This window comes from Periplaneta americana, chromosome 15 (genome assembly GCF_040183065.1).
Source record: "Periplaneta americana isolate PAMFEO1 chromosome 15, P.americana_PAMFEO1_priV1, whole genome shotgun sequence".
Lineage (NCBI taxonomy): Eukaryota > Metazoa > Arthropoda > Insecta > Blattodea > Blattidae > Periplaneta > Periplaneta americana.
Genome location: NC_091131.1, coordinates 147,093,373 through 147,165,461, shown reverse-complemented (window position 1 = coordinate 147,165,461; position 72,089 = coordinate 147,093,373). Strand labels below are relative to the sequence as shown.

Below are 72,089 nucleotides of genomic sequence, written 5' to 3'. Positions count from 1 at the left end.
ACAAACTGTGAATATTCCTAATAGATGGAAAACATGTATGAGTATTACACAAGCACATGGACTTTTCACTCTGATTTCTGTTGAAGACTTGGGTAGAAATAGTGTTGGTGCTAGGGTTGGCAACTATTTTTGAAGAAAATACGGGAGACTAAGTGGTCTACAATATTTGACATAAAAAATTGAAAAATTATTAAATTCAGTTAGCGGCACTAAAAACAATTTTATTCTACATTTTGGCAGTTAGGCTTAAATTAAAGTATTTTGAGATATTTTACCTAGCGTAATAGTTTCAAACAAATTGTAAAAATTTCTTACATGAATAGTTGAAGTTGACTGTGATTTGCAGTTCTGATTTGATTAAAGTGTCGCTCTCCTTTTTCGAACATCTGAGGATTGCGAGACTTCATATGTGAGTATAGGTATATATCAATGTTAACAGTATTAAAAAAAGCTTGTTAAAATTGGCCATAAAGTCATTTAAATATGTGCTCCTGCATATATGACTTACCGGTATATGTCTAAAATGCAGGTAGTAGGCCATTGATGATATAATGAGGAGAGTTCGGCTGGCACCATGGATCGTGTCCTGGCATAGCTCAGTTGGAAAGAGCACTCAGCACGCAGAGTTGAGAGGTCCTGGGTTCGATTCCCGGTGCTGGAACGAATTTTTCTCAAAATTAATAGGTATCTACATGTTGACTACTAACAAAAAATAATAGTCTCGATTATTGAATGAGGATGGCGAGACCTCATATATGAATGTATGTATGTATGTATGTATGTATGTATGTATGTATGTATGTATGTATATATATATATATATATATATATATATATATACACATACATATACATACATACGACACTTTTCATAAAAGAAACACTCTTTGTATAAGCTTAGCTGCACATTTCAGTGCATCTCTGGAACAACAGAATCCATCATATAAATCACCTTCAACCATATAAAAATTAAATGTTTCAAATAAATTTTTATATTATGCAAAAATAAGGGAGAAAAAGGATCGAAGAGAAGAAAAATATGGAAGTTGGGAGACTGTTAAAAATTGGGGCTAAATACGGGAGAGTTGGCAACACTAGTTGGTGCTGTGCTGCCCATTACGCCGTATGATGACCGACCTACAGATGAAAATGTCTATACGAGGGATAGGTCAGTTTCTTATTTTTTTAAGTCTAGCGTAGCTCTTCCTTGGCAATTAATTCCCAGTGGCTTAATAAAACTTGTTATGAAGTGGGATATTTATATTTAAGTGAAGATTTATATTTTAAAACAAATAAATAAATGAATGAATACATGTACGAGAACTAAATAGCTACTTTCCCGGACAATCCTATTTCAGTTTATGTTTTACTTCTGCAGCTATCTCCGCCCAAATTTTATCTCTGAGATTCTTCTTTGAATAATCTGCTCATGTATAGTCGTAAATAACTGGATACCTCTTCATCACATTAAATTTCTGGTAGTTCATGATGATCGGAAAGTGTACACTGACAACTGAACTCTGGGCTGTAGTGGCCAGGTTGCATGAAGTACGACACAAAGAATCAGCATGTTTTATCTTGGTTATGATGCAAGGCACATGCATTATGTTGCTTGTGTGTTGCATTATCTGGCCTGACTAGTAGCACCTAAAGGCGTTCGTTTATTCTCCTTTGATGCATGCTTAATGTTCCATGCATACTGCTTCATGTAATTGTATCGACTGGTGTGTATCAGTGGCGGCTCCTGCGTATTTCTTAAGAGGAGGAAAGAAGGTAACAGGACGAAATGACACCTTCTTGAATGAAACATGCTGCAAATTAGCCAACATGCACACATGTAAGACCAGGTAGTGTTGGGGTTGGCCTTCCCTTCTGTATAGCAATAATCTGTTCTTGTAAACTGAGTTTCCTAAATTTTCCATAAAATATCATGTTTTCACTTGCATTCATTGTTGAATAATTGCACAAATTAACAATTACAAGGAAATTCACCTCGCAGCATTTTTCGAGCACACTACAGCATCACACGTGTTGGAAGAGACTATAGCTACTAACACGTAATCGGAACTGCGGAAATGGGAATGGGAAATAATTTGAGGAAAGCGAGAACACAGCACCCACCCAAGTGGTCTGTGTTGCCACATGTACATTTTACAAGTTCAGTATCACATGCTTTTGAAGAATATCAGTTCTTGTAAAGTCATACTACCATTATTGTTCAAAGTTGCCGGTGGCCAATTTTTTATGTTAAAATAATGTAGTTTGGAGTACCTACTTTCAATTTCAAATATATTTGTACAAAACTGACAACTTGGCTGTTGCCCTGTCTAGTAAACAATGAATAGAAGTGAATTTCAGGGGCCAAAAAGATCTGTGATACCAATGTACAACTACTTCCTCTTTGTTTTATATAAACACGACTTTAACATTCAAATATCCTTGAAAGTTTCAAACCATGAATAGTAGCCTATATAAAGTGCAATGAATAATATTTTTGGTTTATAATTTTAGAAAAAAATATATACGGTGTCTTTCATAGCGTTGCGTTGAAACTATTTTATTGTGCCTCCTCCTAGATGTGTTATAGTCTGGTTGAATGCAAGATCGTTAGATGGCAGCGGTAGCGAGCTTGCTGCACGACCAGTCGGTTTCTATTTCCCGCCCATGACTGATTCAGAGGAGGATCTCCTCCCTCTCCGTTCATTTACTCGCTTTAAAACTCTGCTTCTTTCTCTGGCCACTAGTGCGCTGTTGTCTATGTGTGCTAACTGCAGTAAAGGAGGAATGGCTTGGCTTTCCTCCACACAAACAGCCTCGCATCTTTCTTACAGTTTCTAGCAGCACATGAGCGCGCATCATTTAAAACTCGATCAACCGTGGTTTTCTTATAGCTGTGAACTTAAAAATTATCGAATCTTCCTTGCATTTCAAGGCACATATTTTATTTGGTATTTACTTTCGAAAGAAGACAAATGTGAGGAGGACGTTCCTCCCTTCCCTCCCCTGAGGAACCGCCTCTGGTGTGTATCCTGTCTTACTTGAACTGCTGTGTTCCATAGCTTGTCGGTTTTTCGCTGTGACATCAAAAGGGGTTTAGCAAGCTCGAACTGCATTAAGTGTGGTTGTGCAAATAACATTTATTTCAGTCTTCATCAACAGTGAACATAGAGTGCATTGAACAAAATACAACACACTTTAATGAATAATAAAAGAAATTCTGTAGAATGCAAAATATTTAAGGCATTCCAACAAAACTTTGAGGAATACCACAAGAAAATAACCGTCATTCTTCCATCTCTCTGAGGGGAGGAAGCAAAACTAAAGAAAATCACAGGAATAACGAAAGCAGATATGTATAAATGCAGTGGTGATATTCTAATTTCCTAACATTTTTGGTTCTCTCTCCTAATAACTACATTTTTTTAAATTTTATTATAAAAAATAGTAAATAAGGTAATAATAAGCAGCTATAAATAAAGGAAAATCGCAATGTATCACACTAGTACCGCTACAGAGTATATATGCAGAGTACTTTTTATCATTACTGTTACATCAAGTTAGTTTAACATTATGGGTGATATTCATAGACATTTCGCAGCATGCACTATGAGCGTACTAAGCTAGCCCCCGGCTATCCACTGGTTACTTGTACAGAATTCAAATCATATCAAATCGCTTTCACTGATTTATGAATACGAAAAACGCTGATCATCCACTGGAATACGGCCCTAAATGTTTAGCACATCACTGCCACTTTCTAGCATGCCATATTGTATTTTTGGTCCAGGGAAAATACACTTCTTTTACAGTAATACTCGTAAAAAATAGGAACGTTTTCGTAAGAAAGTATTAATATTTTCTCTAGACTAGGGTAACCAGACGCCCCATTTTTAACGGGATTGTCCCTTTTTTCAGCTTCTTGTCCCCTGTCCCGAGAAAAGTATGCTCGGTGCGCCAAATGTTTCGTTTTTTTAAATGGCATCGCATTTCCCTAAATTATCATTAAAATATTTATTTTTCTTTTATTTTATTATGAAAGATAAATACATTAACTTAGTGTTACAAACATAATTCAGATTGTAAGTTTTGTGTTAGGAATACCTGGTACCAATGCATCATCAGAAAGAGTGTTTTCGTTGTTGAATTCAATTTGGTCTGACGAAAGGAATCAGTTTCCAGTTAAAACCATAATCACAAAATGTAATTTCAAAAATGTGTCTTGCATGGACTTTTATAGTTTCTTGAAGGAAAAGCCAACACTTCTACAGCAAATTCACTCATCAAAGAAATATGATGCAGATTGTACAGTTGATCTTCATGGAGAATGTTAAAATACTTATTATTTCTCAGTAATATTTGCAATTACCATGGACATATACCGTATATGTTTAACATAGGTACACATGAGTGAACTGGTGTTAAATTTCTTGAATATCACCACTGGTTAAAAGGTAATATGAGGCAAAAAATTTTGTCACGAAACAAGTTCAGAATACAGTGACATGAATATAATTGTAAGGTCCAATTAATCTGAAGTATTTTTAAACAGATAAGTTAACCTATTTAATTCAGACTAGCTGCCACATAAAAAATTGTCAACAGTGACTTAAGCCAAGTATCCATACTACTCTATTACATACTCTTCTCACTTTATAGATCTCTTGGGTATGGAACAACAAGTTTTGATGGAGAAATCACTGCAATAAGTGAAAGTCTCAGGAATCTTCTATGCCACATCAATAAATTTAAGAATGCAGTTATTTTGTCAAACTCCAAAACAGCTATTCTATCAATAGTCTCTAAACATACACCTTCATCTCAAACAGCAGAAATAACTAAAATGCTCTCTCAATTAACATCACTCAATAAAAGAATTGTATTCCAATGGATACCATCCCATTGTGGAATCCTGGGAAAAGAGATTGCGGATGCATTAGCAAAGAAGGGCAGCACTGCTACTTACAGACCTGTTACTAACTCTACGTATTACTCTGTGAAAAGATTGATTAAATCTACATATTTAGACTTCAACAAACAAAATTTGATAAACAATCCCAAAGGAAAAAATGGAACTCTCTGCATCATAATCCACAGTTAATTCCCGATTTACCACGAAACTCGTCTGTGGCTGTATTTAGATTGGCAACAGGCCATGGTTGTTTGGCCAAACACCTGCATAGAATTGGAATATATCAGTCCCCTAACTGCCCATTGTGCAACTCAAACCAAGAAATGGATTCGGAACACCTCAAAATCTGTGCTTCAGTGGCTGGCCATGATAATATCTTTGAAAAATATTGGAGTGCAAGAGGTCAAATGACTTTATTGTCAAACGCCTGGCATTAGAAAACAACAATTATTATAGTCTAGTTATTGTAAACAGTGTAGTATTTATTACTTTAATATAAATAAAACTGGACCTTATTGCTCACTGACATTATATAAACACAAGTAGGCTAATAATGAATGTTTAGATAAAATGTTGATTCATGTCAACTTTAATATATGTCTCGTTTTTTTTATTTTGTAAATCTGGTCACCCTACTCTAGATCAAAAATACACCATGGCATTCATAAGAAGTGGCAGTGATGTACTGAAACAACAATATAATAATAATAATACTTTACTGCTATGAGGGCTATTCATAAAGTAACTTCCGTTTTCATATAGCGTGCGTAACAACAGAGACAGTGGCGCCGCTCTTGCAGTGGAGTGTACCTTGAAGCAGTATGCATCAAGCAGCAGTAGAGTCAAGGTCGTGTCTTTGTTCCTGTCAAAATGTGTGCTGCAATCGCAAGTCCCGCCAGGTGTGAGATACTTTCTGTAATAAGATTTCTTGTGGCCAAATACTGTAAAGCCAATTAAATTCATCTCCAATTTTGTGGAGATTATAGGCCAGATGTAATGAGTGAAGGTGGTGTAAGACAATGGTGTCGTATGTTCAAAAATGGGCGAACCAATGTCCATGATGAAGAGAGAAGTGGTCGACCGAGTATCGTGAATGCAGATCTGATTCGTTGACGAAAAGGTTAGAGGAAACCGCAGGTTTACCATGTCAGAGCTTAGTGAGGATTTTCCACAGATTAGTCGTACTCTTCTGTACAAGGTGATTACCGAAGAGTTGGGCTATGACACTTTCTGCCAGATGGATGCCTAAACTCCTGAGGAACAAAAGGCTCAGCAGATGAGGGCAGCAGATGAGACTTGGGTGCTTTATGTGAATGCAGAAACAAAACTTGAATCAATGCAGTGGGGCCATACTCACTCCCCGATAAAATCCACAAAGTGTCGTCAAACACTTTCCACGAGGGAACTTATGACAACTGTCTTCTGGGACAGAAAAGGAAATTTGCTAGTGGAGTTCTTGGAGAGGAATGCCACTTTTAACGCTGAGCGTTACTGTAACACACTAACAAACTTGAAAAGGGCAGTTTAAAACAAACATCGTGGCATGTTGAGCTCTGGGGTGATTTTCCTGCATGACAACGCCTGGCCGCATAGAGCGTGTCGTACTGCGACCAAACTGCAAGAGTTTGACTGGGAAGTATTGGATCACCCTCCCTATAGCCCAGATTTGGTGCCTAGCGATTACCATCTCTTCATGAACATGAAAACGTGGCTTGGCTCGAAGCGCTTTGACAATGACGAAGAGTTGAAAACCAGCGTTGTAGGTTGGCCGAATTCTACAATTGCGGAATTTCAAAGCTCGTCAAACGCTATGACAAGTGTCTCAATGTGACTGGAAACTGTGTGGAAAAATAAATTAGGGTGTATAATTTCAAACGTATTGTAACCCAATTCTGTAACGTTATTCACAGGTTTGTAAAAAATAAACTGAAGTTACTTTATGAATAGCCCTCGTAGACAAAGATACATATTGCTTTTTTTATATAAAAACATTCTAACATCCCCAGAAAGAGTAAGTTCCATACTCGTGCTCAGAGGGCATTCCACATAAGATATTTTATTAAATAACAGAGTAAAAAGTAAAAAAAGAAAAAGAAAAAAGAAGAAGAAAAAAGATATCACAATAAATGAACCTTAAATTTTCTCTCTAAACAGCAATTTTTAATTGATTTTTTTGAAATAAGGAGTGTTAGTAAATTGTATATTTGAGAATTTAGCTATTAAGCTATCATGTTATAAAGCCTTGGACTGAAGTTGCTACTGTGATGCTACAGCTATGATACATTTAGGTTCTGTTAAGCGTAATATGTGTTTTCTGATCTTTTGGTTTTATATTTATGTGAATATAAATTAAATATATTTCGGTTTTTATGTACGAAATTCAATAATACATCTTGTTATAAATATGATGGAAGTCAAATACTTTAAATCTTGAATACAACAGTTCTGAAGGATAATCAAGAGTTTATTAAGGCATAATTTTATTATTCTTTTCTGTAGCAGAGTTATTGGCATGAGGGAGGTACTATTAGCACTATATTAACTTTCTTAAACATCAACCATAGTACACCAACTATTTACTTTTCTTACACATAATGCTACCACCACCACTAAAAAATTTTGATCAACACTTCAACCATTAATGCTTCATTATACTAGGGTAGACGTAGCATTTGTGGCCAGTGCACCATTAGTGACATTTTCGAATTTAAAATGTTATATTAAGTGCCTAATTTAGTTCTGGCAATGGGAATCATGCTAACATGTTCCAGTGTGTTGCTGTGCAACCATGATTCTGATTGGTTGCCATTCAGCTCCAATCTTTTGTTGTACAAAATGGTTAATTCATAAATGTATTGAAGTTGTGCTTCTTGCTTACGTATTTTCTTTAGAGTTGCAGGTAAGAATTACAATATAAAACCTGTACTAGTTTCTATAAAGTTACATGATATTGTTGTTGTGATCCATCTCAAAGCATAAAGGTATCTACTGATATTCAGTATTTTATGAAAACATAATCGCAATCCTTGATACCAGGGATGGCCACAAATGGAACATGAATGTAGTATCAAGCACCATTTGTGATCACAATAATGACCACAAATAGGGGTTACTTAAGCACCATTTCTGACCACTTTTGAAATGTATTATTCCAGTTAGGAAATTCTAATATTTTGTTTTTTCTTTATTTTATTTTTTTACAGCACTTTTACTTAACATGAGTTCTAAGAAAAATCGTGAATACAAAAGAAAATTATTTCAATATTCGCCATCAAAAGTATCACGTGCTCTGCGTGCAATGAGAGATGGAATGAAAGTTGCAACAGCTGCCACAACCTTTGATGTTCCCAGATCTACGTTAAGGAACAAACTATCAGGACGTGCACCTGAATCATCTGGAAAAGTTGGACAGTGTGCGGTTCTCGGAGATGTTGCTGGAAAAATGGTTGAAAAGTTGTGCGAGGTCTGGATTTCCAATAAATAAAGAAAGCTTGCTGGATTATGTTGAAAAAATTGTACGAAACTGTAAACTAAACACACCATTCATCAATTGCAGACATGGACGTACCGGGTAAGTGGTTTGATGCATTTATGAGAAGACATCCTGATCTAAGTATAAAAGAAGCAGAGCATATCAACAAGGCTCAGGCATTAATCACAGAGGAAAAAATCCGGAATTGGTTTAGGGAAATTACTGATCTGCTTACTCCTGAAGAACAGGAAATATTAAATGATCCCCAGAGAGTGTGGAATTGTGATGAAACTTCATTCTGCCTTTCACCCTCAGGAGGCTTAGATCTAGCACCCAAAGATGAACATGTTTATGACACGTCAAAGACTAGTGATAAGGAGAACATTACAACACTTATCACAGTGAATGCATCTGGAGTATTGGCACCTCCTCTGACTTTGTATAAATATGAAAGAATTAATATGACAGTTGTGAAGCAAGCAAATTGAAAAAAAAAAAAAAAAGCAGAAAGAGAATGAAACTAAGAAGAGGCGTGAAAATAAACTGAAAGTGTCCTAAAGATCAAAAACTAAAAATCAAAGGAAGGTGGAAGATGAAATAACCACATCCGAAAGTGACATTGCTATTTCATCTGAATCTGAACTTTTTGACGAATCCAGTGATGAAAATGTTCATGCCAAAGAGGCTGAAGTAAATGATTGGGTACTTGTTGCATTTAGGCACAAGAAAAGTGTCCGAAGATTTGTGGGTTTAATACAAGAAAAACATATTGAGGGATGGCTTGTGAAATTTGCTAGACGAGTTGGGGTGAATAAATTTAAATGGATTGTAAATGATGACATATCAGTAGTTGACAATGAACAAATAGAAAGAGTGTTATCTCTTCCCAAATTCCATGGAAAAGATGACCGTGCAATATGCTTCATTTTCTCTGGAGGCTTTAAACGTTTGAATGTGGAGTGATTTTTCTGTTTATTTAGTAAACTTAACATAGTATGTTGTTTGTATTTAAGATTTGTCTGCTGCAAAACATATGCTCATTTGTAAACTCAAATTACAGTAATTTATCCCTTATCTTGTTAAATTTATGGAAATGAAAGATTGTGACAATGTTATGGCAAAAACAAAAATGGCCACATATGGTACAAGCGGGTGGCCAAAAATGGCGTTTTCGTCGCCACAAATGGTGAAAATTGTAAATATGTATAAAAGTTTTTGTGTAAGTGTATGTATTTGTTTTGAGCTATGCTAATAAAACAGTTCATAGTAAACATATTAGTTAACACGTACCTCAAGAGAGTTGGGGATTATAGTGTCCCATTTATTGATTTTCTAAATAAACTTAAAAATAATCCTAAAAGTGGCCACAGATAGTGCATCTACCCTACTCTGATTGCTCTCTGCAATTCTTTTATTTGGTTATTGAACGACCCTGTATTAACTACTAGGATATTTGGCATCGATTGTATTGGTAATAGTGTGATGATATTTGGCAAGATGAGGCCGAGGGTTCATCATAGATTACCTGACATTCGCATTCGCCTTATGGTTGGAGAAAGCTTGGAAAAAACTACCAGTAATGAGCACAAGCTGGAATCGAACCCATGCCCGAGTGCAACTTTGGAGCAGCAGGATGCTTGTCTTTGTAAGCTTTTTATTTGTTATACACATTAATAGGAACATTTTCACAATTCACTTTTTTGCTTTAAAAAGCTAACAATTTGTGTCTACTTACTGATGTCCACGTTTTTCTTCAATGATATCGTACACCGCAGCATAGAATAATGAATCCACAGAGAACTTGATTTCTTCTTTTCACTTTTCATTGAAAAATATTCCAACATAAACTTTTCAGAAATATTCTCTACTTTTTTTTTTTTTACACCAATCTTCAAACTTCTTATATTCCTCTTCATACCTCTGTCGCGATTTTGTTGGAATTAATAAATCAGTACAGCTGTTAATACAATACCATTGACACTTATATTTATAAATAGTCATGGTGACAATACCGACAATAATAACATTCTTCAAATGTTTCTTGTACATGGCCCTCTATATGAATTGATCACTTACAAAGCAAATGTATATAGCTTCTAATCTTTCTCGTACAAGGCCCTCTATATGAATCGATCACCTACAAAGCAAATTATATAGCAGGCAATAAAAATGTTACATTTAGACAATATTCAATTTTACATTATTTTTTTATCAAAGCGGATAAAACTTTGTATGATACACATGTCGTAACTTCATATTACAATAGTAGACTGGTTATCAAACTCGGCCTGCAGCCTTGTTTGACAAAATCTCGGATTGTAAAATAAAACGTTACGACATTGGTATCTAAATAACTATTACATTATGTTTTGTGCAATATTAAAATGCTTGATAATATCGTATTGTCAGTGCTCTTCCATCCTGTAAATGCTATTTTTTTTAATTTAAAACATTTAACAACCAGTTCTACATTGTGGACAAATTAAACTAGCAGTGATCTGACTGAATGACAAGACATGTAAAAATGTGATAGCTTTCAATTGCATTATATTAATTTCTACTGAATCATTTCATTGCTATATAGCCTACTATATACCAAAAGATGTATATAGGCCTACCAGTATTTAGATATGGTGGTAGTTTCCTAGTACCTGGTACTTGTTACATAGGTCGTGTTTGTGTTTACACAGTGGCTTCTTTCTGGAAAGAATTTTAATAGTTTGTTACTGGCTGTGATTCTAGTCAGTTTGTAATATATTTTTAGTCCAGGGCAAATATACATCTTTTATGATTATACAACAATGGCTGACTTAAGAGCTTATGCAGCGAGTACCGGGTACTAGGAAATTTCCCATCTTTTTACATATTTTTTATTTCAAAAGTTTCATTTATTGGAACTGATGATATAATATATCAGAATACACGATTTGTATTCAAGACTTTGCCGTTTCTATGGAAGGACAAGCCTCGAGAAGGATTAAACACTGTAAGTTCAATTTTATTTAAATACCAACTTGTATAATGCATGATGCTGTCACATTTTAAACATATTTTAGTGTGAGCACAAAATTTCTATTTCCTATGACAAGTTCATAAAGATATTCACGCGAAATTATTTTGCTAAGGAATCCATCCTTCATTATGGAAAAAAAAAAACTGTGGTAACTCACTTTTAATTGAGTACCTACTTAACCTTACAAAAGGGCTAAAGAGCCAAATTAAAAATAAATAAACAAACAAGGAAACAAGTAAACAAAGAAGTACAATTCATATTTTATTGTAGAATGAAGTTATTTCATATTCTGCATTTCCCTACAAGAGTGCTAAGTGAAATTCCTAACTTAGTAAGTACCGGTAGTACCTATGAGCATCAAATGGCTTCAATGACGTCACAACCCAGTTAGCCATGCCAGTTTCCTTACAAAAGTGTCAAGTAGCAATGATTTTTTTGTGCATTGCCCTCCTTCAACATATTGTAACAGCTGGTCTGCTGTATTTGGTGTTATAGCTTAGCGAGTATAATTAGGTAGTTGCGTATAATATATTGTTTCAAATTCCTGAACCAGTCATTAAGAAAGGAAGGTTGAAAGAGTCTGGCAATGAAAGCAGAAAGTTAGAGGCAGCAGGAAATGAATATATGATTCTAAATAACTTTCATTCATCTACCTGCAAAGAAACCATATTTATTAGAGGTAAATCTATGCTGTGTAAGCTGTATGTATATGTTAATTTGAAAATGTATATGTTACTGGTCAGAGAGGGCTTGGAATTGAACGGGTTACATCAGCTGCTTGTCTATGCAGATGACGTGAATATGTTAGGAGAAAATACACAAACGATTAGGAAAACACGGGAATTTTACTGGAAGCAAGTAAAGAGATAGGTTTGGAAGTAAATCCCGAAAAGACAAAGTATATGATTATGTCTCGTGACGGGAATATAAAAATTGGAAATTTATCCTTTGAAGAGGTGGAAAAATTCAAATATCTTGGAGCAACAGTAACAAATATAAATAATAGTCAGGAGGAAATTAAACACAGAATAAATATGGGAAATGCCTGTTATTATTCGGTTGAGAAGCTTTTATCATCCAGTCTGCTGTCAAAAAATTTGAAAGTTAGAATTTATAAAACAGTTATATTACCGGTTGTTCTTTATGGTTGTGAAACTTGGACTCTCACTTTGAGAGAGGAACATAGATTAAGGGTGTTTGAGAATAAGGTGCTTAGGAAAATATTTGAGGCTAAGAGGGATGAAGTTACAGGAGAATGGAGAAAGTTACACAACACAGAACTGCACGCATTGTATTCTTCACCTGACATATATTAGGAACATTAAATGCAGACGTTTGAGATGGGCAGGGCATATAGTATGCATGGGCGAATCCAGAAATGCATATAGGTACTGTGTTAGTTGGGAAGCCGGAGAGAAAAAGACCTTTACGGAGGCCGAGACGTAGATGGGAAGATAATATTAAAATGGATTTGAGGTGGGATATGATGATAGAGAATGAATTAATCTTGCTCAGGATAGGGACCAATGATGGGCTTATGTGAAGGGGCAATGAACCTCCGGGTTCCTTAAAAGCCAGTAAGTAAGTAAGTTTATGTTACCTGGTACTGTTAAAGCCCGAAATCCGTCAAAACCATTTTCACCTAGTAAAAACTAGCTTAAATGTGTGCGTGTGTCTAATGCCTACCCACTTCACTTGCGTGTTTCCGCATATTTCGGATAGATGGCAGGACTGTGACATTGGTTTGGTGAGCCACACTGTACTTGATGTGTATCATGTGAAGAGTTATGTCGTGTACTAGGGTGAGCGTGTGTGTAAGTGTAGGCTAGTGTAGTGAATGGGTGAGGATGATGAAGGTGAGGAAGGAATAAGGGGAAACCTGGTGCTGGTACATAGCCTACTCTTGTTGAATAGCACCAACAGGGCCGCCAGGCTTAATGTCCCCATCAAACGGACTAATCACTATGAACAGTGACATATGCCTTCTCTTCACATGCACTGTGAAGAGATTTGGGATTTAACCCAGGCATATTGATGCACAATTTAGTGATTAGAAGTTCTGCACTGCCACAAATTTTACATGAAAATCTCTGATCCCACCGGGAATCGAACCTGCTGGCTAGTCTGGAGGCAGATGTGCTGCCACAGAGCTAACTTGGCAGACCTGCTTAAACAAATGTACATAGATAAAAAGCGAGTTTTCATAAGGTCTAGAGTCAGTGACAGGTTCGATTTGGTTTGTTTAGGCTAGACCAGGCCCGGGCAATAGTAACTCAATCGAGTCATTGCAGATTTCCCCTTAACTCCCCACTCCACCTTCCCCAGCTGAGATGAGTAGACAGGAAGGTAAGCATTGCTGAGTGACAGATTGTATAAGGCAGGCATCATACTTTTTACAAACTTATGTTTTGAGATAACATAATGTACAGTAAATTAAAGTAACATGCGTACATTCACTGGGATAATGACAAAAGTAAGCACATGTATGCTGGTTGCAAAATTATTCATATGCTAATGTAAAATATGTTGTGTTGGAAATGATGTAAAAAAGTTACAAAGTATTTTCCCAATGAGGATGAAATCAAAATATTTTACAGCACCTGAAGAGCTTTAATATATGAATGTTCGTAGCTACAAAAAAGTATAGAATTTTGCCTTTCATTTTTGCATTGTAAAGGAAAATTTAAAATATATAATTCAATTATGACATATAAATGTAATATAACAACACTGTATTGTACTTAAAGCAAAATATACCGATTTTTTTGCTACTAATATTTTATTTGAGAAATCACACATACACTGGACATTTTGGGCCACATTGTGCCTTTATATTACAAGGTAAGTTTCTTAAGAATGTCAAGAATATTGCAAATTATATATAGCTGACAGTTTTATACACTTTTCTCAAAATTAGCAGAAAGGAACATGTGTAGTATCTCAAATAACTGATTGAATAATTTTAAAGCACCACAGAAAAAAATAAATCACTAAACTGGAGAATTAGGTACCGCAGCTTTCAACGTGGCATTGCAATGATAAACAAGTACACAATGTTGCCAACATAAGGGCATGACGTCATTACCACGAGAAATTTATTTTCTTCCCGTTCGCTCCCTCATTCTCAACATTACTGAGAGATAGCTTCACTATTATAGTCCATGGAGTGCAGTTTCATAGAAAGGACTTTGCCGACAGACCTTCTTCTGCCCTCTACTAACTGATTGTCATACATAAATGTGTTCTTACTGTGACGAAAATCTTGTCTTTGCCTGTAGTTACAACCCTCATTCAGAAGAATTGACAGGATCCTGACAAATCCACGTGGAGGCAGAGTTGCCAAAGATTTTCTGAATTCCAAGAATCCCATCAGTTAACATGAAAGTATAATTGAGAGTGTATTCTGTAGTATTCATTGAGCGGTCAGCTCGTGATATTATGTTGTTTTTTTTTTTTCAAAACACGTGGTGTCCAGATGAGGATGACGGCCACTAATCCTCTTATTTCGAAGGTCGCCAAGATTGTGGCAACTGTGCAATGTTGGGATGATGGACTGGTCAGAGGTGTTTGTGTAGAAAGTCATAAATCTGTAAGGGGGTGTTCAAAGGAGCCACCAAACTGCACTCCATGATATAAAATAGACTTTAGCAACAAGTTTAGATAAGGAGATAAGTACATTAGTGTTAATTACACACTTTGCCAGTGATAAGGTTGGCTGGGGTTTGACAAGGAGATAATATATTAATGTCAATTACACACACTGTTGATTTGAACGATATTCCCTGGACCACATCATATTTCTCATTAATTTCGCCGTGTTAAAGTGTTATGATATCTTCTTTTAGTGTATTAAAAAAGTCGTCATTATACTCCATAGATCTTGCATTTAAAAGTGCAGGGATTTAGTATTAAAGAATATCATCACCAATTTTACTAGCAACATTTCGATTCTCTTTTGTTTCACATGGCTTAGTATGGCCTGGTCACTAATGACACATGCAGCTCACGACAGAAAGGACTTACTTTGAGATCAAACTACGCATGCGCGGACTTGGTTAACCCATTAACGCCCAATGGTCTATTTATAGACCCTTGCACACTCGACTAGATTAGATATTAATGATCATTATAAATATATAATGTAAGATGTTAACTAAACTTGCCAACATTTTATCCTCCTTCAAACATAAGAATTCATTAAGGTATCTTAGTTCGAATTATTTAGGTATAAAATGATGTCGCACTGTGTATGGAATATAATTAATTTTCCGTATTATAATGTGTCGATATTGTTATTGATTTGTGATTTAGTAGTGTCAAGGTTATTACTATTGCAGTGCACAAGAAAAACACAGATTTATGTAAAATGATTGGAGCAATATGTACTGAAATGGCTGCGGTCTATAAATAGACCGCTGGGCACTTATGATATCACGTGAAAATAACAGTGGAGAAAGGTGTGTCATTGCATTCTGTACCACAACAGTTGATATCAGCAAGTGACTATCGACAGTAGTACTGTGCTATTGCAAGTAGATTAGCATCTGAAAGATGATTAGCACCTATTCGATCCCCAGAACGTGTTATTGTATGCCCTAAATTGGAAATAAATGTGATACGGTGTACGTCTGCAGTGTATACATTTTTTAACAATGGATATATTCCTTTTTTCTTCTAAGTACAGTGGTCTATAAAATGTGCAATAATACTTCTCGACCAATAAAGAAAACCATGCATCCTATTTTCACCAACATATTATAACAGTAAACAGAAAAAAATTTAATATTGTAATGGTACGATATATTGCTGTCCTGTGCTGTGGCATCATGGTCTAAGGCATCCTGTCTAGGACTCGCGTTACGGAATGAACACTGGTTCGAGTCCTCATGGGGGAAGAAATTTTGTCATGAAATTTCGGCCAGTGTATGGGACCAGTGCCCACCCAGCATCGTGATGCATTTAGGGAGCTACGACAGGTAGCAAAAATCCGGTTTCACAAACCAGCTATAACGGCTGGGAGGATCATCGTGCTAACCTCATGATACTTCTATTCTGATTGGATGATCGTCCACCTCTGCTTCGTCACGTGGACGTGATATAAATGTAGATTTTTAAAAATAATAATAATATTACTTGGAAATTACAACTAGTATTAAACACACATGGTTTAGAGGCAATAGTAAATGTCCCAACAAGAATAGGAAGCAGCAGCAGTCAGTCAGCAGTTGGTCAATAATGCTAAACAAGGATTTGTGGAACTACAGTTCTAATGTAATAACTGGGTTCTCTGATCATGATGCTCAAATCTTGCAGTTACGTCTAGAAGATAGGAATAAAAATAACTATAATAGTTCTGCGGTATACAAGAAAGTAAGATCCTTTAAGGAAGAAAATATTCAGTATCTAAATCATCTACTTGAGAAAGAATCTTGTAACTCCATATTCAAACAAACTTCAGTAAACCTTGTTTATGACGAATTCTTCAATACATTCAATTATTATTATGAGACAGCATTGCCTGAAATTAATATCAAATTTACAGGGAATACAAAAAACTGGGTCACTACAGGGGTAAGGGAATCCGGAAAGAGACTAAGATTTCTTAACAAAATATTAAAAGGGGGGAATGTCTCAAAAATGTTTAAAGATTATTATTATCATTACAAGAAAATTTATAATAAAGTAATAAGTCAAGCCAAAAAACTGCACAATGATAAATTTATAAATTCAGCTGGGAACAAGTCAAAAGCTATGTGGAAAGTTATTGAAGATGAACTGGGACAAAAATATCAAACTAAAATGTGATGTGGAGAAATATGTTGCCCCAATAAAACAGCATTATATTTAACGATTATGTAGGCACTGCAGAAACTATTCTGGATAACAGCACACAGTTTAAAAACAATAACATAACAAAACACAAGGATAATTGTAATAGCATATTTCTAAATCCTACTAATCAAACAGAAATTATGGAAATTATTAAACAACTTGGGAGTAAAAGATCAGCTGGCATCGATGGGATTCCAGATTTTATTATCAAAAAATGTTTCCTAAATATAGTTACTACTATAACTGTCATAGTAAATCTTTCACTGTCAACAAACCAGTTCCCAAATAAGCTTAGTTTAAAGGTGTCAAAATTGAAACCCTTATATAAAAAAGGACCACAGACGGAATTCAAAATTATAGACCAATCTCTTTACTTTCTGTTTTTTCTAAGATAATTGAAAAGGTTATGCACAAGAGGCTTGTATCATTTTTAACCCAACATCATATAATTGTTGAAAACCAACATAGATTTCGTAAGGGTAAATCAACTAATACAGCAACATAAACTTTTTAAAAAGAGTATATGACTCTATCGCAGGTGCGGCTCGTCTTTAGGTTCACTGGTTCACTGAACCCCCTGTCTCTTGAAGCCACTCATTCTCTTCATAATTAAGAGTAGCTATAGAAAGAAACTGCTGGATGTTTGGCTTCTTTTGGTTAGAGCATAAGTGAGTTATAGCCAGTAAAGTCGGGCGAAATAGTTGCATCTGAGGGTTCATGCTCAGACGTAAACCAGCTAGACCTTTTAAAACAGCCTGCGGCAGTGGGAACACGTTAAGAAGTAGAGGAAAAGTGTGTTAAGAAAAAACGCTGTTGTCGCCAACGAAATCTGTGGCTCCAACTCTGTCCTTCTCTGTCACTCACACTACCCTCGTCTGTCATTCACACTTCTCTCTCTAAAGCAAGAGGCTATCCAGCTTGCTTCAAAGCTGCCTAAATACAACCAGAGCAGTGTATATTAGAGAGTACCGCATTCTCGGAGGCGGGCGCCATATTTACTCCTTGCTCGGCACAGAAGCATAAGCATTACGCTAGAAGGAAGGTCATTATAGGCGATATCATACATGTTGTTGTGGTTTATTCCATACAGGAGACAAGGATTAGGCTAATAAACATTACTGTCATAGTGAAATGACTCATTAGAGATAACACTGTTATGTCCATTTCAATAGGGATAACATCAGCAATTTTCTACTGCAATTCTCATACCAACACTTCGACTGCCACATTAACAGACTGTTGTAGTGCATTTGCTATAACAAACAATTTTCTTAAGAATAAATATATTCTAGTCCTAAAATACAGTGATAAGACGTTTTCAAAAATATTATAACATATTGGGAACGTATGAGTTGAAGTATTAATGAATAAAAACTTCAAATCCTTTAATTTCAACTAATTTTCTATCAATGTCTCACATTTTTCTGCATGTAGAATTATATCAAATACGAATTTACAAGGGTATACAAGTGACATTACCTTATACGACTTGAGAGTCACTAATGTGCTAATAAAATTTATAGATTCATCCCTGTTATCAGTTATTAGACATGAAAAACAGTTTTCACAAATATTATATAACATATTTTGTTTTATTTTGAATAAAACTGATCCCAACAAATAATAAAGAGATTGTTATTCACTCAAGTCACTATTTATATTTTCAGTTAAATTACAATTTAGCCTATATCAATTTCCTTTTACTAACATTCGTCTTCACTAGACTTTTCTGTTTCGGATTTACTTACATCTGTACCTAGAAACTCAATTAATTGTTTAGAATCGCAATCTGCGTAATTTCCATGCTTCGTTTTTGAGAAAAATTGAGAAATCGTAATGCCGTTTTAAGTTATTTTGCATCTGGGATTGGATTTATGGAACGGACAGCAGAAAATAAATTTTCTAACGCATTCTACATGCATCTATCTGGCATAAGATATTTGAAGTTTGCTTTATTAAGACAATTTTTTTGAAAATCAAAAACTGTTCTTGTTACCAATATTATACCAGTTTGGGATGGCTTCCAACGTCCCCTTTTGCCAACCTTGATGTTTTCAATTATAAATATTTTGTCATTACTTATTTATGGCTTTTAAGGAACCCGAAGGTTCATTGCCGCCCTCACATAAGCCCGCCATCGGTCCCTCTCCTGTGCAAGATTAATTCAGTTCCTATTATCATATCCCACCTCCCTCAAATCCATTTTAATATTATCCTCCCACCTACGGCCTTCCCAAAGACCTTTTTTCCTCCGGCTTCCTAACTAACACTATATGCATTTCTGGATTCGCCCATACGTGCTACAAGTCCTGCCCATCTCAAACGTCTTGATTTAGTGTTCCTAATTATGTCAGGTCAAGAATACAATGCGTGCAGTTCTGTGTTGGTGTAACTTTCTCCATTCTCCTGTGATTTCACCGCTTAGTCCCAAATATTTTCCTAATTACCTTATTATCATACACTCTTAACCCCCCACTGGACACGTTCAAAATGTTACGTTTATTGGCAAATGGGTCATGGGGTCTCAAAAGACCTCTCATGCCCAGCGAAGGGTTAATTCTGTTCCTCTCTCAGAGTGAGAGTCCAAGTTTCACAGTCATACATAACAGATAATATAACTGTTTTATAAGTTCTAACTTTCAGATTTTTTGACAGCAGACTAGATGACAAAATCTTCTCAACCGAATAACAAACATTTCCCATATTTATTCTGCGTTAATTTCCTCCAGAGTGTCATTTATATTTGTTACTGTTGCTCCAAGATATTTGAATTTTTCTACCTCTTCAAAGGATAAATTTCCAATTTTTATATTTCCAGTTCGTATAATATTCTGGTCACGAGACATAATCAAATACTTTGTCTTTTCGGGATTTACATCCAAACCTTTTGCTTTACTTGCTTGAAGTAAAATTCCCGTGTTTTCCCTAATAGTTTGTGGATTTTCTCCTAGCATATTCATGTCATGCGCATATACAAGAGGCTGTAACCCGTTCAATTCCAAACCCTCTCTGTTAACCTGAACTTTCCTAATGACATATTCTAGAGCAAAGTTAAGAAGTAATGGTGATAGTGCATCTCCTTGCTTTAGCCCGCAGTGAAAATATTATGTCGTTGAGAAAATTAATCATTGAAGTATATTCCTCGTCTTGTTTGTGACTTAATGCTAATTTTGTATAACAACAATTGATTACACATTCATAAACTGCACAACAATACCGCATTCTTCAAGATAGCAATGGAATATCGCACTAGAAATCTGTGTTCCTATGCAAGTCTTGCGTTGTACTGAGTCTCCGCAGGAGTAAATATGGCCGCCGCGTCGGCATTTGCCGGATCAAAAGAATGCAGTACTCTCCAATATACACTGCTCTGAATAGAACAGGTTTCTCTTCTGTTAACACTTTAGAAGGGATGAGTGTGGGGGAGGACTAGCTCATGAATTTGTAAGAAATGTTGATTTTAGCGAAGCACTGAAGCAGTTATACAACATTGTGTTCCCGTGGCGCGAACTTCTGTATAGGTACCTACCGATACTAACAGTGAAACTAATGTTATTGTAAATACGTTTTACGTAAGAAAGTGTGTTTCTAGCAATAATAAAACATGTGATTTGTAATGGTGGAAAATAGCGTTATACATTTTACGTAAGGATGTTGTGCGTTTTTAACTAGGCCTATAATAAAACTTGTGATTTGTAATGGCGGAAAATAGTATTAATGTTCTCCAAACAACCAACTTTTCAACTCTTCCATTTGAAAAGAAACTTGAAATAAAGGCTCTGGAAGGACCACTTCCCCTTTTTTTTTATCAATTTCTCAGGATCGATCATGTAAGGGGTAAATCATTTCGTAGAGTATTCAGGCGTCAAATTTATGAAAGAAACAACTGGATCTGTGGATGTGAAGTCACAAACAAATTGTTCTGTTTCCCATGTTTGCTCTTTGCTAAAGAAAGTGATGCTAGTTGGGTTAAAACAGGGGTGTGTGATTTAAGTCATCTGACTCAAAAAATTAAAAAAACACGAATATGTGGTCCATAAGAATGCAACATTGGTTCTGTAAATGCTTGGAAAAACAGATATCGGGGAACAACTCGACACTGCGTTCAGGAGAAATATTGAAAGACATAATGATGTGGTGAGAAAAAATCGGTATGTGTTATCGAAAATTATCGATTGTTTCATTTTTTGTGGTGAATTTGAATTAGCACTGCGAGGACATGATGAAAAAACATCATCATCAAACCCGGAGATCTTTAGAGGTTTAATCAATTTCACATCTGTGGTTACAAAACACATGTTGGCAGCAAATCTTTTCGACTCGAAACACTTTCCAAATTATAACTAAATGTTCCCAGAGAAAAATCTGAAATCTGTAATAGAAACATACCCATTTCTTAAATTATAACAACTGAAATCTGAGTTGCAAGTGATCTACATGAGAAATGACTTCAGAAATGTGTCCGGTGTCGATCTTTTGCAATTCCTCATCGAAAATAACGTGGTAGTGTCATTCAGTGAAGTGTCGAAGCGCCTGAAAATAATAGCAACAGTACCTTTGTCTACCTCGGAAGCAGAAAGATGTTTTTCTACATTAGCAGGTGAAAACGTTTCTTGGAAGTACGATGAAGGAAGAACGTCTGACGGCCTTAGCAATGCTAGCCATTGAAAAATCCATGATTACGGAATGTGTAGATTTCAACGAGAGAGTGATCAACATATTTTCAACAGCAACACCATCCTCTTCCAAATTACTGGGTTAGGTGAGTATTTGATTCTTACAGTTTGACTTTATGTTTATTTTTTCTGAAAACGAGTTCATGTACACGAAAACAGTAGTGCTATAAATTAATGTCGTGACTTATTTATGAGTACCGATATTCAATATGTGAACCCCCAACATCAAATCTCACGAGCCGCCACTGCTCTATCGACAAGAAATAAATAGGAATAGGCCATAGAGTTAATTTTTAGAACTCTCAAAAGCATTTGATTTGGTGGATCACACTATTTTGTTAGAAAAATTAAAAGCTATAGAACTTAAGAGGCTTGGCACACAGTTGGTTTACTTCTTACCTGGAAAACCGTGAACAAAGGACAGAGATCATTTGTAAAGAAAATAGTAAACTAATAAATTATCTGTCTAAGAAAAACTGTATAGGTACGTTGTTTCACAGGGCTCAATTCTCGGACCAATTCTATTTTATATATATAAACGATTTAGAGTCATACATCAGTCATGGAGAACCAACTTTCTTTGCAGATGATACCAGTATCTTTTTATCAGGGAAAGATGACAATACCATGCGTTTTCTTATAGAAAAGACAATAAATCAACTAGTGGAATGGTTTGAGAGAAACAGACTGGTAATCAATAAGTCGAAAACCATAGCCATTTCTTTTCATCATTCACAAAACAATTATTCTGAGTGGCTGGTCATAGAACATCAAAATGAAACAATTCAATATTCTTACAATACAAAATTTCTTGGTATATGGCTAGATGAACATTTAAAATGATCTGTACACCTTCAGGAACTAAGGAAGAAATTAAGTAAAATTTGCTTTGCCTTGCGATTACTAATAAGAGCAGCGTCTATTGAATCTGCTCGCACATTGTACTTTGCATGCTTTCACTCTATTTTAACGTATGGTATAATCTTTGGGGGTAATTCACCTAATGCAATCCAAATATTTAAGCTACAAAAGAGAGCTATTAGAGCCATAGTTCAAGTATCTCAAACTACCAGTTGAAGGCCATTCTTAAAAAAATTACATACCTTGTCATTATCCTGTATTTATATTTATCAAACTTTAAATTTTATCAAATGTAATTTGTATAGCTTTATCACAAATTCAGACACACACCAGCACAATACAAGAAATAAAGATAATATTTTTACTGAAAGTTTTAACACAACTCTATATAAAAACAGTTTCATTCATGCTGGTCTTGTTATGTATAATGACCTACAAAATTATCTTAAAGAAATATCTGCACATCAAAAATTTAAGAAAGCTCTTTACAAAATTTTAATCAAAAACTGCTTTTAAAGTATGAACGAATTTATTGAAAACTGGCATAACTGAATAGAAGAGAATGCCTTACTTCAAAAATTTTACTTCCTCTTTTCCAGATCCTGACTTCGAGAAGGATGTCTTCTCATGAAGAATGCATTGGTCGAAATTGACTCTAGACTGCTGAATGAAATGTGATTTGTCTTGTAAAGTGTTATACCTATTCTTGTGGTTGTTATTTGTTAATGTTGAAATTGTTTAGAATTAATGTTGAAATTATTTATAATTAATGTTGAAATTTCATATGTTGTATTTTAATTCTGTTGTAGCTTAGTAATTATGTGTCACTTTTGTCCCATATCACGTATGTGATCAGTTGGCTGCAGTAAATGAATATGTATATGAATATTAAAACTGATTACTGCTTTGATATGAAGTTCAGACACATGATTTGTAAGATAAGTAGTACACCTGTGGAGTAATGGTTAGCGTGTCTAGCCACGAAACCAGGTGGCCCGGGTTCGATTCCTGGTCGGGGCAAGTTACCTGGTTGAGGTTTTTTCGGGGGTTTTCCCTCAACCCAATATGAGCAAATGCTGGGTAACTTTCTGTGCTGGACCACAGACTCATTTCACTAGCATTATCACCTTCATCTCATTCAGATGCTAAATAACCTAAGCTGTTGATAAAGCGTCGTAAAATGATCTACTAAAAAAAAAAGATAAATAGCAAAAGCCTAAGACAGTGCTTTACAAAACCACTTTTAGGAATGGGTCCTGTTTTTTATGCCTAAAAACCTGGTCACCCTACAAGAAGCTTGTGTACAGTATAGGTAGCTGTCACGCATCACGTCTTGTTTCATTGTTCTTGTTCTCATCACCTGTTGTGGCCTGAAGTATGTCTTCAATGTACTTGCTGATGGGCTTTACAACTTCTTCTGTTGCACGCCACGTAATTTTTGACTCCGACTTTCAAACCACAGGAATAACACATTACAGTTTTTCCCAGTGCTGTATTGAGCAAGTCGATGTAGAAGATTTCGATTGTTCTGAAAAATGTCGTCATCAATAGATCTGTTTTGCTGCATGTATACCCACCAAATTTAGTGAGTGATCGCTACAATTTACAAACATTGCCGAGTTACCTCCTTAATCTTTGACTAACACACTTCTATGTCCAGCATTATTGTAGCAGTGAGATCAATAATCTCATAATTATATCCATTTCATCCACTTATAGCTTGCTTCAACCAAGCTCTCCTCATCCTTCTGATTTATTTCATTGAAGCCAAGGAAAGACTCTCCAATAAGTAGACTACTGTTTTTTTTCTCAAAATCAATTTCCATGTAGTGTATCTCAGACAATTGCTCTCGATGTGCTTGATCAGGACTCGAGTAAAACATTAACTTGACTTCAAGTATGCTTCTTAGTAACCTCTGCCGAATGTTGATTGCCATTAGGTGGATGAATTCATTCTGAACCCATGGTGAAAGGTAAGATGTTGATTCAGGATGTTTTTCTGTTTGTTTTTTCATGACAGAATCAAAGAGGTCAGGAAATTACTCATTTAAAAGCCTTCAGGCTTCTGAAGTGCTTTGCAGAGGCAAGTTTTGTGTGTGCTAAAAGGGAATTTTACGCAATGGACTCTCCTCAAGATTTCACGCCACTTTTTCAAAGTACTTGAACAAAATTGGAGTTATTTTTTCATCACTTTGTCCATTGTGCAGTCTTCAGGAAGAAATAGGTCAGAATCATTTTCAATGATGCCCAGTCCTTTCCTCTAAACCCACTTTTTGTGAAAAATATTGGAGAGGAAGAGAGTTAATCAATGGCTTCACTGCTAAAAACTCGACATTAATTAACAACACATTTCTGCGGAAACTTCATTAAAGTAGTGGAGAGGAATTCAAAATCAGTACCATTACTGCTACAAAAACTATTAAAATTGAAGGGTTTTTTGAAAAAAAAAAAAATCATAGTCCAAAAAATACAAATTTGAGATATTAAGCATATGGTGAGTGTATTGTAGCGCCATCTACAGAATTAGTTGTTAGGGGGAAAAAACACCATAGGCCTATGTTGTAAGAGTGGAAATTTTCACTGGTTTTCATAAAACAACCATAGTTCAAAGATTTTTTTTTTTTTTGTGAAAACAGTCATTGTCCAGCCAGGACGATTGTAGCATTTACAAATATCCCAGTCATATCATCTTGTGGTCACTGGTTGAGAAGAAACTGCCTTCTGAAGGATGCACTGAAAGGAATTGTGAACGGGAGAAAAGTTCAGGGCAGAAAAAGATATTAGATGATAGACATTAAGATATATAGATCATATGCGGAGACTAAGAGGAAGGCAGAAAATAGAAAAAACTAGAGAATGCGGGTTTTGCAGTGGAAGACCTGTCCCTTGGCAGAACACTATGAATGAATGAATGAATGAATGAATCACCTTCAAATATTTATCCATTCAATTTTAAACTGTAGTAGATTCGCTGCAAAGGCCACCTCAGAGAAAAATACTTTGGCAATGAATTGTCATGGTCGTTAAGAAGTACTGTATTGTATTGTATTTATCAGTGGCGTAGCATGAAATTTTGAGCAGGGGAAGCTAACTCAAGTTGTCTTTCATGTAGGCCTATATATGAGAAAACGTATTACAAAAATATAGTCTTAAAATAAATAGTAGTCAATGTCAAGCCAGCAATCCGAAGATTGGTTGGAACCTCGTAACACCAATAAGGCATGACCTCAAATGGTACGTAGTAAAATATGATTTCATGGTTTACACATATCTCTAACAAATAGACACCGTCATTTGTTATTTAAATCGCTCTTTTGTTCGTAAGTCAGTCTTGATAATAGAATTGTCCTAAAAATTCAAGTAAATTGGTGTCAGGAACTGTTATTTCACTCATTATTTATTATATCAGCCACAATGCACACTAACACTTCAACTGAACAAACCCTCACGAAAGGGATAACTCGGAAACTTTTAATGTAAAAGCTAGCTTCTTCCGTGCCTTGCGACAAGGGTAGTTTAGTTAGAAAGGGATGGAGAATCTGAGGGATGGGTTACACAGAAGAATAAGTGAAAGAAACCAGTCTGCTTGGAAGCTGGTGTGTGCAGGCTTCTTGTTTACTGCTGCATCACAAATCATCCTGAGCTGCCGCATCACAATATTTAACGCATAAATATAAACTCTATTAAAATTAATAAATAATTTTGTTCATAAACGGCAGGTTTATTATGAAATTATTATTATTAACTGGTGAAGGTGAGCTTTTTAGCTTACATTGATGCTACGCCACTGGTATTTATCAGGGGCGAAGCTGAAGGGTAATCTGTGAGCCTTAGAATACCCATGGGATTTTCAAGAAATAAGCGCATTTTCATTTTCCTGTTTCCATTGGTATAAGTAAATGAAATCTCTAGTTTTCGGTATTATGCTCTCTAGTTACGGAAGGATTGACGCTAGCTCCTCGGCGCGGGACCAGCGCACAACTACATTATGGCTACTCACCAATGAGTTATACACTCACTGAATGAGGAGACTGCTTCAAATCAGGCTCGCTGCAGCTGATAGAGAAAGCATATGCGCATGCGCCAAGCGGAGTGCTTGCATACGTCACTAATGCTAAACCGTGTGCTGTGAAGTCTGGGAAGAGCCTAGACTCTGGACATGCTCCGGACGTGTCATTCAGCGTTACCAACCTTAATACTAGTGAGTCTGCTACAAAGGTCCGAAATTCAGCTACAAATACCAAAATGAAGCAACACACATTCACAGAGTAATAACCAGAATCTATGACCTATGCTATAGTTACAATGTTCGAAGGCGGATGTGTTGGAAATGTCATTCATTAATTTAGGGCCAGTTCATTTTTGTTGCATAGACGACTCCCAATAAAGACACTGTCAGGTGTCGGCGAATTCACGAATCCAGGAATTGACCATTAAACAATGGGCGCAATTCACATAACAGGAAAAGAAAACTGAAAATAATAAAGTTTTCCTTGCCATAAATAATGGTCGCAGTGTCCGGAATTCAGTCCTAACTTAAATTTTCTTTTATGTTTCCGTAATTTTTTTGAGGAAGCGAGAAACTTCTTATGGTTATTAGAGTGTGAGAAAATAAAATTTGACAGAAGAACGTGTTTACAAATAAAATCGAGTATTCACAAATGGTCATTCGATCGAATCTCATTCGGCTACACTTTGCCATTCGACTACGACAATTCTGCTAAAAGCTACGTTTAGCCGAATTCGGCCATGGTTGGCAAAGCTGCAGTCTGTCAGCAGTGTTGCCAGGTCTCCGGAAATTTCCGGAAATCTTCGGAATTTTTTATCTTCCCGGAAAAATAGGAAATAAAGTTGTAATCTCCGGATTTTTTAATGTAGGAAATTATTTATTATTTTTTTTTAAGAAAAACCAATCTCTGGCATACATTAAAACTGGTAGATGAACATTAGATAGTTAAAGTTTTGTTAATATTTTATAGCTTGACTACTAATGCTTCCCTAAATATAAAATATATTTTTATTTATTTTATTGGGTTATTTTACGACGCTGTATCAACATCTAGGTTATTTAGCGTCTGAATGAAATGAAGGTGATAATGCCGGTGAAATGAGTCCGGGGTCCAGCACCGAAAGTTACCCAGCATTTGCTCGTATTGGGTTGAGGGAAAACCCCGGAAAAACCTCAACCAGGTAACTTGCCCCGACCGGGATTCGAACCCGGGCCACCTGGTTTCGCAGCCAGACGCGCTGACCGTTACTCCACAGGTATGGACCAATATAAAATATGTAACGCATAAAAACGTACATATCTGATCTGGAGAAATATCTATGAGAGGAAGGTGGTGACTACTAATCAAATTGGTGAGTAGAAAAATTAAAGTAGAAATCTTTTTATTATAGGTTCATGTATTGTAATAGTTAGAAGGTTATAATAACATTTTATGTGATTTTCGAAAGTGCCTTCGGAAATTGTTGACAAATCTCCGGATTTTTTTCATTACAACCTCCGGAAATATTTTTTCAAGATCTGACAACACTGTCTGTCAGTGTGTGAGAAATTATGGTATAAAAAAAGTATCGCAGATCTTTTTGGCCCCTGAAATGTTAAATGTTAAACAAAGAAGCGAGTCACTGTCCAATTTGTATGTCTCCCAACCAGCTGCAACCCCCTACAGACACCATCCTGCCAAACACCGTGACAGTAGAAGTACACTCAGAACTCGTGTAAATAGTCCTATAATGCCAATAAGTTAAGAAAACCAAATCTAATAAAACGTTTCAGACTGTGAGTTTATTGTTATTGTTAGAAAATTTTCCACAACACTATCACTACTGCTTTCATTGTATTTTGTTATTATTATGATCTCCATTTGTCAAAGTCGTCAATATCAATAGCGGTCTTTTGCATTGAAGTTTCTTCCCTGATTCACTCATTGATAATCCTTCAGCTTCATGTTATTTTTGTTCAGGCAAAATCCTCTTCACCTTTGTTTTTCTTATTTTTAAGTAGATTATCTTACAACGCTTTATCAACATCTTAGGTTATTTAGCGTCTGAATGAGATGGTGATAATGCCGGTGAAATGAGTCCAGAGTCGAGCACCGAAAGTTACCCAGCATTTGCTCATATTGGGTTGAGGGAAAACCCCGGAAAAAACCTCAACCAAGTAATTTGCCCCGACCGGGAATCGAACCCGGGCCACCAGGTTTCGCGGCCAGACGCGCTACCGTTACTCCACAGGTGTGGCCTTCACATTTGTTAGACATCTTGTTTGCATCTGCTACTTATTTTTTACTATTCTGGTTATTTCCTCATAAAATTTTATACATTAAGAACGATCTCTCTTGTTCATCCTCTTTTAGTAGACCTACTGTATTTTAGTTTAAAAGTAATGGAGGCGTCTCGCCTACAGGTCGATTTCTTCTAAGCAACTGTGTATACTTTCCTTGGTGTCAATGCTTCTCCCTTGTCTACCCGAGTCCCTTTGCTTGACCCAATCCTGCACAGGACCATCACTTCCTGTCACTTGATTGCTAACTTCCTCTTTCCTCACAAGTGACAAAAAGATCTGCGATACTTATACTAGAGGACAGTATTCATTTTTCGTCGGTCTGTTTCCATAAAGTGCAGTTGTGTTCATTATTATCGTGTATCATCCATTATTCACTTTTCGTTTTTATTCAGTCAACTGTGGGTGCGGTATTTCGGTACTACGAATACACTTATAGTATAGAATTAGAATTAGATTAGCTACTGAAACGAACGTGAAAATTGAAAATACATTTAACGGTTGGTAAAGAATATTTCGTGAAAACGAACTTTTTCTAATGACACTTTTCGACGCAGGAGCATGACTGTATTGGTTAGCAGCAGCGTCTTTAAATAACCACGCGATGGAGTGAAATGAGAGCGGTATTTCAGTTCATGTTTGTTTGTGAGTTTAAAAACATGGATCAGTGTAGTGATCTAATAGTGTATCTGAAATCAAGACCATTTTCTTCGTTGTCCTATGAAGAGAAATGTGCAGTGAAAGAGAGAAGACCAAAACCTCATCTAAACATTGTACAGCGTGATAAACATCAGTCACGTAAGTTTCAGTCTCAGTGGTATGAGCAATATGAATGGTTAACAGCAAGTGTAACGACCGGCATGATGCATTGTTACGTTTGTCTTCTGTTTGGTGGTGAAGGCGATAATAAAGAATGGAGTGAAACTGGGATTGCATGTATGAAAAACTTCCATCGTAGAGCACGAAAGCATCAAATTTCTAAGAAACATATTCTTAATTGGGAACGATATCATCTTCTGGGACAACTCAGAATAGAGCATGCTCTATCAGAAGCGGCTCGGCTCTCGAGTCTCAAGCACAACGAAATGGTGAGTCGCAATAGACGATATCTTGGCAGACTGATTCAAGTCATCTGCTTCTTAGGAAAGCAAGGGCTCTCATTTCGTGGACACGGTGACAGCGATCAGTCAGAAAATAAAGGCAATTACCTAGAAATATTGGACATGCTTGCGCAAGAAGAGCAGTTTGTTAGAGAAAAGTTGGAATCCATATCGGGCTTTAAAGGGACTTCAAGTGAAATCAAAAATGAATTAATTGAATGTGCAACATTAGTAGTCAAGGAAACAATTCAGAAGGAATTAGACTTGGCGGAATTCGTGTCAGTTCAAGCAAATGAAACACTAGATGTGTCTTGTAAATCACAGATGAGTGTTATATTTCGTTATTGTGTGAACGATTCAGTACAAGAACGGTTTTTAGGATTCTTTGATGTATCAAAAGACAAAACCGCCGAAGGTTTATCAACTGTTATCTTGAATGTGATGAAAGGCAGCAAAGTTGAAAATAAGCTCATCTGTCAAACTTATGATGGTGCTCCAGTGATGTCAGGCTCTCGTGGTGGGGTTAATGCGATAATTAAGCAGCAGTGCCCTAGTGCAATGTTCATTCATTGTTACGCTCACAGACTTAATCTGGTACTTTTGTATGGTGCCAAAACGATTAAGAAAGTTCGTCTCTTTGTTTATGATTTGACAGCCTTTCACACATTTTTCAGTAAATCTTCAAAAAGATCTATGCTTTTAAGAGAGGCAGGTTTCAAACTCCCTCAAGTAAGCACTACGCGCTGGAATTATCACTCTAGAGCTACAGCAACTATAACTGCTCACTTTCAGGAACTAAGAAGAGCGATGTCTCATATTATTGACAATGATGAAGACTGGGATGGAGATTCCTATAATGGCGCTGTTGGTTTGTTAAGAAGATTAGAAGATCCAACCTTCATTTTCTTGTTGTGTTTTTATCAGAAAATATTTGTTTACATTGACCACTTATACAGTGTGTTGCAAATAAAGTGTACATCAAATATCAGCATTTGCAATCATGAAGTAAAACTTGCTATAACGAATGTAAAATCTCTTAGAAATCAGGAAACTGCTGAGGAGTGCATCAAAGATGCTAAGGTGCTGTACAATGAGGCAGGATCAGGATCATTTATGACACTACAAGTCCTAGCTTTTGAAATAATTGATACCATAGTGACACAGATGGAATCGAGATTTGAAGATCTTAAAAACTTTAATTTTGTTGAATTATTCGATGAAAAACAGTTCCCTGCTTATAGATCAGTGTTTCCGTCACTTAAGTTGAGTGCATTGGTAAAAAAGTATCCATACTTTGACAGTGAACAGCTTCCAAATGAACTCACAAACGTTTATTCTGACCAAACAAAGCATTTGCCTGCAGGTTTGTTGCTGAAATATTTTTTGAACAGTGGCTTAGAAAAATCTATCAAGAAACAGTGCGGTTCATAAGACTGATTCTCACCTTCCCTGTATCTACTGCGTCGAGTGAACGAAGTATGAGTGCATTGAAGAGAGTTAAGACATTTTTAAGGAACTCCATGTCAGATTCTAGACTGAGCAATTTGAGTACTCTGGCTATTGAGAAGGGTTTGTTAAACAGTCTTTCCAGGGATGACATCTTCAAAGAACGCATCATCGACATCCTTGCAGAGCGAAAAACACGCCGACTGGAGTTCATCTACAAAAAAATATAAGGTATGAATTTTAGAATACCCAGTTGCATGAATGTAGCTTCGCCACTGGTATTTATTAACATTCCATGCTATTTGTACATTACTGCACAGCTATAATATGAAACAAGTCAAAAAGTTTAATACTACTATAAAGTCTTAATTTATAGTTACAGTCTAGTTGAAATATATACAGAAGAGGTTTACAATATAATCTACTAGTACAACACAAAGTTTTAGTATCAATTTCATGAAGCGTTGTTGAGTGTCATGAATTCACCTGCACAATAGAAGGCGTGAGAAATTAGGTACTTCTTTAATTTGGCCCTAAATAATCTTACGTTCTGAGTTTCATTTTTATATCCATAGAAGGCTACTAAAAACTATTAACATACTCCTTTTTGAAAGCACGATAGACTTGCTGATGGAGTATGAAAGTCATTTTTTTGATGCGTCTACTTTAGGTGCAGAAGTAATCCCATGGAAGAAATGTAAGCAAGGAAAGGAGAAGAAACAGGATATAATAAAGAAAAAGAAGATTAAAGGGGAGGCACACTTCAGCCACAACAGAGTATTTTTTCTTAAAACAACCATTGTCCACACTTACCTAAATTTACACATGTATTTCTGTGTGACAATTTACATTGTAAAATATGTACTTCAGTTTTCACAAGTTTTTATAACACCTTAAGAAGTGGCATGATGAATTTTAACAAGACCTTGAAGTGTCAACAACACTCCTGCCAGATAGTATCTTGTTTCTCCTGAAAATGTATGTTTTTGGACTCTCATTATTTAGTCAACTGTTCGAAGACAGGTCTGAACCTCAGAAGTGATACCAAGAAGGCACTACTTATGAGGCAAGTAAGCCAGGAGATAATGGAATAGGGTGACCAGTTCTTTTCCCCTCCATTGCATACATCACTGACTAGCTAAATATTAAATTGTCAGACTGGCCAGCCTCATGGTCTAGTGGTCAGAGCTTTTGGCTATAGTTCATGAGGTCCCGGGTTCGATTCCCGGTTAAAGCACAGGAATTTTTCCTGTGTTCGTCCATGGTCTGGAATTTAGGTTAAGTTTAGATTTAAGACCTCTCCTGGCAATACATTATCATAATCATCCTATCACATCATCGGGGTAATGTAACTCCGCCTTCCAGGCGCCCCAACCTCAGAAGTGGGTTACAATTAAGCCACGGCCAGGAGAGAAGACCAGAAATGTCGAAAAGACAACTTGGTGGCATTGGATAAAAAAAAAAACAATAGTCAGACTTCAGATGCATACAAACAATTTTTCTTTCTCTGACACATATCAAGTGAGATGTACTGTCTGATAATAGATGTACATATCAGCCAGAACCTCAACCAGGACTATGGTTGTTTTTTTTAAAAAAACCCTCCAATTAATCATTACTAGTACTCCTTTTTATCTTTTCAATTGCATTAGGCCTATTTGTTATGTATTTGTGTTTGAGCAGTGTCATTTCTTTATATTGGAAAAAAATGTCCTCAGGTGTAGTTAAATTTTGAATATTTGGATACTAAGTCACAATTCTTATAAGACATAATTTGAATACATAATTTTTGTAGCATTTTGATTCAGTTAGAATCTTTAAACTTCATGATTACTGGTTCACAAGGTTAACATTTTTTTCCTTGTATCCTTAATTTAACATTTTTTTTTTTCCTTGCATCCTCAATTTTAAGTCTAAACTAAAATGCTGTTGTTTCGACCATCCCTATACAAGCATTATAATTCTTAGCTATATATACTGATACTGAATAAAACTTTCTGGAATTACATAATTTTTTCATAATTAGCAGCATTCACTGATAGCTGATAGGCTTATATTATGCATAATGTGAACTTGTCATTCCAGTTTGAATGCTTGTGCTACTGCAATAAAAATCATAGTGAAGTCGGGCAAGCAAACTTCAGAAGTTTGAAAATTTGTCTACAGTAGCAACATACAGTTTCAGAGGAGAGGCACTTGTGAGCATTAGCCATATCAGGATGAATAGAAGAAATAGTGTACGCACTCTGTGAGCTTACATGGATCTGGGGCAACACGGCACTGTTACTGCTAAGCGCAGACTCAGAAGGAATTCACAGTACTTGTTACGCTGAATGTAGTCCTTTTTAAAAGCAAATTTCTTCCATTTAACATGGCTATTCGTAACTTAAGAAATACCTTTATAATCTCTTATTCATAATTAATAGTCTTCCATCAGGTATTACTATTATAAACATTCGTAACAGAAAATACAATGGGATCTGAAACGTTGTGAAAGCAATTATATGTTCATTATTTAAATAATCTTTTCGTAAAAAGTTGCGAATTCAGGGACAGAAAAACCTACGAAATGCTAGTAAATAAAGAGTTGAATGATATTTTATGTGCCTATAAATGAATTAAATTACTCACCATGATTAGTTGCTTGCTACCTTTGAGAGTTTGAGAGATGACTTGACGGATTTACGAGCTTGTAAAAATCTTTGGATTTACTTTGTCCTGAAGAAGAATCGGCACTTTAAATAGTGGTAGACTAATTTCGGAATAATATTGATGTGTTCTCTGCAACCTGCTCCTGAAGACTGGAACGAAAGAGCATCAAGATAGATCTCATCCCATATTGCACTTACTGAGCTAATTTTTTCTTTAATTTTCAATTCTGTTTGAATAAGTACGTCATATACAGCTTGGGAGGTATGAGTTAAAAAAACTGACCTTCCTACCTGATTGGTAATCTTTGATTTGGGTGAGAGCTGCACAATGTTTAGACCTATTACATTCCTGTCGAAGGGCACAGAGGGTACACGCAATAAACTTAGAGGAATGATTTACTACATAACCAGCCACATAATACACTAAACATGTCAATGAACGCAGCAGGAGTGGTATTCACCAACTCGGGCACAACACTTTCCCAGTATTGACCATGTATTGTTTCATGAATAACATTTTTTTCCTTTTATACAGGTTTCTACAGACTTCCTAACTGTCTTGTTGAGTAATTCCACATTTCGCGCAAATGTTCGCATTTGGTTCACAAACGATGTGAGTAGTTCATCATCACTTTTCGTTTCAGAGTTTCCAGCAATGTTAAGAAGGATCTGCTTCGTAGTAAATGCATATGGAGGAAATCTATCGTCGAAGGATGGTCATCTGAACTGAGTGAAGACAAAATTCCGAAGTGATGTTCCAAGGGGTCTTGGGCGAGTTTCCCTGTTAGGATATATTTGTATCGTATGCTCCAGAGCCATTCGCTCATTTCTAAGGTACTCTGCAAGGTTACTACTAAACATTGTTGTAGCAGATGCAAATGTGTTGGTTGTAGTTGTGAGACACTGAAGAAAATCAGTAAGGAATTAGTGATCAGAAGAGTCTTTATAAAGAGCCTTAGCAGAAATGTGTGAATTTAATGCAGCGGCCTTCAAAACCCGATGATCCTAATTCTCGATAAAATTTGAAGCCTTTGACGACACTGTTGCTAAAGAGTTGGAATGCGAGTCTGGTGGCATCCATTCTCTTAAAGGACAAGAGATCTAAATGAGCTGTTGTCAAACTTGGGACAAACCCGACACATTTACACATCCAGATAAGTCTTCCTTAAAAAATCTCCTATAAAAACTGAAATTGACATTTTTCTCCTTGCAAGATAGTTCGATTTTATCATGGAAATAATTTCTTATGCATTTCAGTATGTGCACAAAATCTTAGAATGCCCGTATCTTTCTTTTTGTCGTCGAATGGATTAGGAATATAGTATTATGCTGGAAATTTTTTCCATTGATTTCTAAGACTTCCAGGCCTTTCTATTTGACTACCATCACAAGTGAAACCGACTACTCTCGTCCCAACTGCTTCTAATTGTAGTATAACTTTTATAAGATTTTGGCGAGAATGTCACCTGGAGTAGCATTTCTGCTGGCATAAATAGCAATTAGTTGAATCCAATCTTGCATAAATACTAATCCATGATTTGTTAATTGTTTCTTTTGGACATCAGACGTGAGATCTCCACGTCCACTTTAAGGGAATAATAAAATTATTAAATTGAATTTCTTCTCTGAATTTGACCTCATCGAATATTACCACTCCACAACGTTTATTTTCATATATTTCATCATTTCGGTAAATTAGGGAAAATGTGAGGTACAACTCTTGGTTGTAATTTTCAACGCACTCGCGGTATTGCTATCTTATGACGTTTTATATTAAAACAGTCTGATTGGTTAGTTACCGAAAGCTGCCTATCTTTCCTCGGAATCGCTCTGGCCCACTTTCCAAACTCATCTTTTTCTTTGAGAGATGAAAAGAAATGTCTTGTTACACTATTTCTGCTGTATTCAAATCTACAACCCGAAACAAATCTGTACAGAATTTTTGTAATTTTTTTGTAAACCACCACACAATATTCTTTTGTCAGTGGTTAATTCAAAGCACAACAAATTGAAGACATCTACATAACTCTCAACAACAAAGCATATTAACAACCCCTTGCAACTTTCATCATTAAACATGCGAGAAATATATTTTCGAGGTATCTGACTTCAGATAACAGATGGATCCTAGCGATTGAAGTGCCACTAGTTGTCAGATCCGCCACCGACAATGGGAAAGCGTAGAAGTGCGTACACTATTTCTTCTATTCGTCCTGGCCATATTGTTCATCTGACCATAACCACCAAGACAGCAGATGGTCAGTGTGCGTACAGGTAACTTATATGAATCATGATAATGTCACATGTTATTATTTGTTAATGGGATGAGTGATTGACATACTTGTATAATTTTTTTCTCATAGTTTTCGATATAGAAGAGGATAGATCATAGTTACCGCAGCTCAAGGGTGCATTTTTGTAAACTGATTTATATAAAAGAGAAAGGAATTAAACAGTCTGGAAGTTTTAGTACAATGAAACCATTTCAAGGTGGAAGTGCCATGGTCCTAATTTTTTTTTTTTTTTTTTTTGTGAACATGTTTTCGTATTATTCAGATATGAAGTTAAAATGAAATGTTTTGTCACATAATTGAAAAACAAAATGACATGCCACAAACTGCAATAAGTACAAAATATTCTGTTTAACAACTTACTTGCAAATGGCTTTTAACGTTTAGAAGCTGCAAGACCTATACTACTATTGCACGCAAATTTCTAACTCTTAAGCAGGAGTTTATATACCTGCATAATCGGGTAAATTCGTGTTGGGTTCGTTAGCCGAGCGGTTTAAGGTGCACAAGCTATGTCCGCCCAGCATATCGTGCCTAAGATCGCAGGTTCGTGTCCTGGTCACTGCAATCAATTGAGCCTGTGGTAAAGGATGGGGAGGATCCATGTAAAACAATCAGTGTAATGGTACACATGGAAGCTGACGGGGTTTCAGTTGGCTGCAGTTGAAATGATTTTGCTCTTTTTTTAGGGGGGGGGGATTTTTAAATTATTGTAATCAAATGCAATTTCCTTAATGTTGTATAAAATTAAAGAATATCAACGTATTTTATATATAATATACAATTTATAACATATAATATGTCATGATCATAATACTAGCTACACTACTATAATGGTAGCTCGGCTCTTGAAAGGTTAAGGAACCTGGAGGTTCATTGCCGCCCTCACATAATCCCACCATCGGTCCTTATCCAGTGCAAGATTAATTCAGTCTCCACAATCATATCTCATCTCCCTCAAATTCATTTTAATATTATCCCCTCATCAATGTTTCGGCCTCCCCAAAGGTCTTTTTCTCTCCGGCCTCCCAACTAACACTGTATATGCATTTCTGGATTCGCCCATATGTGCTACGTGCCCTACCCATCTCAAACGTCTGGATTTAATATTCCTAATCATGTCAGGTGAAGAATAAAATGCGTGCAATTGTGCATTGTGCAACTTTCTCCATTCTCCTGTAACTTCATTCCTCTTTGCTCCAAATATTTTCCTAAGCACCTTATTCTCAAGCACCCTTAACCTCTGTTCCTCTCTCAAAGTGAGAGTCCAAGCTTATTTTGGGGTTTCGTAACAAGCTATTTTTTATGATGATGGGTTGTTAGCCGACCCCCAACCTGGAGGACCACCCTTCATCAGCTGTCTATGACTGCTTATTCAATATATTCACAGCTACCCTCCATTTCTGGAGGCCATCTCCTCTATCCGCAACCTGAGGACACGCCATACAGGGATTCTGTTTAACAACACTCACATTAAATCAGTTTTCTATTACTTACTCCATTGGTATATCATCTTGATAAGGTTACTTTCTGCATAAATGTTTCTGGTACTCGCTTATTAAACAGTCCACTGTAAGACTGTAATGTGTACATTTGTACATCACTCATTTCCCTACACACCTGCTTCGAAACAATTTTGTGCCTCAAAATTAAGCTTTTGGATATATTCCACCGTATCCTGAAACTTCACATTTTGGAACTACATACAGGTCAGAGCAGATAAGTAAGACCAGAGAGGTCGCCTACTCTGGCTCATTACGCCAGGCTAATCTGTTGCATTCTGCTGCTGTTTCTGATAACATCAATGTTTAGTTTACATCCAGGGCAGACGTCTTGCTTTTGTATCTTCTCCTCAGATGGTGGGGACTGCTGGGCACTTATGTCTGACATAGTTGATCAATATGCTCTTCGTCTGCAGAATGTTAAATCCACTACCACTTGTAAGCTCTTCCTTTCTTACAGCCCTTTGGCCGTGCACAGTTAGTATGGCATTGCCTTGGTGTTCTTGTTTTTGGTGGAATAAGGTTTCTTAGTCGTATTTAACACTCACTAACACTTATTGCACGACCTCCCTGAATATAGCCTATACTCTTGATTTACATAACTGAACCTTCCTAAGTCACAGTTTTTTATACCTCTCACATAGACTGTACTCACACATTCTGTGACATGATACAAATGTTGGGTGTATTAAAATCATTTAAACAGCATAGCAGTAATAAAGTATGTCTTTTTACTGCCATGAAACATAATGACTTGAAATATGCTTAATTTTAATTGTTGAATATATCTCTTGTGTAGAGATAACGTTAACTTTATTTTTGTGTGCATTAAAACAACCGGAAATGAAATATTCTCTAATTTTTATAGGAGTTCACTTGTTTTGAATCTCTGTTTTGTTTTATATATTCGATTTCTGTTATCAGTGTTCACCATTGCTCTTTGAGCTAATTTTACAAGAACAATCTGAGTAGAGAGACAGTGTTGGCTGTAATATAATTATCTTGTACATTTGGGATACCTAACTGAGTTCAGGCCATTCAAATGTCTTGTGTACACTTCCCCCCCCCCCGCCGCTCCAAAAAAATACTGTTGCCTATAGATTTACAGATCATCAAATAGTACAGCTGTCAACAGAGCTTTCCTATTAATTATTATAAGTTAATTCAAGTCTCATATGTCCAGCTTCCTCCAAATACAAACTCAGGAAATTAGTTTATGCCAACTAATACATCTCCTCTGGTTGCATTATTTTTACTATATATAACTATAAATAAAATAAATCTGTGATGCAACAACCCATGGAGGGCCAAGGCTTATGGTGAATCAGCTGGACTGCTGGCCTCATACCCACATGCCACAGTAAAGGTGAATAGTCATCCAACCAGTATGGGTGTGACGGCAGAATGATGATCCCCCAGCCATTATAGCTGAATTTAACTGCATAAATATAACTAGAACCAAATAATGTATTTGAAATAAGCGTTCTGAAATAGAGACTTCTTACTCATGTCTTAGCAGCTCAGGTGGTATGGCACATAGTAATTGATAAAACATGTTCATGTAATCAGTTTTGTTAATTCAGATTTCATTTTAAACATTAAGTATTCGATTACTAAGACGTGATGAAGTCGTCTCATTGTCATATTGCTACTCTCTTTTTTTTTTTTTTTTGGCTATCAAATTATGATAATAGTGATTTCATTACTTATCAGTTTAGTACAGTTTCTTTGTTGTTGCAAAAATTAGTCTGGTAAATAACTGGCTTTTTCTAATTTAGTGTTTAGGTTATCTCAGGTTCATGGATTCAACTCTGATTGAGAGCAGTGTTGATAGGAATACTGTGCTTCATTAGGAAGGAAGTGTCAGGGCATGTAAAAGTACCCTAATCTAAGAAAATGAGTAGATGCAAGAAGAGCTTGCACAGAGAACAATATTTGCTCCTCAGGCTGCTATGAACCACCTAATGCCGATTACAGGGCGCATTCGAAAGCATGGTCTTGAGCTGTTCTTATTGTGCAGAGCAGGTAGAAGCCAACGTGAGCATTAAATATTCTGTGTTTTATATAGTTATGATGTTTATAAGTTCCGTTTTCTTGGCCTGAGATAATGCTCCTGCATTCCATTGAAGGATCTTAAGTTGTTCAGAGTAATCCTTAAAAGGACAATTTGTTGGCTTTCTCATTTTCTTTGCCTTATTATAGACCATGTTGCCGCAAAGCGTTGTCCAGGGTGCACCACGTGGAGGTAGGTCTATGTTGCACCACTCGATATACCCAATCTCCTTAAACCTCTAATGCTTCCACAAAACCCACTTCAGATAGATATAATTCAATCAGAAATAGACCTCCTAGAACAAATCACCAAAAATCAACACAGTAAAGAAAATTTAAAACAATTGGCCCTTGAAACCGTCAACATCAGATATCCGGAAGACTATTGGATAAGAATTTATACTGATGGCTCGAAAACAGACCCTCAAAGAAATGTAGGAGCTGGTATTTTTAGTAATCTATTTTGCTTCTATCTTCCAGTTGGTTATAATCTATCTGCCTATGATGGAGAAATTGAAGCTATACATGTTGCCTTAAATCAACTTTTATTCCATATGGATAAATTCACAAATGCCGTCATCCTCTCAGACTCAAAAGCAGCCATTTTGTCCATAAATAAAACTGACCACCCCTACACAGAACAAATCAATAATTGTCAAAAAATACTTGCAAATTTAAAAGAACGTGGCAAAACAGTTGTGTTACAATGGATCCCAGGACATTGTAATCTACATGGGAATGAACAGGCTAACACATTCGCTAAGAAGGGTGCCAATCTCAAAATAAACGCACGGAAACCTTTGTCATTTAGCTCAGTAAAACAATATATCAAGCAACTACAAAAAAATAATCACCAACAAGAACTGGACATAAACATTTCGCAACAACTTAGGAAATTACTGAAGGATATACCTCCTGAACCCAGAAGACTAGCAGTTGCAAGCTTTTGTCTTAACACTGAACACGACATCCTGGGTAAACACCTCAATCTTCTTGGCATCCTTCCATCAGCATCCTGCATTTTGTGCCATCAACAGGAAGACATGGATAGACATCTTGCAAAATGCCCTGCTCTGAAATCCTCCACGGAAGTCGACCGCTACTGGGAAGCCAGAGCCCGAATGTTTTTAATTACTTAATCCGTAGTTTTGTTCACCACTTTCTTGTTTTTCCCTCAGCCAATGATAGTAAATATCATGTAGTAGCCATTAGACAAATAAATAAATATAGTCATGATCGCGTTTTATCCCCAGGAAAGACCCGGTACTCTATTTGATAGATGACTAAGTCAACCTTGTGGCTGTGCTGGAATTCTGTCGTATGATATAATTCTTGTTCTTTGGTATAGATTTTGTACTTCAACATGTAGGCTCTAATTTTATATAATTAACGCCAGTTTAGCACTAAAGGAGCCTCTATTGTGACATATAATTAATATAATTTCTAACTAGAAACCACAGAACAGCAGGAGAGAGAGAGAGAGAGAGAGAGAGAGAGAACTTTTTTTTATGAGGAACTTTATTGAACATGTTCCATTACAGTTTGTAATACTACACGTTCTGGTTTACATCAATATTGCATGGCGAGAGAGAGGGGGGGTAGATTTTTTTTTTAACCATTTGTGTTATTAGTTACTCTGCAACAAGGTTCACGTTATGTTACATGCGCTGTGATAAATCTCGCTCGAAATGTTGTCAAGCCAGCAGATGACTGAGAACTGTCGACAGCTTGCCAGTCGAAGCAAAGCCGAGTGCACATGAACATTGCTGATAGTTTGTGCAGCTCTTCTTGCGTCTACTCTACTCCTCGCCAAGCAAGTTCCTTGCTGCACTAAAGTTGTCCCTGTGGTTTGCATCTTGATTGAGACTGCAGCTGTCTCATGGGGCTGCAAAACAGAACAGAAATAAGCTTCTAAAGGACTGCAGTATTTAAAGAAGTTAAAAGCAATCTTCTCTCCCATATTCGTCTTTAGACTTTGGCTCAGTCATCCAGATTTGTCAAACATAAGGAGTCCAAACAGAGTAGTTGACTACCTGTCTGCTCTGAAGATGGAACCTTATGTAGTTCTGAAATGGAAATGTCAAGTTCCAGGACACGGTGAATACCAGGTGCCTAATTCTAACCTCCTCTCCCATTGTAAGTGAATTAAATTTAGACTTACACTTAAATTGTAGTATTTATGTAAAGTACAGCATCCTAAATAGCTACAGGATTAATTTTCCGTTCACGAATTTTCAGATTTAAATTTTACCAAGTCCAAGCGAAATTGGTTGGTGGCTTATTTTTTGTGCTGAATACTTAACAGTGAATGTGTAATTTGTGGTCTCTTTCTCCAGAATTGTTATCATACAGTATGAAAAGACATTTTGTTTTCAAGTTGAGAACAGAGTAATAGATATGAAAATGTTGTCTTTATTCATTTTAATTTATGAACGAAAACTTTTTTCTTTTTTCTTTTTTTTGTGCATACAGTAAATAGAGTTTTTTTTGGTACATAAAGTAAATATATTACGTGGGTCACTGCTTTATTTCTTCATCATATGATAGTTACATTTAAAATTTTTGCCACCTAAAAATCTGTTGCCTTTAGCCAAGATTGAACTCCTATTTCTTTTCTCAATTGCTGCATCATCGGTAAACAAATGTACAAATTATAACAAATTGACGTTTATAACATGTTGGCAGCATTGAAGAAGTCCTTTGAGCATATGTACATCCCACAGGAACGTCAACCATTCATATACATGAGTCTGGAGTTGGACCCTAGGAATGTGGATGTGAATGTCCACCCAGCCAAACATGAAGTGCACTTTCTACACGAAGATTCCGTTATTGATAAAGAGAGAAGTGCAGTGGAGTCCAAGCTGTTGGGCTGTAACACAGCAAGGAATTTCTATGCACAGGTAAGTCATGGAAAGCAGTAAATTGTAGCACAAAGAGAAAATTACTTGCACAGATAAGTGACCTAGAACAGTGGATTGTAATACAAATGAATTCTATACAAAATTCAGTTATAAGGAGCCGTTGATTGCAGTACAGTACATCAAAATTTTCCACAGAGATAAGTAGTCAGGAATAGTTGACTGTAACATATTGAGAAAGTAGGTAAGTGATCAGGAACAGTGAACTGTGGTGTAACTACTTGAATTCCTGATTGTAAGTCACATTTTGGTTGAAAATAAGTGGAGCATTGTAATGACTACCTCACACATAGATACATCAGTCTGAGCAGAAAAATAACCGAAGTGACAGTTAATACTGTGAAGCAAAAGGCATCAATATTCATCTGAAGTGCAGGATTCCAGTTGTTTTTGCAATAAACAGGAAACAGTTGGCACTACTGCAGAACTGCTCTTTATCTGGGTACAGTACTATTCACGTCCAGTTGCATGTGTGTTCACTGGTGTTTATAGCAAGAAAAGAACAAAACATTCTTCGGAATATAGAAGAAATGTTGAAAAGGCCAGAAATCATGGTGGAGAATATATTAACCACAGCGGTAAGGATGTCCCTAAAAAGTGACTAGTGAAGACTGCAAATGCCAGAAAGAGTGTTTTAACCTGACAACATGGTATTTAAAAGTCCCTGCACTAGGCGCTAAAATGGTATTTAAATGCTCTAGTAGAATGGAATTTATATTACTTCACTCCTTTATTTCAGTTTTCGAAATGGTTAAACATAATATAACCATATGACAGTAAAAAACATACTCTCTGCGATACAGTTGAGAAAACCACATATTCATATCTGAAATTGATTACAAACTATGGCAGTCATGCAGAATATGTACACGTGTATGTAAAATCACTTCAGAACTCACCTAGAGAGCTGCATATATGCGTATGGCAACTAGGTCTGAGGGATTAAAAAGTTGGTGAATATGACAATTGAATGCCTAACAACATTTTTAAATATTGCTAGCAAGGATCAGCAAGACTGGTTCTTAAAAGGTATATGTGCCACTGATATAAAATGACACGGGACGAGAAATGAGAAAAAAGCCTAATAGAGTGAAATCTTTCAAGTATTACATCAGGTTGGAAGTACAAAAATCGAGGTATGTAGAAAAGCCTTCTTTATTATTTGAAGAGTGGAAATGGCAAAAGTTCTAAGTGCCATTCAGAAAATTTCACAGGAAACAATAAAAACTTCTCAATTTCTGAACTTAATGTTTTGTGTTCAAAATAGACATATATTTGTACAGGATATATGTTAGTATAAGACTTAAATACACTTTCTTGATAATTGGAATGTAGTATAAAATATAAAAAAAAGGAAACTTATAGAATATTCTAAATACCTTGTCCATCTCACTCATAGTGTTCCAAATGCCATGTTTTGTAGTTAGGTATTACAACATGTACATCACAAAGGGGTGATAATATAAGGTCATGTAGACTAAAAAAAAATGTCTTATTATATAGTCACGGCGCTGTTATTCCCAGCGTGACTCCTCCTCTTTGCTTAGGTCTTAGGAAGTGAAGGCTCTATAAAGTCTAGATAGGTAGTATCGTTCGCCATTTTTGTTCTTTCGTTGCCGAGCTACCATACGAGGAATCTATTTGCCACACCGTTAAACATTATCATGTTGTAGCTCCTATGATAATAAATCAAACGCACTGTAATTGAGCGGCAAATAACGTCTTCGTGTGCTTCAACGAGTTAGATACTATAGAGAGGCTGAAGACCTCTGATAAGCGCTCCCTGCAGAGGCCAACAGTACTATGGATCGTTCCCTAAAAAACATAGCGGTCTATAGTACCGCCAGCCTCCACAAGGAGTGCTTATCAAAGGTACACTGCAACGAGTTGGTACATGTATTATATTTTTCAGATATATCAATATTTAATTTAAACATTTCGCTATAGGTTTTGTAAAAAGCTGATTTATAAATGAAAAAGTAATAATTAAGACTTCAAAATTTCCAAAAATTTCTCATTCCCTCGGATTTAAAAGAAATGTACCGTAAATCATAATATTCGTTGCTGGATAATTAAACCCTCTCAATACAGGTACCATTGCCGCAGAGAATTATAAGATAAGAAGGATTGAGCATAAGCGAAATATCTGTATTAATAAGTTTGTACCATCAAGAGTTTAGTATTTATTGTGTTTATAGGGCCTACTCCAATTTTCTTTTTATTAATGCGTAGGGCTCTTTTTGTTAACAAAGAGGAAAGTTAGCACTTGCACCACACACAATTTGTCATTATTGTTCAAAATAATGTAAGAACAGTTTTATTCTGCAAAAGCCTCTGCCTAGTTGCGAGACACGTGTGAGATCAATGTTTGTTTCAAATTATATTAGACTACACGATGTCTCCATCACGCGACAGTATTTGTTTCAAATTATATTAGACTACATGATGTCTCCATCACGCGAAAAGAAGTGTACCTAGCTGTGGCTCCTGTTTCTGATAACAATGTTAATCGTAAGTATCTTATTGTTTCAATAAATGTGGTGAGTTATGATCATGAGTAACTTTCTATTAGTGTCATTCTTTAATTATTATGTTGCATGCTAAGAGGTTATTTGTAGTTTTAATAATTGCAGTTTTCAAAAGTTCTCTGTATTAATTCCAATTTCAAATTAATTTTTCTCAATAACTTAATTACTGGATATTTTTTTTTTAATTTTCGCCACTACCTTTCCTATATTTTACTCCTATTAGTTACATACGTCGTCTCTCTTGAAATCACCTGGTGAGCACTGAATTACATAATTTCATATTACGTTAGATTAGCTATAAGGTAATTAAATTTGTGACGAAGTCAAAAAATTATTTATTTTTCTTCTGCCGATTAAATTCATCTGTCTTTAGATGCTTTGCTTTGGTTGCATCGAGTATAGCTTGTCATTTAATATCTGGGCTATATTTAGTGAAACTAATAAAACATAGGCCTACAGTTGTTATAAAACGTAAAGTTTTGTGTGTATTTTACTTTTTACTTATTAACATAGTCTTAATATGTAACTCAATTCACAATAATACTAACTTCATCACAGTCATTTCCTACAACATCCGAGCCACGCCCCTTTGTTTTGACTAACCGAAACATGGAGGACCAATGTTCAATTGTCTTCAACTTTCTGAGATCTTTGTCCTCTCTATAGTATCTAACTCGTTGGTGTGCTTTCTGTGAACGCCAACGAAAGAGCCAAAATGGCGGGCGATTATATTAAGTATTATCGAGCCTTAAGAAATGAATAGCGTCTTCATCAGTGAATCACAAGACGCACACGTTTAAATGTAGCTGACCTGCAATGCGATTGGCTGCCGGAAATTAGAGCGATGGGACTATAGTTTCAGGATTATTGTTCCAATACTCAGTTTCTGCAAAGTTCTTAATAAAAAGAACCTTTGCATAGTCTGGTAGAAACGATATCATGTTTTTCAGATCTGCTATTTTAGCAACTGGTAACATAGGTTGTGGGAATACATGCAGAAAAGTATCTCTTATCTTAGTAGGAAGTTTTCCTGTCCTCATAATGTTCATCACCTTCCATTTTAGGTTTCTGTGAGTTTTCATGGTAAGAAGCTTTCCTGGTAACTATTTGGTTACATGAATCATATTTAATTTTGAGATCTCACATTTTGAGGTCGTAATGACAGAATCTGCAGGATATTTTAGGTCGAAGAAATCATCAGATTCAATCTCCATGACATTGAAGATGTCGAGCAGTTTCCACAACATAATGCAAATCTCTTGGAATGCATGCCTTGCAGACTCTCTTTCTCATCTCAGTAAGACCAAAATCACGGTCACAGATCAAGAAGCTGTGAGCGTTATAAGAACTTCTAGTGTAACTCCCTCAAAGGGCATTTCATTCATTCACAGTGTTCTGCCCAAGGGCAGGTCTTTCACTGCAAGCCCAGCATTCTCCAGTCTTTCCTATTTTCTGCCTTCCTCTTTGTCTCCGCATATGATCCATATATCTTAATATTGTCTATCATCTGATATCTTCTTCTGCCCCGAACTCTTCTTCCATTCACCATCCCTTCCACTGCATCCTTCAATAGGCAGTTTCTTTTCAACCAGTGATCCAGCCAATTCCTTTTCTACTTTCTGATCGGTTTCAGCATCATTCTTTCTTCTTGCAGTCTTTCCAACACAGCTTCGTTTCTTACTCTGTCCATTTCACATGTTGCATCCTTCTCCATATCCACATTTCAAATACTTCTATTCGCTTCTCTCCACTTCATTGTAATGTCCATGTTTCTGTCATAATGTACCAAAGACATAATAAGGAAAGTCATTACGCGATTTTTGTTTTGACCTGCGCAATTATCAGACTAAATGACTAATTTCCTCTTGTTCAAATTCCCTCCTTCTTTTATTAATTTCAATAAGCACGATACAACTTCATTAGTCCCACGAGAGGCAGTGCTCTCATCCCACATACACATAACACGATCATGAGGATCTGCAACATGTAAGCCTAAATCATAACAATTGAGCTGTCTGCTATAAAACATGTTGCTGTGGGTAAGGTTTGGAACTAGTAACACTTGCTGAAGATCAACTGACATTACTGTTGTTTCACTGTGTGGAAAACGTGCATCGTAACGGTCTCAAGTACTTCCTTACATTTTGTATGGTGCAAGTCTCGATACCTTTTCACATCATGGGATTGAGTCTATTTTGACTGAAGAAATTTCACAAGCAGAACCATCACATGTTTTGCACGTATCAGTTCTTAGCCGATGAAATGAAGCATTTGGAAACTCCTTATTGAAAACTTTATCATAGAACTTATATAACTAACCACACTTCCTGGATACTTTTCTTTAAATGCCTGATGCATCCTGTTGATATTCAAATCCATGCTCGGCCTGACAAGTGCTTTCAACCATTTCAGAAAGCCTGGTACTGTGATCCAACTGCTGTATTGAGTGTCAAATACGCTTCCTTCTGGTGTGTCTTTCGTCAATTGTGAAGCTATTCATTTCCCTAGCATTGATGCAAAGCATCATTGTGATATTTCTGCCACATTTACCTAATTTGCTTCTTGTCTTTAAGAGCCAAGACTTTCAAGTTACTTGAATGCACTGAACTTACACCAGTTTCATTGCAGTTGAAAATTCTGCTTGGAGGGAACGAATATTTTCCTATTAGTTCCTCTAGTTCGGCAAAAAAAGCATTCACTTGTTCCCGTTAAAGCCTGGAGCTCTCTGCAGGCTTGTTAATTGAGCACAACACAAAGAAAATTCGGAATACTGCTTGATAAATCCATGATAAAACTTGTTTCCCACTATCTGCTTTGTTCTGTTGAATTGCTGTGGCAATTTCAAGTGCTCAGCAAGATCGTAGACTAGAGTAAGAAATTCGATTTTGTTCAGGATAGGAAACAATTGTCCAGATGTTTAAGATATTTTACAATTTATTTTCCAATTCATTGTCGAATGTTCTTTAAAGGATTTATTGTAATTCATTCTCCCCTCTTAAGGGCACAAACCCCAAACACGGTCTCCCAAAGTGCTTCTTGGCACAGAGAAGTGATCTGCTGCTTCACTCCCTGCCAGTACTCTCTGTTGACAGTTATTTTCCCTTTTTAGATGCTGTCATCCTGTTAGAAGTCACTGAAAGCAAATGATGGCATTATTGTATGTGCCACAATAATTATTTTTCTGTTTGGTACTGGAAACACTGGTAGTGTCCAGTATTGGGACCATGTGGTAATTTAGAATAAAATGCAAAAAATTAAAATCTAAATACTTTTGTCTAGTAAAATTTACGTCTCTTTCAGCTGTCTATCCCAACAACGAATGCTAGTTTTGTGAAGTGGTTATTTGTTGCCATCCACAACGCACATTGCACTTTTGTTTGAACATCCATTTTATATACAATCATTAAGATGGAATGGGTATTATTGCTTTTGCTCGATTGCTGCATGTCATGGCTAGGCTCTAGAATACAAATAACCAAACTGTTCTAGCATTAGTGACCATTCCGAGTTGAGCTGGAGAAAAAACAAGCACTGATCAGTAGAGGGGGGAAAAAAGGAGTGGCATGTGATTTTATTGTTAATTTGTTTTAATGTCATTACATGCCTTTCCTTACACCTTAATATAACACTGCGTAACAAATTTTAACTCAAGAAATGGATTCGGAACACCTCAAAATCTGTGCTTCAGTGGCTGGTCATGATAATATCTTTGAAAAATATTGGAGTGCAAGAGGTCAAATGACTTTATTGTCAAACGCCTGGCATTAGAAAACAACAACAACAAATTTTAACTTTTTTTTTTTGTGCTGTGCATATGATGCATGTTTTATATATAATTTGAGGCTCCGGAATACGAATATGACAATAATAATCAGTTGTTAGTTACGGTTTTTGAGAAATTTTCGAATTATATCTATTCAAAATACTGCTTTATATAATGACACTAAGGTCAAATATTTACTGTTCAGAAGATTACAGTTTTCTTTTTCTGCATTTTCTTTCATACTGGGAATCAGGTACATCACGAGATAAAGTTCAACAATAGTCTACTAGCATATTGGTACTCCACTGTCCTTGGTATCTTTTTTCCATAGTTGACATTTCTTGATGAAAGTGCTCACCTTGCTCATCACTGAAATCGTCACAATTCTTGGGGGGAAAAGTCAAGATGGAAGTGAAGGAAGTGAATTTTCAGGCACATGTTACAACCCATAGTTTTATAAGCCAACAGTAAATTTTGCACTAGTTCTTTATAGTTCTCACTTCTACGGTTACCCAGAAAATTTCATACAACCTCCTTGAATGCAATCCAGGTGGCTCTCTCTTTTCCTTCCAACAAAGATTCGGTGTGATTGTCCCTCATTATTTCTCTAATTTGTGGTCCGTTGAAAACTCCCTCTTTTACTTTCGAGTCACTAATAGCAGGAAATTTTTCCTGGATATATTTAAATGCTTAATTTTATAATTCATCCCTTTAACAACATCCTTTATTAAGTGGAGTAACGGTCAGTGCGTCTGGCCGTGAAACCAGGTGGCCCGAGTTCAAATCCCGGTCAGGGCAAGTTACCTGGTTGAGGTTTTTTCCGGGGTTTTCCCTCAACCTTATACGAGCAAATGCTGGGTAACTTTCGGTGCTGGATCCCAGACTCATTTCACCGGCATAATCACCTTAATTTCATTCAGACGCTAAATAACCTGAGATGTTCATACAGCGTCGTAAAATAACCCATTAAAATAAAAAAAAAATCCTTTATTAACCCTAACTTAATGTGTGAAGGGGGTAAAATTATTTTACTTTGAAGTACAAGGGGTTGATGTATAATATTTTTCTTCCCTGGCTCTAGTGATTGTTGTTTTATTTTATAATGTTTATCTCGAGCGCAACTGTCCCATTTGCACAGAAAGCAGCAAAATTTTGTGTAACCTAATTGAATTCTAAGAAGCAATATTAGAACCTTCAAATCGGCACATGTAAACCATTCGTAATTTGAATATTATCATTAAAGCACACTTTAAAGAAATACACGTCTTGCACAGAATACTAACACCACGGAAATCTCCTGGTAAACTGAAGCTATTTCATATTGCAAGTCTGATTCTCCCCCTCCAAATGGAACCAAAAAGAGCAATAAAACAATTTCCACTTTTAGAAGTCATTTTGACAAGGTGGTCTATTGCAAAATATAAATTATAGTAATGTCATTAAAGCTCACAGTGAAAGAAATGCACATCTCAAGTAAAATCAGGTAAACACAAGCGAATTCATACTGTGAACCTGTATCACATCAAATAGTCTCGTAAAAGGACAATAAAATAATTTCCGTTTCTACAAGTGCTTCTAATATGTTTTCACATAATGGGTCGTCACATTTCTAAAACAAAGTAGGTACAGACGGAATACGGTGATTTTTTTTAAATAGAATGCATATAAAATGAATTATATTGTCATCTAGAAAACCCGAACTGATGGAACATTTTGTGTGTTATTTTTTAATTTGAGAGGTCGAAATTAGTAAGAATTTGTTAGTTTTATGTCTGGCGCAAAATGGGTGTTGACCAATGTAATTTGATATCAGCAAAGAAAATATTCTTACACCAAAAACTCATGGTAAATTAACTGCAGTAGTTTTGTACGGAAATGTTGTCTATTTCTATATAATTTCATCGTAACAATTTATTGTACTGAAGTACAAAAGGATGACTAAGAGAATTTTTTTTTTATAGTTGGTCATGACTTCCTGCAATATTATGGCATGATTTTAAGCTACTTACTAGTGTCCTAGAGTTATTCCCCTGTCTTCTGTTTTTAGTACACCTAGGAAACTTGGTAACCCCACCTTTAGTTTAGGGACACAGTGTATATTGGAAAGTTACAAGAAGCAATTGATGCATTGTTGACAAATTTTCCTGTCTCTTAGGCTACAGTTACACTATAATAACTAAACATTGGAAGTTATGCAAAACCGAAACACTACATGCTAATTAGGTAAAATTATGTGAACTGTTCCGTCTCTTTCTCGGAGAGATTATTATTTCCTGAATAACTCGAAAGTGGAGTTTTACTGGGTCATGGGACCGATGTTTCAGTTTGTTTAAGAAAAAGTGAAATAATTACTGCCCATATCCTATTAGTTATTATTAGGCTTTACATAGAAAAAAAAAAAGAGAACCATTACTTAGAAGATTGTTTTCTTCTTAAAAAAAGTGAAAAAAAAAAAAGACAGTTATGAAAAATTGTTCTCTAAACATAATTTTAACGTTATTCCTATTGTAAACTAATCTGACCAGCAGAAGTTAGTTTGCGTCTATTCGTACTTGCTAATGATGTTTCCACTTTCGTCTCTTAGGTTTCTTGTTGCTCTCCTGAAACTATTCCCTAGGACGCTCCTCTGCTGGACCAAGTGTCAATTTTCAGGACAAGATACTGGTGATTCACAAGATCTGATTGCATTTAACATATTTTTCAGGAAAGTTACAGTACAATTCAACCATTAACTGTTTTTAGCTAAAATTTCCCTAACACTGTGATTACTTGCATACCATTTATTTGAAACACTCTATATAAAGTGTCATTACCATTGCTTACAATTACACAATGTCATCACTACCTCTTTTCCTCATATGTGGCCAAGAACTTGCTCTATCTTTTACAAAAATCACTTTGTCCTCGTCACATATGTAATAGCTCCTTCTATGTAATCTGTGGCCTTTTACCGGAAAAAAAGTACATATATAATATATTCGACAGGGGTTAAAAGATGGAACTGAATTCTCTACTGCTAACTTTATGTAAGGTCAAGCCTAATAGTAACCAATACAAACTGGGCAGTATAAAATTTTAATATTCCACGTTGGTCAAGAAAAAAATTACTCGCATGAGACTCGAACTTGCTCTCATCCACATGACAGACAACATCTGAGGTACTGAGATGAACGGCCATGCTTCTGAAACTGAAAACCATTGACTTCTGTGGCATACTACAATAACTGGAAGAAACATAATGCGTATTAAGTACTAATTATGTATTTTTTTTAATGAAGATAATTCTAAATCTACAACATAGGCGAATACTAATAGAAGTGAAAATGTTTTGTTTTAAAACAATATGCAATCGTAATAATCTTAGTTGTAGTGTACTGTGCAGTTATTAAGTATGTAATATTGATATTTTGTATGGGCATGTATTTGCCAAATAATTTATATATTAGTAATGTAATATTCGGTAGGTTGGCTTTGCCTAGGTTACAATGAACTTGAAGCACATGTTTTAAAATCTTGTCAAATCGCTAGCAATTTGAAATAGTTTCGAAAAATATTTTGTTCAATATTGATCAAACTTTAAAGAAGTTTTCTTGTAACATATTGAATTGGAAGAAAAATTTTGTCGTACACAAGCAGCTTAAACCTTATTTTTATATTGTTTTAAATCATGAATTTAAATACAGAAATTGCTCAGATTTTCTTCTTTTCATGCACTTTATTTTCATCTGAATTTATTTATAAAATGTGCAAGAGAGTACCAGTATTTCTGTTTAACTAATTCCATGCGTAACTCTTCACCATTATTTGGAATATTACCTGCATCGTCTGCATCTATGATTGTACAGCTGTAGATGGTGCTCTCCCTCTCTAGAACCGTCCGGATGTCTATCAGGCTCCTGGTATCCACGAACCTGTCAAGCAATGCAAACTCAACATAACATTGAACAACATAGCTAAATTGCACACTTTGAAGTTTGCTTTCCTCAAACATTTTACTTCGTTACTATGATCTTATTGAACATTTTGAAATCCACCCGTACTTAGTGGCCAAGCGTGTATAAATCATAAATGTTTATTTAATTGACTTACAAATCAGTGCATTGTGGTGAAGGATGTATTTTTTACGATTATTTATAATTAGGGCTCGTAAGTTGATGACATAAAGATCACAAGAAAAACTCCTCTCTGCTTCAATTGACATCATAGCACATACTTCAAGTGACCAAAGTCCACTGGAAGAAAACTCCATCAAAAACTCTGAAGTCAGTGTTTTCACCTTGCAGAACCTTCTTGACTTAGACATTGACTGGCACCCAATGTTGTTTTCCAATTCTTTTTTCATTTTCTCTCTAACTTCTTGTGCAATTTTTCCTACTAACTGTTGGAAATGTTCTTCGAAGCCTTTAATTTTTTTGACAGCTGAAAGAATGCTCTCATCTCTTTTCTTTAGCCATGTTATTATTGTTGCCAAAATTGAAAAGTTACCATTGATATCCCTTAATTTGAGGATCAGCCAGCAAACCTTGAGAAACTGCTATACCCTACAAGCAGCACTTTCTCTATCAATATGGTTTTCACCTGTCAGATACAATATGCTGACTGCGAGCACTGCGACTGCAGTATTTCTACTGTTCTGTTGAATGAGGCAATCACGTCATACACGTAATCAGGAGTTAAGGTTCATGCAACTGTAAGGCAAATTCCTGCATGACGCAGTAGACTGTGGAATGTAGACACTGATTACTCCGGAAAAAAATTCCGTTCAAAAGAAGAAAAAGGGAATAATGCAACAAAAAGTAGAACATTTCCTAAAAATGACCAGTAAAGAATACAAGACCAAAAAAATCCAAATAAACGCAAAATAATAGTAAGCTATATTGGTTTGTGCTGAAGTGAAACGAGTTTCTATTGTATCCTGGATTGTCTGTGATGCCTCAGAAAAAATATGATATTTCATCAACTTCTGAGCTCTATTCATCACATGTCCACACCTGTGAAGGTTATCTTCCGACTGACACTAAAGAAGGTAGGCTTGCACATTGCAAGTCTCCATAATGGTCAGCACAACACACAACTACTGCTCAGACAACACTTTCCGTAGGCCATGCTTTGCAGAATTGCCCAGTGTTAGTATTATTATTACTCATATTGTAAATTTCTGTACATTACACTATTTAATATGAATACTGCAATAATCTTACTCTCGCCTTTCTGTATTTGTTGTGAATACCAGAAAAGCATTACAGCACTTTTGATTTCTGGGACTGATGCATTAAAGTTACACGAAAATCATAAGCAGACTGAACAAGTGCTACAAAGAGGGAACAGTCCGTCTCAACAAAATCGTAATAAAAAAGAAACGCTACGCATTCTCGTATGTACTGAATACTTAGTCTTCTCGAAATTCTTTCATGGAGTGAGTCTTGATGGGCGTCCCCCTGTATGTAGGCAACAGTTTCGTACGGACTGTTCACAAGTAGCACATATACAGGGGCTCTTGTTAACTGCATATGCTCACTGTGTTGCAAGCGAAACTTAGACAGTAAGGAAGCTCCAATGTTTGTTTCCGTATCTGTACAGTTGGGATGTTCGTTCTGTGCCGGTGAGAATCATGTGGTAGCTAGCCAGTGAGCCTACACTCTCGCGCATGCGCAGAATATGGCAAGTGGCCAGTCTCGCAGAAAGCCTTGGCTGTGTAACGTCGTCCTGCCACGTGCGTGATAATTGCTGTTTGTTAGTTTAGTTAGTTCATATTCATATTGTTTATTTATTATCGTGGCAAATTGCAGTTGTGTGTGTTTGTGTAGACTAAAATGCCTCCTATTCAGTCTAAACTTGGCGCAAAAACACTGCATAGCCAAACTCGGGAAGTTGTAAACAATATACATTCTTTCATGAAGAGTGAAGCAGCTTCTGGAGACTTTTTAATACCGCTGAAAAAGGTGCAAGAACGAGTGAGTGCAGCAACTAAAGTGCCCGAAAGAACAATAAGAAAGATAATTAAAGAAGGGAAACAGTGTGAGGAAGAAGGGACCTCTTTTTGGAACGCCCGGTAAAGTTCATCGTGTACCGAAATGCATCACAGATGTTGATGATTTTGATAAAAGAGTTATACGACAGACAATTTATAATTTTTATATAAATGACAAAACAGTGCCCACTGTCAGTAAACTGCTACCTAAACTAAAAGATGCCATAAACTTTGGCAGTAGTACAAGTTTAAAGATCATTTTACGTGATATGGGGTTTAAATGGAAGAAGACAAGAAATAATAAAGCGGTATTACAGGAAAGGCATGATATTCGAGAACAGCGCGTATCATATTTACGCGCAATAAAGAAATACAGAGAAGAAGGTAGGCCTCTAATATACGAGGATGAAACGTATATTCATAGCACGCATACAAGACCAAAAAATTGGAGTGATGACAAAACCTCAGGTTTACTGGCGCCTATTTCGAAAGGACCTAGGCTTATTATTGTTCATGCAGGGGGCCGAGCGGGTTTTGTACCTGGCGCATTTCTGATGTTTAAATCGAACAGGAAAACTGGAGACTACCATCATGAAATGAATGCCAACAATTACCAGAAGTGGATAACGGAAAAGTTGATTCCGAATTTGCCCCCTAGATCTGTTTTTATAATAGATAACGCACCTTACCATAACGTGCAGTTGCATAAAGCTCCCTCAAGTAATTCAAAGAAAAGTGATATGCAGGACTGGCTTAGAAGAAACAATGTGCAGTTTCAGGAAAATTTGCTGAAAGTGGAGCTTTACGGGCTCATTAAAACACATAAGCCACTTCATAAAACTTACGTGATTGACAATCTCTTAGCTATGAATGGACATTGTGTACTCAGATTGCTGCCGTATTCACCTGAGCTAAATCCATTGGAATTGATTTGGGCAGATATCAAGCAGTGGGTAGCCGGTCAAAACACAACTTTTAAATTAGAGCAAGTGATGAAATTGTGCCAACAACGGGTTGATGACATCAGTGTAGAAAAATGGGAAAAAGTATGTGAACATGTTGAAAAAATCGAAGATGAATATATTGAACAGGAAGGAATTATGGAAAATGTAATTGAAAGCTTCATAATTACGGGCTGAGACAGCAGTAGTGAAAGCGACGACGATGAAGATGATGATCATAACGAAAATCACGACGACAATGGTGGTGATATATCTGGTATCGAAAGTTTGTCTGATGATTAGATATATTGATTGCGTCTGTTTCTCTTCATTGCTATATAATTGAACCATGGATATCATGTTATGTTTATAATCAGTTTGTATTTATTATGATAACACGTGATGTGATAAGTGATACTGGACAACTGTGAGTGGAATGCGCCGTTCATCGCACATCCTGGAACCAACTGCGCATGATGATGTCACTACACGCTGCAGATCCCAGCCGAGGCGGTAAGTCACGTGTTTCTATAAAGTCACTCTGTTGCTCAAGTAACCAAGCACACCGGCACAGAACGACCGTCCCAACTGTACATATTCGTAGATCTGTGGTTGATATTTTTGTATGCGGTTTGTAACAACTGGTGTTGCCTAAACCCCAAAAGACACAAAACCCTATATGGAAAAACATACTGTTTTATCGTCGTTAAAATCGAAATATTTCCACACATTCTAACATGCAAGCTATCAGAAAATCTGTAAAAACTAATTTCAAGAATTAAGGAGAATTCCCCATTCCAGACATTATAAAAATACTATAATAATAGTTCTCAAAGCAAAAGCCTTATATTTCTAGAAGTAAATAATCTTAAATCCCCAGCTTCCTGCTACTGAATTGCAGACGAGGAATACTGCTGGAGTAATAGTTCATGATAATTCAATTATTTGATCTAATAAAGAAGATGAAAGCCTCAAGGTCTTACCTTGTTGGCGAAACTCTTTGTTCACCATCATTAATTCCGTTAGGTATCCCATTCCATTGTCTGGTATCCTGGTGTAGCCAGATGTTCGGCTGGGTCCCTTCTCACTCCATGGACTCCTGTTGTTCCTGAAACATTTCAGAAATGTGGAATAGTAGATAGTAAAATTTTATTCGACGATGGAGAAGTTTTAAGGGCTATAAATGCCGTAATTTGGCTCACTTTAGAACAAAACTAAAGTTGGGTGTCCCATGATGTAGATTGACGCAATTAAATTAGTCTTATTGCTGAATGAGTGGATTCTATGAAACATATAGAGTTCACTCTCTGAAAATTTTCTCTGGTGCAGGTAGATGTCTCTGTAAACCTATAATACTGCAAGAAACTTCGATAGGTAATTGAGTCAGTGAAATACATGTAAATTCCTGGAATTGTTTCGAAAGTTCTGAAAGACTTGTAATGGTCGCCTAAAATTTTTGGAATGCTTGGAATTTAATTTAACACAGCTAGTGATACCAAGTGCAGATGGATTAGGGAAAGGGACTCGTGTGCTGGGGATGTGAGTTTGATTACACTCCGGCTGATAGATTATGATGATTATATTTTTTCTTTTCACAATCTCGGAGACAGTGCCGAAAATGCAATACACACTATGCAGCTTTCCACATTCGAATGTGAAAGATAAAATGTACCGGTATACACTTTTTTTTCTTTTTGGCAACTAGTAAGTCTATTATTTAACGAGGTCACTCAGCATCAGCTAAATTGGTGGAATGGAGGTGATATCAAGGCAAAATGAATCCACGATGAGCTACAGGATTATGTGATCCAAACAAGTGATCAGACCAAGTGGGATACAAGCAGTTATGGGATTCAATGTATTTCAATTTCTGTCGACTTTGAGACCACTTCGATAACAGGAGCACCAAAGAAGAGATATGAGTTCTTGTCAATTTAGACGTTATTCGAGGTACCTGTGAGCTTTCTATAACAGTGACAGCATGTCCTATCAAATGCCTGGGACCAAGGATTATGTAATCATTTGTTCAGAAGGTGAAAAAGAGAAGGTACAAAAGTGGTTCCTGTTCTTTGGTGTGAGTGAAACTACAAACAGTCTCAAAACAATTACCCAGAATTTAAAATTGAATTGGCAAGATTTGGTGAACTTCGTCCACAACACACTCCTGAACATTTTTATGCCTCTGTATTTATCATGAGAACATGACACTGCTACTTGCATCATTATCAGAAATGTCTAAGAGCATATCAGATTTTGTACAAAATGTTGGTATGCGATGAGAACAAAGTGAAGTGCATGATGTCTGTGGCACTGCTAGATACATTCTTAATGTATTTTCACAAGATATCAGAGATGATGAAAGAATCTCCAAACAATGGGTGAAAGACGGAGGAGGACACATCCAGAAAAAGAATATGTGGGTCTGTTACAGAGATACTGGACGCAGTGAGAGGTAAGCTGCCACAATTCCTTAAACATGCAAATTTATTAACTCAAAACAATCTTCTTATTTTCAAAACCTGAAGAAAAATATTGTGCCCAATACAATAATTATTCAAATGACTTCAGTGAAAGTTATTGCTTTCAATACCAAGATGTGATACAGTCTGCTCATTGGGTGTCACATAGTTGTACTTTGTATGCTGCTATTATATATTTTGCTTCAGAAACTGAACAATTAGAACATGAATCCTATGTTATAGTGTCTGATTAAATGCAGCATGATAAGTTTGCAATAGCCCACTTCAATACTTTGCTGGTTGATCATTTAAAGACAAAGCATCCAAACATTTTGTTTTCACATACACAGTATCAATCTGATGGCACAGCCCAACATTTCAAACAGAGGTATTCTCTGTCCTGGATAACTTTACAGCCAGAGGAAGTTACTTAGAACTTTTCAGCTACTGCCCATGGAAAGGGACCAATAGATGGGTTAGGTGATAGGGTAAAACGACTGATACAAGAAGCTACCCGTGCCATGCTAGAACAATTGATCCTGAAACTGCTGAGTAATTTGCTGAATGTGCACAGCAGTTATGCCCAAAGATAGTGCAATGCAAGTGATATCAATTCAAACAGATCAGAAAAACTAAGAAAGTGAAATCACACCGGGAAAGAAATCTGCACTATGTCTGATACTAGAAATTATCATTACTTTCACTCTGTATCAAAATGCAGAATTGAATATTCTGTTATTGCATACGAAGTGCCAAAAAGGTTATTTGATTTTAAAGAAGATGTTTTCTGTCCAGCAGCTGAATGTACCAGTAAGCGCAGCAATGATAGTACCGGTATTAGCATTTCAATAACACCAGGAGATTTTAAGAAATGAGTGAACATAGGGGGCTGGATTTTGGTACCATTCTCTGGAAAGAAAACTGTGAAACACTTTGCAGGAAATGTGGTGAATAAATTTGAAAACGAAAAAAAAAAAAAAAAAATTCAAGTTAAATTCTTAAGATATGATGCAGAAACTTCTAAATTTCATTGGCCAGTGAACGATGATGAGTATAGTTGAAGAGAAAAAAAAATATAGCAGTACTACCACAGCCAAGTTTTGATTACAGGCTTTAAAATTCTTTCAATTTTGATTTCAAGAATATAATTTTAGGCTAGGTGATATGTAAATATTGCAAGAAAAGTCATAAGTTGTGTTATATTGCATGGAGTTACACTTTATTTGGCATCAAAAGTCATTAGTTTCCGCTATATAGTATGGAGTTATGCTTTATATTAGCTTGTTATGTTGCACAAAGATGTGATTGTATTCTCTTCATTTCCTTTATTCTTTGTAGGGTAGTTGTACCAGTGAATGACCAATTAAGCACCTTGATAAGAATATTTGAATATAACCACTTATAAAAATAGCCATTCGACATAAGTAATAGGCTTCGCTGATTCCTGAAGAATCGCACTACTCATTTAATGAGTGAACTTTAATTTTTCTCTCATATTGGATAAATTTATGGCATCATATTTTTATGATTTAAAAATCACTAGTGAATGACCATATTGTTCTAGTAGTTGACCAGATGAGCACTAGTGAATGACCTCAAATGACAAATGATGAATAATTGGAACAGACTGTGTTTTGGGGCTCTATGCAGTGATATATCTTATGTGCTATATATTATATCTTTACTATTATGGTTTTGGGTCCAATAATATTACATTTAAGAACTGGATTAAAAATATAAATTTCTTGAGAAATTGTTTAATGTTCAAGAATATTTCATACAAATGTATAACTAGGCCTTTTTACCGGTTTGATTTTCCATTACCGGTACAAATTTGTTTTATAATTACTCGCAAGAGGCTACATTGTAAGAATAACGTAGTAAAATGTATGCAAATAATTGCTTTTGATAGGCTATCTATATCAAAATTAAACTATTCAATTACTCCTAGTTTTAATTTAGAAATTTATTTCAAGCACTGAATAAATAATATATATTCTTATGCTAATGTAAGCATTGTAATTTTTATGACAATGTTACGATGTTTCTATTATATTTGGTCAATTTCATTTTGCAATTTCCAAGTATCCAGTCCACATCTTTCCACAACTTTCACTTCTGATTCTGTTTTATCCGTTTTCATCACTACCCCTGAAAAATACGTTCCTTTATATTTCACAATAACGTACTAGATTTTGCGATAGATAACTTCTTCTAATGTAGTGTTAGCACTAGTTTAAGAACTAGGCTCATATATTACTTTCAAAAAGTCAATGTTTCATGAATCAGTGTCAGATACAAGTAACATTACATCTGAGTCAATTTCTGTTTCGCTCTCAGATAGTTTTTTCTTTTTTGTTTGTCTCAGAGTCCTCTTCTTTGTAGTTTCTTTTTTTTTTCCTTTGCCTGCATATCTTCTTTACGTTGTTTCTTCACGTTTTACTTCTCTTTTATTTTTCTTTTATCATGATACTCTTTCCATTCTTTAGAAGTTATAGCAAATGGAACATCACGAGGGGTTCTTTTTATATTATTTCATTATTATTTTCTTCTACTTTTGGCCAATGCAAATTACTTTTTCAGACAGTTTCTGATGTCACATTATTTGATGGTCCTGTAGCATTTAGTTCATTAATACAACTTCCATCAACATCATTGCTTGGACTAATACTTTGGTTCCCATTTCCAATCTCGTATTACTTTCAATACTTCCAATCTCAGATGGTTCTGCACCAAATATTTCATTAATAATACTACTTTGTCGAAGTCATCACTTGATATAATACTCTGAATTCCATTTCCAGTAATCCTATTAGTTTCAACACATCCATTCTCCACACTTTTTCCATCATAACATTCTTCAAAATTCATTGCAGCATTTCTATGAGAATCTACAGATTCACTATTATTAGGAACCAAAATATTGACGTGAGTATCTTCTACTATTGCAATATTTCTCTGAATATTTACAAATCTATGATTATTTGGAACCAGAGGATTGCTCTGGCTGTTATCCAGAGCTCTGAATATAACTTCCGTATTCTTTATTGTCACAAAAGTATGTCTCTGTATTCTTTATTGTCACAAAAGTATGTCTCTGTATTCTTTATTGTCACAAAAGGATGTGTTTTTAGAAAAAAATCCAGCCAGTTTTGCCCTGGGCGACCACCATTAAATGGGTTATTTCGTTTAATGTCTTTCATAACCTTCTTAACTGAATCTTTAACTTCGTCGCGATGCATGGGAAACCCCAATTTGGCTTTAGCAATAATCCAATTTTCGAAAGGGCCTTCCTCGTCTTTCGTTAATGTATCTGTGGAACCCATTTTTGCTCCAATGCTACTTTTCCATGTAATTTATTTATTAAAGTAGCTTTTGGAATTGTTATATTCTTTGCTATCTGTATTTGTACTCATTTGATTTCTATGTATTGCTTCTACAGCTGCACAGAGATCTCCTTCGCTATATTGAAAACATCCGTATGTTTTATTCTTTTTATTTCCTTCATGCGCCACTTTGGGTTGATTTGCAGAAAAATAAATTTAAAGGATTTCAATTGTTAATTTAAACTCATTTGAATATAAACCAGTAAATGTCTCTAGCCTCCAGTGAATGACCACTCAACTTTGGACCATGGTCATTTACTGGTACAAGTTTGTTTTTCGGTCATTCACTAGCACATACATATGAAACAACAGCCACAGATTTTGAATTTCGTGCTCAGAAATCAAGATAACGCATATGACGATATCACCAGTAAATGACCAAAGTAGTCATTCATTGGGGAAGACCCATTATTCAGATCCAGTGAATGACCACCCACGTTATTTATGCAACTTTATTGTTAGAATTAACTTTTTTACTGAAATCATTATTTAAATAGCTATATAATTAAATCCTTGCTTAATATCTACGAAAAATAACAAATAATTGCATTAAAAGGCTGCTATATGGATCGTTGTCATTAGTCTTACCTTATTAGGAGTGCAGGAAGGATTGCACATTTGATGCACACCTGAAGAAAACTGCCATATTTTATACACATTTACGTGATTCTGAGTGACCACTGAGAGAGAATATTTCAAAACATAGTTCATCTTCTGTAATTCGCAGTTTAAGACTGGTTTTTACAGCCCTGACTCCTAATTTAAATAGATTTTTTACAAGATGGTCATTTACTGGTTCCGGTCATTCATTGGTGCAATCACCCTATATGGACACAGAAACATACAGAAGGTTGAGAATATTAGGTTTGTAAGTACCTTGGCAAGTCATGTAAGTCACAATATACCTGTCGTGTAAGTCACAACATATTTTGAGGAATAAGCGGTAAAATAATATTCAAAATTTAATTTCCTTGCCATTGCAATTCATTTCATCATTGCTGAAAATCCTATCCACCTCTCATAATTTTCATGTAAATAAAAGAGCAGAAATTGTGAAATTATAGTAGGGAATGCATTCTCCTTGTCTTTCATTGTTGTGTAAATCACACTATCAAAAATATTATAATTACCTTATCTCATGTGTGATGTAAATTTTTCAAAATATAATATGTACAGTCCCCTGTCATGGTCTAAGGCATCCTGCCCAGGACTCGTGTTACGGAATGCGTGCTGGTTCGAGTCCTCATGGGGGAAGAAATTTTCTCATGAAATTTCGACCAGTGTATGGGACCGGTGCCCACCCAGCATCGTGATGCACTTGGAGAGCTATGGTAGGAGTGAAATCTGGTTGCGGAAACCAGCTATAACGGCTGGGAGGATCATCGTGCTAACCGCACGATACCTCAATTCTGATCGTCCACCTGTGTTTCGGCATGTGGGCGTGAGGCCAGCAGCCGGCTTGTCGGTCTAGACCCTTCACGGGCTGTAGCGCCATAGATTATTATTATTATTATTATTATTATTATTATTATTATTATTATTATTATTATTATTCCTACATTTCCTGGCATATTTTTTGCAAACAAAGTCTATTAAGTGTTTCCAATGTCGTGTAAGTCACACGTGAACTTCAACTGTCAATAATGCATTTTCAATTTACAGCCATTCCAAGATAAATGAGCCTAAGTGGTAAAAATTAAATTTGTGATAATAAAATTTATTTTGACGAAGAGAGCTTCTGAATAGTGTAAATTGCCAGATTCCAAATATATATATATATATATATATATATATATATATATATATATATATATATATATATATATATATATATTTGTATTTTTACTCTCATTTCTTAAGGTCTCAAAACAATGTAGTAATCTTGTTCTTGAAATGTAAATTTGTATCCCTATGTTCTCACTATTGATATAGCCAAATCAGTTTCCTTAAGATGGTTATGCTTGCTACTTCTTATTGGTAGAACCTATTAGGCACATGGTGAACAGTGTGGTTTTGTGTTTTGTTATTTCCTGCAATTATTGTGACAGTGTATAAAGATAGCCATTTTCTTGTTCCGTACGGAACTAGAAAAGATATAAAAGTTTGTTTTCCATGTTAATGAAAGAAAATAGGTGCACAATATTTTATAGAAGTTAAGTAAGTACCGCTGTCATAACCTCACTAATTTTAATTAGATTTTTAATAAGGTATTTTTAAAGGAAATAAGGTTCCGAACAGGACAGTTCCGTACGGGACAGTTCTGTATGGGACAATTTCAAACAGAACTCGAGGTTGCTGTATTGTTGATTATTGGTGTTTTATGTAGAACATTTGAATTTGTTTCATAGTCTATATGAAGAGCTCAAGAACAAACAATGGGAAAAAATTAGCAGCGATTTCCAAAATTCAGCGAAGTCACATGCTATAGAGATATAAGTCTTCAGATGAATGTGAAAATATGTCTCCTCTAGAACAAAGCCATCACAACCTAAAACATCCCATGGATCTGGAAGATTTAAATCCTAGAAAGTTCACTGAAGTTGAATTGACAAGTGATAAGGGACTAAAGCATAAATATCATACTATATACAGTGGTGTCATGGTAGAGGTCATTCGGGATCATATATCATATGAGAACCTACAATTTTTTTTTTTAATTAATTGTATGGGGAAAAGAAAATTTTGTCTGTACGGAGGCATACAGCATATGGGTGCCTAAGTTTTGTATGCGGAGATCTGTACATGTACAGATCTTTGATCATCTCTTGCTATTCCTAATTTATTTTGTTTGATGTTCATAAACAAAAATTTCCACCTCTGCAGCACAGAAATCCAGAATTATATAAAATAATGGTCGAAAAACAAGAAGTGCTGCAAATACACACTCCGAGATTCATCAAGACAAGTGTGCATCTACGGTGGTGCTACAGGGTGTATTCTTTAAATCAAGCTTGTTGTACGATTAAAATGTAAAGCAAAACAATTTCTTTACTTCTTCTTTAATACCAATAAAAATCATTAAATGACAGTAGGAAAGATAAAGAGAGGAGAGTAAAATATATTTCAGGGAAAAAAAACAAGGGATAGGGCATATAGTCAAGGAAAAAATTACCATGACAGCACTGACTAGCTATATATAATGGCAAAGTTGAAAACAAAGATATTAAAGTACTTTTTATTTAAAAACAGACGGCTAAAAATGACAAACATTTTAAGCTAGATGAGGAATCCTCTTCATTTGAAAGCATTGTCAAAAGTCTCAGATTAAAAGAATCTAAATGATTCTGATATTGTTAGAAAAGGAGCTGACATATTGTATTATAAATTTAATTGAAGGTTCTTAAATTGAAATAAACTTGCAGTTTAATGTACAATATAATACATAATCATTAACATACAACTTCTTATGGTTAAATTCAGCAGATCAATCTGACCGTTTCTTGACAAAATTTCCTCTAATTGCTCATTGCTGTCGCATAAAATGCATGTAAAATTGATAAAAATAAATATTTGGTATATTAAAATTACATTATACCTCCAAAAAACAAAAAAGCCTCTCAAAGAAGACTCCTAATTCACAAGTGTCCCATACGGAACTATATGTCTGTCCCATATGGAACAAAGTATTTTTGGTTATTTCGTAGCAGTTACATGTTTTTTTAACTAGTAACTACTTTGCTAGAATTTTTCAGTGCCTACAAGTTTAGGGAAAAAATTTCAGTTACTTAAGGGGTCAAAGATCACAGATTTTTGCCATCAAAATGCTTGTTGACTATTAAGGTGTCTAAAAAATGTCCCGTACGGAACCCCATTTTATTTAGGTATTTCTCAGAAAATAAAGTTCAATAAACTATTCTATTTTCAGGGAGAGTATCCTTCACACTTTAACAAAATTATTCATGTATCACTGAACATATTTTACCAAAGACATTAATTTTATAGACAATTATATTTTCAAAGTTGCTGTCTAAAGTGTCCCGTACGGAACCTGGAATGGCTGTTTAGTTTAAAGTGCACATTCACTATAATCAGTACATAGGCCTTCTATGAACTTTCGTAAGATCTTTAAAAGAATAAAAAAACAAACAAATAATCCTTACGATACAAATGTTAATATATTTTTATTTTAATAATTAACATATGTAATTATATAAAAAAAATTTTTGGAGCTAAGAAGGATGAAGTTACAGGAGAATGGAGAAAGTTACACGACGTAGAACTACAGGCATTGTATTTTTCACCTGACATAATTAGGAACATTAAATCCATTCATTTGAGATGGGCAGGGCATGTAGCACTTATGGGCGAATTCACAATGCATAGAGACCGAAGAGAAAAAGACCTTTGGGGAGGCCGAGACGTAGATGGGAGGATGATATTAAAATGGATTTGAAGGAGGTGGGATATGTTTGTAGAGACTAGATTAATCTTGCTCAGGAAAGGGACCGATGAAGGGCTTATGTGATGGCGACAGTGAATGTCCAGGTTCGTTAAAAGCCATAAGTAAGTAACTTATATAAAATCTAGAACTTAATTGTTCTGTTGGGTGGGTTGAATATGTTCTCTAAAAAGGCTACAAATTTCTGCATTTAACCTATTTTGGTAATTTGTTTTCATGGATAAATACGCAGAGAATTCAAATATGGAACTGATAAATATTATATTTATTTTTAGATATTAATAGTATTAATTATATGAATAATTATTATTAATATTTATTTTGTAATATTACGATTATATAATAATAATAATAATTATTATTATTATTGATGTTCCATGTTCTTATTGATCCCTATTTCCGTGACTTTGTGTAGGCCTGCATTTTGCAGTATAATCCAGATTTAAAATACTATTTAAATACAATTTATGATTCACAGAATTCCAAACATTCAGAAATGTAGCATTGTACGATTTATATTGTTTGTATTTATTAATAAGGAAGATGGTCATAAAACAATGTAGTGTATGAAAACCATAAAATCTCATTGTCCTCAGTAATTTTGAAATTGCATTTCATGTTCAGCAGTGTTTTTAGACAATCGAAGCTTAATTATCAGTCCCCAATATATACATTTAATCCTAGAATCGTCATTGACGCTACAAAACGTAAATGTTTTTATTCCCTACTTATTGTTGCAGTTTTCAAGCAGGAATCATACAATAACTTAGAAAGCTTACCTTAGTGGGAAGAAGTTTATCTTAGTTGTCCCATGCAAATCGAACCGAGCTCCTCAATACACGTACTCTCCGTAAAGTGCTAGCTTTGCTTGCTTTAAATGAAATCAAAACCCATAATGGCGGTCCAATACATCATTTGCATTATTGAAGATGGCATTGTTATGCATCTAGTGATGAATGCGAATTCCATAGAGAATGAAAAAATGGAACTAGCGTCAGTGGGTAGAAACTGTGGATAAGAAAATTGATAGTACTTGGGGTTGAGAACTTTCGACCTGATTTTAAATGTAGTCAACTGGCTGCAAGGGAATTTAAATATTGTTGTTTCCATATTTTGTATTTAAAGCATATCTTTAACTTTTCTGAAGAAATTGATATAACATACATTTTATGATGCAGTTATGTATTACATTCGATTTTTATCAGTATAAAAGTCACAAATCTTTAATTTTTCCGAGAGTATGAACTTCAAAACTCTTTGGCTTAGAGATCTTCTTTCTCTTCTTTTATTAATTTTCTACCAGAAACTTCATTCTGTACTATGTTGGCAGCGTTTTCATATCATTTCTATGATAGCTTTGAAGGATTCTCTGCAGATTTTACGGTAACACTTGTATTTCAATTCAAATTGAATTTTCTCATCCTATTTTATCTGTACTTTTTATTTTACTTCTAAATTTTCATTATGTGAAATATTATCTACTGTAAATTTTAGTTTGTTGTAAACAAATTTTTTGTAAGACATTTTAATGCCATCTTAAATGTTACTGTTTAACATTCTTTGTTTTTGGCAACCTCACCAAATTGAGGTAGATTAAATATTACATTAAATTAGGTCTAGGAGATGAACCTTAATGTGCAGTTAAGGAAATATAGTTCTTCCCACGTGTTCATTTTTGTATTTAGTTTAAAAAAAATTACATTTCTTTGCATGTATCCCCATTTTCTCTGGAACAAGTGAAAGTAGACAGTTGAAATTTCACCATTTTTTTTTATCACAATACATTATGTCAGCCGTGCTAATTAACGTACTGATAGAAAATATAGATTCTGTAGGATTGAAAACTTTTTCAAATTATAACATAATACAAATAGGTTAATTCGACATTGGGTAATTCTAATAAATGTCTATTTCCCTAGTAATTACTTTTAAAACTAATCATTGATTAGAGTTCACGTTAACACTTTGTTAAAAACATAAAATTACTAAGTCACATGTTAAAAAGTGTTAACATTTTTAAAAAAGGTATATACTTTCGACAGACACTGATGAAGATGTAACATCACATCGAAACGGGCCGTCTGTCGAAGGTATATACCTTTTTTAAAAATTTTAACGCCTTTTAATGTGTGACTAAGTAATTTTATGTTTTTAAAACTAATATTGATAATACATAATTTTATTTAAATGAAAATAAATTTCACTGGTAGTTACACAAAAAAGAAACTTAAGTTTGAGGTATATACAATCAACATATTGCCTAATACTAGTATAAATCATATTAATTAACTGATTACATAAATTTTCTGTATACAGAATGAAAGAATAATAAAATAAAATATGGTATATTGATATAAATTGATTAATTAAAGAAAGAAAATTCCATCTAAATAAGAGGACTTGTTTTCATTACCACGCTGAATGGTGATACCAATGTGCTGACGTAGATATTGACTGCTTCAGGATCCTCAAAAAGCTGCACTAAACTTCTGCCTATGGTGGAGATAAGAGCTTCGGCTTTACTACACCATGATCCAAAGGTTTCAGCCGGAAAAGGGATAAAAATATAATTATCTCTAAATTTTTATATTTATGAATTATGATGTTTACTGATAGCAGCACTTTCTGCTGCAGATCCTGGTATCTTAGAGGTTGAAGACAGATGAGAAGGGGCCAGTGTATCCACACATGTGGAATCCCAAATTAAAGATTTGCCAACATGCCACGGGACTAGAGTCAGACCATCAGATCTTTTGCCATCTGAACAGCTGATCCTGGAAGGTTCTAAGATGGATGGGACCCCTGAGGATGTTAATGCTCTTTTAATGATATTATTAAGTGATGAATGATGAGAGAGACGCCCCTTACTCATGACACAACTAATTGATAATTACCATTGCATTTCTTTGGAATATGTACTATATGTCTTTCTCATGTTAAATTTTACCGTATCTGGTTAACATGTTTCGGCCTGCTATTGACCATCTTCAGAACTGTTTGTTGCTGGTCTTGGCGCCTTTTGTTTTGTTTCCTGTGAGGGTGTGTTTGTGTAGTGCAGTGTTGTCAGACAGAGACTAAACGAAGCGGAGTGCTCCATTAGACTGGTTGCGTGCTCCGGTGTTTCCACAGACATAAGCAAGTTCACGCTCTGATCTAGCTCCACAACAGGTTTTGGAGCTTACAACTCTGACACTACTGGTGTAGTGTAATGTGGAGTCAAAGAGAAACTAAATACACTAGAACAATACGAAATATACAGACACACAAAAATACATCCAAATGAAATTCTCAACACACAACTCAATTTCAGAACACACATACTCTTTGACTCCACATTACACTACACAAACACACCCCCACAGGGAGAAAAAAAAAAGGCGCCAAGACCAGCAACAATCAGTTCTGAAGATGGCCAATAGCAGGCCGAAACATGTTAACCAGGTACGGTAAAATTTAACACGAGAAAGACATATAATACATATTCCGAAGTGATATAGTGTTAAAAGTTGTGTAATCAAGATGTATATTCCATTTCTATTTTTGGAGCTTACATTTTTGGAAAATTCAATAATTTCAACAGAAATATATCCATTCTGGAATCCTAGAGGATGTTGATGAAATGCCCTTATTTTTTCTTTTAGCTATAAAACGTTCTTTAGTACAATAATTCATTTTATTTTGTAATAGAACAAAATAATGGGTTAAACGAGCGTTGAGGGACTTCCGCTGATTTTGGAATAGACACCGACCCACTTAGGTTAATTTCAATTAAGAAACATGCCAAATGAATTATCTTTGCACCAAAAACGGATGCTCCCTGGACCAAATTATCGTATTTTATAATTATTTGACTGCAACAGAAGTCAGAAGTCTTGCTAAAATCGGCAGAAGTCCCTCAACGCTCGTTTCACCAAATCGAGCTTTGGGAAATCTTCGCCAAAGCGGCAAATAATTATGACAAACCATGATGAGCACCGGCAGAACTATGTTTCCATCTCATCCACCTCAAATACAGTTTTTTCTTATATTAGGCTATGGAAAGAATTCGTCTAACAGATGCACTCCTACGCAATAACAATTCGATACCCGGCCCCGGAACAATTTTTCCCTGGAAATTATTCAGTCTGCTTCACAGGGAACTTTACCTGAAAAACTAGACTTGCATAATAGGCCTATATACGTTACTGTAGGTATGTTAATAGATAACCACAATTCTAAGTTGCACAGAGTTTGTGTACACTCAATGTGGGTTTCTGGCATCTTTTCAGACTCGAGTTGTGTGGATATAAGGAGAAAAATTGAGACGATGTCGGGTGGAGTTCCTGGGTAGATCAGTTGATGGAGTGCTGGTACATTCAACCAGAGGTCCCAGGATCGATACCCGGCCCCAGAACAGATGAAATTATTGACGTCTGCGTCACAGGAAGCTTTACCTGAAAAACTGGACTTGCATAACAAACAATTCATTCATAGCATTCTGCCCAAGGGCAGATCTTTCACTGCAAACCCAACATTCTCCAATCTTTTCTATTTTTTGCCTTCCTTTCAGTCTCCGCATATGATCCATATATCTTAATGTCATCTATCATCTGATATCTTCTTCTGACCCAAACTCTTCTCCTGTTCACCATTCCTTCCAGTGTATCCTTCAGAAGGCAGTTTCTTCTCAACCAATTCCTTTTCCTCTTCCTGATCAGTTTCACATCATTCTCTCTTTCCACTGCCGCTGCTGCTTTCCATGAAGTTTATTTTGTGCTAACAAGTTTCTCTGCTTGAAACCTGGAGGATCAGAGTAATTGTTTTGTTCCTGTTGTCTATTAGGGCCTAGCATTATGTGCACAGCTTTAAATGTAAGGATCAAGTTTAATTTCGGAGAATAAATTAATGCTCATTCAAATTACTGGTATATTTTGTCTTAAATTATGTGTGTACCTCTTGAATATGCATTGCAGATTCGCATGTTGTTTCATTACCACGTAATTAAAATGATAGATTTTTTTTCTGTTTCGTAATTAACACTTTATTTGTTTTTGTACGTAATACAATAGGGTCCTAGTATGAAAATTTAAAATGTAAATTTCTGGAACTCTTAAATGAACAATTATATTAATTGTTCTTATTTAATCAAATTCTTAACTCAGGGTAACTGAAATAATATGGAAATGATAAAGAATAATCTACTGTTAAGTAAATTATTACAGGATGAAATTAATAATGGACTGGAGACCCTCCTTTTGTGGTAGTGTCACCTAGAAGCAAAACTTCGTGGCATTACCAAAGTATTGCCAAGTCTTCAGATCGTGCATTCTGATGCCCAGAAACTTGCTGAGATGATAACATTTACTTGAAGTTTGGCAGAGAATGTTAGTGCTAAAGTGCGTCGGCTAGATATTGCCAGGGTGAGTGATGATTTTAAACAGAATACATTTTCTTTTCGCGAATTCAGAGAGATTACAGTTATAAGTGATTTAACATTTGAATTTCTTAGATGGATAAGGGATGACTATGGTATGAAAGGTGGATAAGAGCTGACTATTGGACGAGGGAAAAGAAATGAAGCCAATACTGAAGGAGCTGGAGAGCTCCCATCTGTAAGAGAGTGCTGAAAGATCTATGGACAAACAGAG

The 72,089-nt window shown here is 35.6% G+C and overlaps 1 protein-coding gene and 1 long non-coding RNA gene across 3 annotated transcripts; one reads left to right on the top strand and one right to left on the bottom strand.

The window, feature by feature from the left end:
• Positions 1-21,276: 21,276 nt before the first annotated feature.
• Positions 21,277-71,854, top strand: LOC138715432 (DNA mismatch repair protein Mlh1-like). 2 transcript variants are annotated; one of them, XM_069848330.1, is made up of 3 exons: positions 21,277-21,988; positions 42,780-42,997; positions 71,664-71,854. In XM_069848330.1, the coding sequence occupies exons 1-3, from the start codon at positions 21,913-21,915 to the stop codon at positions 71,703-71,705; spliced, it is 336 nt and encodes a 111-aa protein (XP_069704431.1). In that variant the 5' UTR covers positions 21,277-21,912; the 3' UTR covers positions 71,706-71,854. The 2 variants fall into 2 exon arrangements, with proteins under 2 accessions (XP_069704431.1, XP_069704432.1); XM_069848331.1 differs by lacking the exon at positions 71,664-71,854 and adding an exon at positions 70,731-71,646 and having other exon boundaries at positions 21,290-21,988.
• LOC138715433 (uncharacterized) lies at positions 41,724-57,293 on the bottom strand. The gene is made up of 3 exons (XR_011336330.1): positions 57,202-57,293; positions 53,123-53,217; positions 41,724-41,979 (listed from the first exon to the last, which is right to left on the bottom strand). It is a non-coding gene; the product is annotated as an uncharacterized lncRNA (long non-coding RNA).
• Positions 71,855-72,089: the final 235 nt, after the last annotated feature.

Bases quoted from the DNA above. Each gene is read 5' to 3' on its own strand.
- LOC138715432 (XM_069848330.1), top strand. From the start codon at position 21,913: ATGTGTAGATTTCAACGAGAGAGTGATCAACATATTTTCAACAGCAAC. The intron at 21,989-42,779 runs GTGAGTATTTGA...ACATGTTGGCAG, and splicing joins CTTCCAAATTACTGGGTTAG to CATTGAAGAAGTCCTTTGAG. The intron at 42,998-71,663 runs GTAAGTCATGGA...AAATTATTACAG, and splicing joins CAAGGAATTTCTATGCACAG to GATGAAATTAATAATGGACT.